This window comes from Hippoglossus stenolepis, chromosome 14 (assembly GCF_022539355.2).
Source record: "Hippoglossus stenolepis isolate QCI-W04-F060 chromosome 14, HSTE1.2, whole genome shotgun sequence".
Taxonomy (NCBI): domain Eukaryota; kingdom Metazoa; phylum Chordata; class Actinopteri; order Pleuronectiformes; family Pleuronectidae; genus Hippoglossus; species Hippoglossus stenolepis.
The window spans coordinates 27,565,681-27,617,229 of NC_061496.1; the positions used below are offsets into that span (position 1 = coordinate 27,565,681).

At 40.4% G+C, this 51,549-nt stretch overlaps 1 protein-coding gene across 4 annotated transcripts; it reads right to left on the reverse strand.

Annotated features, from left to right (window-relative positions):
- Nucleotides 1-3,791: 3,791 nt before the first annotated feature.
- st3gal3a (ST3 beta-galactoside alpha-2,3-sialyltransferase 3a) lies at nt 3,792-47,205 on the reverse strand. 4 transcript variants are annotated; one of them, XM_035175839.2, is made up of 11 exons: nt 46,790-47,198; nt 43,813-43,964; nt 36,421-36,463; nt 35,949-36,041; nt 23,544-23,638; nt 18,808-18,871; nt 17,697-17,792; nt 17,432-17,618; nt 11,825-11,971; nt 11,288-11,434; nt 3,792-5,335 (listed from the first exon to the last, which is right to left on the reverse strand). In XM_035175839.2, the coding sequence occupies exons 2-11, from the start codon at nt 43,925-43,927 to the stop codon at nt 5,231-5,233; spliced, it is 1,092 nt and encodes a 363-aa protein (XP_035031730.1). In that variant the 5' UTR covers nt 43,928-43,964; nt 46,790-47,198; the 3' UTR covers nt 3,792-5,230. The 4 variants fall into 4 exon arrangements, with proteins under 4 accessions (XP_035031730.1, XP_035031729.1, XP_035031733.1 ...); XM_035175838.2 differs by having other exon boundaries at nt 46,806-47,193; XM_035175842.2 differs by lacking the exon at nt 36,421-36,463 and having other exon boundaries at nt 46,790-47,205.
- Nucleotides 47,206-51,549: the final 4,344 nt, after the last annotated feature.

Consider the following 51,549-nt stretch of genomic DNA (forward strand, 5'->3'; position numbering starts at 1 on the left):
TGTTTGTGTGCACTCACCCTGTGACCCCCCCCCCCCACCTGCCCAAACACACAGTGTGAGAACATGTCAGGTCAAGGATCCTCTTTTAATAGTGGCCACCTGCTTCTTCTGTCCATATGCAAAGCTGTATATGATCTCAACATTCTAAATATGTTTCCTGCTGCAGTGCTCGACCAGGATGAAGGCTGTAACAAGTGTGTTGATGTCACTCTTTTAGCATACTTCAACTCTTACAGGGTACGTTTATGTTGTTCCATAGAAATGCTTTACTCACACTTTGACATTTACATCTCTGTTAGTCATGCTACATGGCATACATCCAAGAAAGATATTTCCAAACTGCCGTACCCTGTACACCGATTCACTGGTGCACAGTGACTTGTTTTTTGTTGCCTCCGACCCCTTGTTATTTTAAATAAGGCTTGGAACCCCTGTTTATACCTTCAAACCTAGCCCTCCTTTCACCTTGTGAGCTGTGGACTAAGATACGCTTATGCTTCCTGATTGGAACATGCTTGGTGTTGTGTGAGGCTCTGATTGAGGTTTGTGGAAATAATTATGATGATGAGCTCTACATATGCTTCTGAAAAATGTGCAGCTTTTCACATTTGGACAATTGTGTGATATTTTCTTTTGAACAAACCTCACTGGGTTGCTGGCAGCTGTATGAAAGAAGCTAATATCCGTTTAACTTGAAGCACATCACTATTTTAATATACTGCCAATTGATATAACTTATTATGGTATGTAACTCAATCTGACCTTCTCTTTTTGACCATCTAATTTATGCCTCCATAATTATTTTCTATATGCTTTCTATATTGTTTAGTGCTAGCTAGGCCACTGTTATGTCTGTGCCTTAACAGGGATCCACATTTCTTTGTTGGCTCAGTGTCCCAATAGAGGGATACCTGAGAGGATCGGGTGACTGACTCTCGACAGCAGGAATGAACCCTGACCCCTTTTTCATTTTCATCCAGGTCCCTTACAGATTCTCTGTCCTTCACCACCACACAATACACAGGCATAGTAGGGAGATTAATCACATCTGCAGGTATCTTTACGCAGACAGTCAAGTGCACCATTGAAATATACAGTAAGGTTCTCTCCCAGTCGGTGCACACTGACTGACATCAGTGAAGAAGTTAGTTTTCTTTCAGCACTCTTGAGCTACTGTATAAAGACACAAACAGTATCGCCTGTAGCAAGAGCAGCTCAATCATTAAAGTTGCATGTTGGATCAAGTTACAACATATATATACAATGAAAATAAGCACAGTGTTGTGGAAGCTGCACTAGTTTTACAGTGTACAGAGGGACCTTCCTTACTCTGAGTTTGAATGTTCCCCCTCTGACAACATGTTACTCACTGATATCAATGTTACTGTTAAAGCTGGATATTACTACAGTGTGTACAATAATTTTGTTTAATTATATGTTACATTTTCACTTACTCACAGTGACGTGTGGTTAATGACATTGCTGTAAGTGTTTTGTTCTATCTGCTGCTTTTATTCAGTTTAATATTTATATTTATTTATTATAGGCTGTTTTCTGCCAATCATTGCTACTTGTTACTGTGTTTATATGTGGTTGTGCATACAGCAGTTCATCAACAATTTTGGTCTGTTTTTATGTTGTGTGTTAATTTTAATGTTCTAGCTTTTGTTGCACTATCTTTGCACTTCGGCCCATGAGAAACATTTCATTCAGTCGGAAGATGAACTTAAACACTGACAGAAGTGTGCATCCTCCACTGTGTTCTGCCTGATAAATAGTCACATTACAGTGTACAGCTCAGTCAGACACAACATTATTGAGGTATTTCATTATAGTATCAAAGGTTTCCGACCGATCAGAGCAAAAATTCAACTTTTTTCAAATTTGGATTTTTTAAATTTACATACAATTTGTAATATAGCTAAATTATTGTTGTACAAAGTACGCCTCTTGCCAATTGTTCCTGTTTGGGGAAGCCACAGAGCTGGTCACATGATGAGTGATAAAGATTAAGGGCTCCCTGGCCCTAAGCGGGAGGTGGTGTTGTCAGGACAGAGTTTCTCTTGCCAAAGGGCACCGCAGAAGTCTGGATTTTTTAGAGTACAGGTGAAGTACTAATGACCTCAGTGATTTATACTCCATCTGGTTTTGCAGCACAAATGGTTTGATTTCAGGGACTGAGCTCGTTCCCAGATTCTCTCCAAAGCTCGCAACATCTCAAGACTGGCAGTAAGTTGCACGATTAATGTGTTTTCAAGTGATAAAGGAATTTTATTTGAAACTAAAGATACAAGTTAAAAGAAGTGCCACATAGTCAGCACTTAGGTTCAAGAGGAATGATTACTTTTACTCTGATTTTACCTTTACTCAAAAGCTTGACAAGAGACAACACAGTAATTTGTCTGAAGTGAAATCAGTGATGACTTGCATCAACCCTCAGTACAAATGACATAAAAATAATTAAAAAGAACCCTACCTTTCATTAGCTCTCTGCAGCCTCCGTTGAGTCTTGAACCTGCCAGTGTAACTGCAGTGCATTGGTTCAACAGGTGTCAGTACTCAGTTGTGAAATATCTGTCTGTAAAGTCTGTTTCACATGTTTCCAACTCGAATCCACTGTCACCGATTTTCTTGAATCAGATGTAGGTTTTTGATTATTCTTCTGATGAACATGCCAAAACTGAGTCTGTTGACTGCTGTTCCAGTCGCATAAACCTTCCTTTTGGATAAAACTTATAGTTAGAGCTCAGGTCTGTCTTGAACCAGCTCTTAGTTACATTATAGATTGTTGGGGGACATGTGACACACAGAGCTTGTCTCCTCATCACATTAATGTCTCATCAATTCACTTTACTGACTTCTTCACTGGAGACCTTGTGCTTTATCGTTGCAGATCCAGGATCACTGCTGTGGCCACATCGTGGAAGGTGATTCTGGATCGTGACCATGATGGTGGATCATGAGGTGGATGGTGGATTGTGATTACAACTAGATTGCTTAGATATGCAATATAACCTTAAATATTCTACCATTAATTAAAAACCTATCATTACAAACTGTTATTACTGCTCCATTCATGTCTATCAGACATTCTCTTATGTACAAAAACTTTAAACATTGATACACCTCTTCATTTATGTTAGACACTGTCTTTTCTCATCAATGTTGTAAATATTGTTATTTTGTTGACCTGCTCTGCTACAAGTGGAGTATATTGCTGGGAGAGGGATCCCTCACATGTGGCTCTCTCTGAGGTTTCTACCTTCTTTTTACCCTGTTAAAAGGTTTTTAAGTAGTTTTTCCTTACTCTTGTTGAGGGTTAAGGGCAGAGGATGTCACACCATGTTAAAGCCCTATGAGACAAATTGTGATTTGGGAATATGGGCTATACAAATAAAAATGGATTGATTGAGTAGAATTCAGTGTATCTGCTATTTTGTGTTTTCCTCGTTAGTATTTTTTATTCAGATTTGTCCCTCATCTAATTGGGTGGGTGCTATGTTATTATGATTGACAGAAATGATAAACACCATCACAATGAGAAACAAGTTGCAACAAGGTGGCATACTTATGAGGTGAGACTCAAATTTTGCACATATACCATTCAAACCACAGATGACCTCAGTCGGGCAGTGCTCCATAAGAATGTGTCTGGGTAGAAACATTCGTCATTTGGTCACAGTCACAGTGGTTTTCCCTTTTTCCCTGAAAAACAACTCATCATGTGAAGGGGATGATTTTTAATTCTTGCATCTCAATGCGACCTGTTAAACAAAACACAGAAACGTGAATCTTAATCTTAATTTTTAATGTGTTCTTGTGCACAGGCTACAATAAATAATATGAATACTTTGGCTTGAGCATCTGACTGCACCCAGTCCATGAACACCTACAATGAGGTGAGGAAAGATTGCACAGACCAGAGTGTGTAAAGCAACACACAGACACACACACACACAGACACACACACACACACACTTTTCAGCACAGTTGCTCTAGGTAATTAAAGTGAGATGGATTGTTAAAGCTCAAGTCACTTGTCTGAGAGTAGCACTGATCAGGACAGGTGGCTGAGGTGAGGGGACCTGAGATCGCAGCCTGTGGCTGGGCCGAGTTTGGTGTCTGAGGGGAAGGTTGAGTAGAGAAGAGAAAGATCAGGGTTTAGCAGAGCATTTAGCATCAGAAAAAAACTGCCCAAAACTATCTATTCACATAAAACAAACTCAGTCAGTCAGTGCACCTCAGGTACATTTTAAGTAGCAAATGGTTCAGTAAGATATAACTCAGACCTGGACCCTGTTCGTCACTTCCTCACAAAACGGAGAGAGTGAGAGACAGATGACAAGTGACGAGATAAAGTATATACTCCGTAAGGTGACCCCTTGCGTCTACTGGATGTATCTGCATCTCATTCTGGTTGCACTTCATATATTAGGTGTTTCAAACACATTCCAATATTCCTGTGTGTGAAAACTGGTTTGTAGCTTATTTCTAAATAGTGAATATTAGCAGAGGGAATTCAGTCTTCTGCTATTACAGACAAGGAACAACAAAAAAGTGTTGTTGTTTGTAAGTAAAAACAAGATATGACCGGCTGCAGTTGCATACAGTAGACGTGAAGGGTGGGGGGGTCTCACAAGAACAGAGTAAATGTTTCTCTTCTGCTATAGTGAGTTTAAATGTGATATTCATGCTGCTGCTGAGGGAACTTGTTGCTCTGATGTCAGAGACTGGGCCATCATGGCTGACATGTGTCATGTAGAGTGCACCCTGAATCAGATATAAATCAGTGACATCAGGGTTGATGAAGACACAAATGAGCAAGTATAGGTTTGATGCAGAATACATTCAGCTGTGTGAGCAGAAGGACACTTGTAGAGGTATTCTCTTGGCACAGGCTCTGTGTTTAAACACAACCCCAGGCAACCTGGTCCAGGTGCTGGTTAAATCCCTAGCATTCATGACAAACCCTTAAGCCAGGGCACTGAATCCACATTTATATACACTAACCTGCAACGTTGACAAGCTAAAGACTGTGTTACAATGCAGAGACCAATTTGCAATACTTTATGTGAAAGTAACTGGGCAGGGTGTCCTGGTCAAAACATGCTCTTTCTGCCTTGACCATGGTGTGTGACAGCTGCTGCTCTCTGCTGGGAATGTGGTCAAAGGAGCCTTGAGTTTCCCTCTTCAGGTGTTGGAGCACATGTTGGTGGGGGAATGCCGACTATCAGCATCCTGCACCACAGATCCCACTGGTCCAGTCCTGGATGACCCCAGCCTTCACCAGCTTCACCAGGAACTCCTTCTCTTTAGATATGTTGTGAGTCCAGGACTGCAGAGTGGACACACACACACACACACACACACACACACACACACACACACACACACACACACACACACACACACACACACACACACACACACACACACAGGAGGTTTGGTGTAGACTTCACAGGGCCATATTAAATATCACATTTCATTTAAAATTATGATTGTTTGTTGTTACGGCCCTCATGCTGTGTATTTGTTTTGCTTGATTTACTTTGAATGTAATGTCTCCCATCCCCTGGACTTCACTAAAAGTCAACTTTATCGTCAATTCTGATTGAAATGCCATTTCTTTCTAATGCCTGTTGTAAACATATAAACACAGAACATATTAAGTACTCAAAACATAGTACATAGTACAACATAGTATGCAGTCAAAAGGCACATGGTGGATAGGATGAGACTAGTAAAAACCAGAATAGTGCAAAGCTGGATTGATAGTGCAAAATACTTCATGGCAAGTAATGTAATGTACATCCACAAGATGTATTGAATAGCAGTTAAAGATAGCAGCAGTTATGATTATGATGAGCAACATTTACAATAAAAAAAAGTACAATTACTACAAAAAGTGACAGGTGCATGTTCGCAAAAACACACCGTGTTTTCATTTCACAGGAACATAATTTTTGTAATTTAACAAGGTGAGAATAAATGGTGCAGTATCACAGACACTGAACCACATATTTCAGGATCTGAGAGGCAGTGCTAAGGCTGATGAGGGGGTGTGGTCAGTCAGTCTGCTCCAGAGCACCGGTTTTCTGTGCAGCGCTACTTCAATAATAAGTGACCTAAGTAACAAAGAAACTTAATAACACTTATTAGACTTGGATGTGTACATACATACAAGTAGATTTAAACTTTTTCCTCATATTTCTAGAATCAATAAATGATCATGTTATCAAGTTAGACTTTGAAAAAAACCCTGATCCAGTGCTACAGGGCTTCAGCAGCTAGCTTAACAGTGACTTATAAATGCTTAATTATGCTCTTACAATAATGAGTCTTATGTCGGAAGTTTTATCTCTACTGCCTGAACTAAAGAATATGTAGTTTTACCAGATAACTTAAATCTTAAACTGGGTGTCACAAGGATTTAACGGGCCCATATTTGACACCTTTCTGGGGTTTAATTTGAGGTACTGGTCCCCCTAAGATGATATATCAGTGGTTTAAAGTCGAAAAAAACTGCTGCAATGTGTATTTCCATGTCCTCTCTTCTGCCTCTCTCTGGAGCTGCAGACAGAACAGGCTGTTTTCGCCTGCCTCTTTAAGTATTTATGAGCCCCTCCTCTGATTGGCTGACTGCACTTTGAGTGACACGTGACCAGGCCTATCACTGATCTCATTCTGGCGCATTGATGATCTCTCTGTTAAACAGCTGAAATTCACATTATGTCTGGATACATCTGTAGAAGACCAGCCAAAACAGTCGGTTACAACAGGATGTTTCTGAATGGTAAGTTACACCGTCCTCATGTTTGGTCAAGTTTTAGCAGGACAGTCGGCCGATGTAGGAGTAATGTCCCGAGTTACAGTATGGAGTTTCAGTACGGAGTAACGAGTAATGTCTATGTTACTCCGTTCTGAGCACACAGACACAACACATCAGAAGAAATAAAGCGTAACCGCTGGTCTCCAACAGTAACGTTCCTTGCATCCCTCCACGCTGCAGTGTTTCTTCAGTGTTGTTTGTTGTGGTTAGCCTGTGGTAGTGTGTGACTGTTTTTATACTTTGAGGGTCCCTACTGACCCCCTCAAGTATTTATGGATAGTAAAAGCCCAGAAATTGTATTTTACACAATATGGGCCATTTAAGTCACTAAACTAATATGTAGTTAAGAAAAATTGCTGGCATGTAATTTTACAGTGTACATTAATGTTCTTCCTCTTAATAATGCAAATGAATCATCATTAGTTGGAGACAAAGAGTCAACACAAATGTGCTGTATTCTCTAACCAATCAATCAATCTATCAAATTTTATTTGTATAGCCCATATTCACAAATCACAATTTGTCTCATAGGGCTTTAACAGGGTGTGACATCCTCTGCCCTTAACCCTCAACAAGAGTAAGGAAAAACTACTAAAAAAAACTTTTAACAGGGTAAAAAGAAGGTAGAAACCTCAGAGAGAGCCACATGTGAGGGATCCCTCTCCCAGGACGGACAGAAGTGCAATAGCTGCAGGGCTCTGATGCTTAAAGTGCACGTTAACAGCTGTTGTTCTGCCATGATCAGCCATCTCTCCGCCAACACTCCGCCCCTCCACATGCAGCTGCAGTAGGTAAAGCTGGAGCTACAGCTTGCTCAGATACAGCCATTTTGCAACGTGCTATTGTTGTAATCGATGATATCGGTTATGTGGAATTCTCAAGAACCAGTCATTCACAGTGGTACACCTGACGACATGTAGACTTCAACTCACACAAAAACCCATTCCTTCCTTTGGTATGACAGGTCAAGCAGACTAATTCATGAAAGGTTTTTCATAGTCTCTCTCCCTAGATCAGTGGCTAACTAGTGGAATATATCATCTATCATCATGACATCATCCTAAGATTGGTGCTGCTTTCAAAACAACACTAACACAGAACTAAATTTGTCTTCTGGGTCCGACAGACACCTGCATGCAGTAAACGTGTTAATAACCATACCATTGTTTCTTTTTTTTGTTTGGAAAAGCAAAATAATTTAACAATAATTAGAAAAATGTGATAATAAACATCAACATCATCTGTCAGTGAAGTCTGTGTCAAGCCATGTAGCTCAGTGGCTCTGAACTTAAACACAAGTATTTGCAGTCAGAGCAAATAAAATGGAGAACATGCATGTGTGTTTCAATGACCTTGGCTCTGAGTAATTTATTAGTACAATGGAGACTGTGAGACTGTGAAGCGTTGAGAATGGCAAATCAGACACTGTATGTAGTGTGCTTTGACTGTCATTCTCTTAAAAAAACGACACCCATCAACATTCCTTGAGATTTCAAAAACATCCCAGGCCACCACTCAGCATGCTTAGTAAATCCCTTCCAGATTCCTGGGAGGCATTTCAAATGAGAGAAAGGTCATATTTAACTGTTCCAGTGCAGCATAAACCTGGAAACTAACAAAAAGGATGTTGGTCAGAATGCTAACAAATTAGGGGTAGTGAATACGTTTCATCCATTAAAGGTAATAGAGGGTCACATGGAGCCTTGAGGCTTGATTGACATTCTTAAACTAGGAATATTTGTGTACAAGTAAGTAAACGTGTCAAAGCAAACACCAAGGAGATTTTTGATTTCTTAGAAAAAATGAAATGAAATATAAGCTTGACTTAAAGGTCTTACATATAGCAAACCAGGCCCAATGCCAGTGTCTTTGCTAGTTTTAGACCAACATAGTTGCCATTTTTTATGAATTAAATATTATCCACTTGGTTTGGTCAGGTATATTGGCACATTGTTGCGATCTTAAGGCAGCAGAAATTGATTGTGCTTTTGACCAACAAATACCTGGTCTGAAGTCAGTGGTTCAATAATACACTGTTATTTTAAGACCAAGGTGCAAGCTCAAGGTGGCTTTTAAAGGGAATTTGATATGGTCCTCTTAATGGTATATTTTTTACTTTATTGGTTTATTTTCAAAGTGTGCTTTTTCGGGCTCTGGAATTTGGTAACTGGTGTGCAGTTTACTTTGCTGTAGAGAATAAGTCTGTATTTTATTTGTTTTAGTGCATAGTAGCCTGATTAAATCAGTAAAATTCAATATCTGGATATATACAATAATGGACTAAGATAGCCTGGTAGTAGAGGTTTTCTGGGGTGCAGGTTTTGTGGTTTGATGTGAGGTGCCTGTTGGTGAACAGATGCGTTAAGTTGCTCCAGATTTTTGTGCGCATTGCTGCGCCTTTGTGTTTTTGTTTACTGCCACGGTAAACAATTAGTAATTTGGCTGACAGGGTGAGGTGTTTGGATATTTGCGCGTTTCGATATGATGTATGCTGATGGATTGTTTTGTTACTTTTGGCTTGTATCAGGAGAGATTTGTTAAAGAAATCCTTGGTCATTGAAACAGCTCTGTGAGAACACTGTGACTATAACGTGGACCTTATTTCCTGTTAAGCCAGGAGTACTCTGTTCGTTTATCTGCTATTGCTGCTTTTCTCCTGCTCGTCCTCTCCACACGGGCGTCAAACTTTTGTATTTTAAAGGGGACATAGCATGCCCATTTTACCACAAGTTGATATGGTTCCTTGGGGTCTTAATGAAATGTCTGTAACATACTTTGGTCAAAATACCACAAGGATCATTTCAAACAGCACCCTTTTACCCTGTATAAAACAGCCCTCCACAGAGTGACCTGTTTTGAGTGCCTGTTCCTTTAAATGCTAATGAGCCAGCTCCCCCCTCCCCCCTCTCCCCCCATGATTTTAAACGATATAAATTACATATTTTATATGATATAAATGATCAAATATGCATCCCATACTTTGTATTCCCCTTCTGTTGTCCTGGAGTTTTAATTTTCCCAATCACATAATTAAATGTCCCCCTCTGCCCATCCACTACAAGCACACAAGCAGACAGACAGAGAGAGAAAGAGAGGGGGGGGGCTATGAAGACCATCATTTACCCCCGAACCCCGACATTCAACGGGTACAACAACAAGCGGAGAAAGCAGAATCGCGGGCTGACCTTGAACAGCCAGGCGGCTGCGCGCTTGAGAACGGCGCTGCGCTGCCTCGCAGCGGCGCTTCGCGTCCGGTGTACCCGGCGTAACGAGTGGGGGCTCTGTTGTTTGTGCCAGTGTTACAGTAGCGCTGAACACTGCAGAAGTCTTCCACACTGCTGGCTGTGTGGCGCTGACACAAATTCCAGCTCACGCATGGGAGAGCGAGCGGTCGCAACCGAGCAGCTGCTGCAGCCTCCCAGTCCCAACGATCCAGACAAATGCCACATGTGAGTGAATCGCGGGCTGACCAGCGCGGAGAAATGCTCGTCCCGTGTGAACAGCCCGGCTGCGCACTTGGGAACGGCGCTGCGCTGCCTCCGGTGTAAACCCGGCGTAACGAGTGGGGGGGACGGGGGGGATGAGGGTGGGGGGTGGGCCAAGACCATGTAGGGAGACTTCCAGTTCCTTGTTACGACACAAAACCCAGGAAGCTCAATCGAGTCACTCAAGCATGACGTTTCTGACTTAGAGGAACCATAACAAAACGAGCGAGTGTTTTTTCCCCAGAGTTTTTGGGTTGGTAGACATGCCAGATACCCACATTAACCTGTAGAAGCACTAACAAAGTGGAATTTGCATGCTATGTCCCCTTTAAATTATTGCCACACAGAAGTGAGTGGTGAGTTGGGGGTAGGTGAGTGGGTGACTGAATGAGGGTGTGGGGAAGTGATTTGCATAAATAATATATTTTATGGCTGATATATGGTGTGTTGTGGATTTGTTTTCGCAATAGTCACAAATGGTTTGCAAAAATATTGGTAATGCCAAAAAATATGGGGGTGTGGAGTGAAAGCAGATAGCAGAGGGAGTAGATATAGAGAGATGCGAGTAGAAATGTACAGTCAATAGTGGGTTTATATACTCACAGTGTACATCCAGTGAGCTACACTGCTCAAGATCAGAGAGTCCACTAGTGTTATGATCACTGCGAAATACAGTCTGCTGGCTGCTAGTATGTAGAGTAGTTTAGGGTTCTCTGCATATAAAGTGCTAAGTTAAAAACTGCTGCTGACATGATAGTAATATATGTATCTTACCTTTGTTCATGAATCATGACTAAGTTCTAAATACACTGTGAGCTTAGCTCTGTTGATTATAAGCCAGGTTACATGACAGTTTGTAATCAACAAACACATTGTTCTGCTAACCTCGCCCACATCCTGTCTACAGCAGGTCTTTACTCAACCCCACTTAGAATGATAAGAACTATTTCTAACTAATCAGGTCTTAATGTACCTCTTTGATGGCTGACATCCTAATCTTCTCATAGTAGTGCAAAGGGGCATGGGGAGTCTTCATGTTGTAGCCAAATCCAGCCACGGCTACTTCATCACAGTTATGAAGGGCCATTGTTATGGCAACTGTCCCCAGGGTTGGGATATTCTGAAAAACAGACACAGTGTAAATTAAAGAGTTTGGTTGAAACAGGTAACCCAGCCATGACCTGTATCCCAGGACACTTATAGTGAACATGTGAAAGTATAGCAGAGGAGGCTTATATACATTTGACTGTTATTGTATAGATATCTTACAGATGTGAACTCTGAGGCATGGTTATATTTATAACAAGCTAATAGTGATGCTGTTTGTTTTCAGGCTCTGTGTAGGTGCTCAGCTCCCTGCAGCATCTGCTGTGTGTTCACAGATGCTTTCATAATGCAAACAGACAGACTGGAGAGTCAGCTCCCACAGCTCTAGCCCCGACCATTAACTTAACAGTTCACCATTCCTACTACTCCTCTACCTCAAACTGAAAATGAAACCGGCTCTCACCCCTCTACCCATCTGTCCATCGTTGTAAGGTAAGCCAATAAGCTTGAAGGAGGCCTCCTGGATGAAGTAGGGGTTCAGGATGCGCATGTCGCTGGGCTCCCTTGGCACGTGTCTGGCCACCGACTTCCAGAAGCCATCAGTGCTGCGCTGAGAGTCAGAGTGAGGTAATTAAATTGTGTGCTTAGTGTGACTCTTACAGTGAACAAACCACACAATCAAAACACAAAATGCAATCATATAAAAGAAGAGTGATAAGCAAGTTTATTTTACCACTGTTCACATTGAATATAATTCATAATATGAAATAAGCGAAACAAATAACTAATGAATTAATAGCAGAATAACAGAAACAGCAATGTCACGGCTCAGCTGTGACTCCTTGTTTCCCTGTGAATCTGTACGCTCCTGATGATCCTCCATAACTGGTGCCAATGCCTGGTAGCTATGCTTTCGGCCTGTCTCTATGTTTCTCTAGCTTATCTAATTTGTTACATCTGAACCAACTAATTCTTTGTCTCCCTGATCCCAGGATCTCCACGCCATCCAACTCTACACCTGCACCTACCTGCCCCCCTGCTCCATCTGCCTCTCTTCATCTAAGAAACTCATGCAAACTCAGCCAGTGTGTGTGCTTCTGGGTCTGCTATAAAAACCTGAACTTAAGGCGCAAAGTGTCAATGGTGAACTGTTCTGTGGGTTTGTAAAGATTTTTTTTTTGTCCTGGTTGTACTTGTGAAACTAATTGTGTTTTTCGTCCGGACAAATTTTCTGCAACTTGGCAACCAGCTGTTGAGTACACAATATGCATCCTGTTAACACACATTTTATTGTGACTGTGATTGTGATTGTGATTGTATTTATACAGATTAGTGTACATGAATGGTCATGTGATGTGTTTTCAGGTGTGTTATTATGGGTAGAAATGATTTCGGATACAGAGATAAAATGGTCTAAACCACTGTGTATATGAGAAATGTTGATAGTTACCAATTAATATTGACACTAAGTGGAAAATACGATGTTGCTTAAGTAGCAAGTGAAAACAATACCTGAGCAGAGGTCTCGAAGGAGAGTCCAGCGCCATTAAAACACTGATGAGAAACAAGAGGGGCAAACAAAGCCAGCCATAGAGAGAAGCTCCTGTATCAGTATACCTAGGGCCATTACACTAATTACTAGCAGCCCACCCAGTCCTGATGGCTCTTTATGAACAGTTACTTGGATACCTGCCTTTGGGTTTGCTTAGGTATGCTGGAGTAAGCGGCAAAGAGAAACCAAACAGCAATGCTCTGAGCTATTAGCTCATAGCACTGTTACCCTGTAAGTCTGTAAACTGCTCACTAACGGATCAGTTGGTAATCCTGTCTGACTGAGACTATTTTGCTCCTCTATTGGAGCTGGAAACCTAACACCTCTCCTCTGCAGTACTGGGGGGCAAAATGTTGTGGAAAACACATCTGCACACAGCAGATGTGATCAAATGTCAAGCCCCTCTCAAATCCCTTTAATGACTATAAAGTGGCACCTCCTACCACCTGAAACTTATGAGCCTTCAGTACAGGCAGTACAGGTCCACAACCTAATGCTTGGATTATATCCCTAGCACATTTAAAAAAAATATTTTCAACTGCTTAGCACCTTGGGCACTAAAAATTATTAAATGCTCGAAAATATCTAACCTCAAGTAGTCTTCTGACATTTATCAGTCAGGTTTTGGACCACATAGCACAGAAACATTACTTATAAAAGTTGTGAGTGATCTGTTTATGAACAAATATTCTAATTAAGTATCTCTTCCTTCTCTCCTGGATCTTGATGCTGCTATCAAGACAGTTGACCTAGGTATTTTCTTAGATAGGTTAGAGTGGGTATAATGTGTAGAGTAAACTCGAGGTTTGATTCTTGGACCACTATTCTTTGAACTCTTTAAACTTCCACTCACATGTTATATGGAAACAATAAGTTTGCCAATAAACTTAATAACAAAACTGAGAACAACTTGGTGAATATCATTAAAATGTTAAGTAATTACCCTATCTTGTTAATACAGTATTATTTGTGTTTCCCTTAAGTCCATTCCTTTCAGCTGCTCTTTGCTGGAGGGGTTATTCAGAAAGTATTGACAGACCATAGACTGTATATGAAGATGAATGACATGACTGCTCCCCAAAAGTGAAGTCAATCAATCAAATTTTATTTGTATAGCCCATATTCACAAATCACAATTTGTCTTATAGGACTTTAAAAAGGTGTGACATCCTCTGTGTGTAGTGTGTACTCATTTTGTTACTTCTTTAGGAACTTTTCCAGCATAAACACTGACAGACCTGGTCAGGACCAGTACACCTCATGGGGACCAAAGCCCAGACCGAATGAGGCACAATGTCATTTCTAAAGGTCCTGGTTAAAGGGATAGTTCACACACCGGAAATAAACACACACTGCACACACAAGCTTTCGCCCAAGGGCAAGCGCAGGGTGTGCGATAGCATCGCCCCTTCTGGTGTAAATGACGCCGTTTCGAGTAGAATTTAAAAGTCGGGGCTTCCTGACACTTGGATGACACCACACGAACAGTATGGAGGTTATGTTGTGTTTTTTTCTGTTGTTTTATTATGTTTGAAAATGCTATCACCAGTGATTCAATTATATTGGATTTGCCTGCAACACTGTTTACCCCTGAGACTCCAAAAGTGTTTTGTGGACTCAAACACCTCACCCAGCCCTCCATCGGCAAAGTGGTGAGTAGATGATGAGTGCATTTTCATTTTTCTGTGAACTCTCCCTTTAAGGTTAGGGATACAATTCTGGTTAGGCTGTCCATAATAAATGGAAGTCAATGCAAAATCCTAATAAGGACAGCTGCGCAAACCTGTGTTTGTGTGCGTGTGTGTGCTAGTTCAAGTGTGTCTACTGTGTTCTCTGCACTCCACTGAGTGTCTATTAGTGATTACAGAAGGCAGCTATTTCAGGAGTTCAGTCCTCTCTAAATAAACTAGTATGTATATACGATAAGTTTTGGATCCAATTTTAAAGAAGGGATTCTATCAGTTTTTACATTGAATGTTGGTGTAAAAAATATGTTGTCATAGCCTTTGTCCACACTAAACTGTTTAGGATTTTGCTATGTTTACGCTTCTACAGTAGCGCCTAAAACTGGGACTTATGACAACACCACTGGCCCTGTTTTGAAAATCGAGACTTTGGGAAGCAATAATGTAGATGCCCACATTTGCTTCCTGATTGGGTCTATAAGGATGTCTCCTACGGGGAATCTGCCTAATTTGAAAGCCTAACATGTTGTGCTTACATGCATCTTCCTATTTTATTCCTCTAAGTCACCGGCCTCCTAAAGCCAATGGCAATTTCTCTCTGAATTCTCAGATCAGCTCTCTCTACTTCTGCCTAATTATGACCAGATCAGCATTATTGGTGATTTTAATATTCATATATGTTGTGCCAGTGATACTCTGGCAGGGGAATTTCTTTACCTCTTAGAATCTTTTAATTTAGTTTTTCACCCAACTGGGCCAACCCATGAAAAGGGATGCATACTCTCGATCTTGTTATATCATATGGCCTGAAGATCGACAGTATTTTAATATTTAGTATATTATTAACAACTGTGTATCTGATCACTTTAGTGTTACGTTTGTAGGTCTATTTGCTCTCGCTTTATTAACTTAACAGCAGCTGGCAAACTTTCGAATGCATTCTCATCCCTTTCTTATGTGCTTCCCCACATACCTGTCATTGAACATCTGGTGAACTCCTTTAATAACCTCTGCCTTGCAGGATTGGATTAAGTTGCCCCAATCAGAATCAGATCAGTGTCAAATCTGCCTCCAAGGTTTAATGACACCAGCCACTCTCTAAAGAGCGAGGTACATTAAGTGGAGCGCAAATGGAAAGCCAGCAAACTTAATGTTTATTATGAGCACATGAAGGATGAAATAGAACACTACAGTGAAAGGGCAAACTATTTTTCCACCTTGATCCATCAGAATGCCCAAAACTCTAAAGTGCTCTTGACCGAGTTGTGGGAGCATGCATCACCTGACCACTGAATTAAAAAAAAATAATTCATCAAAGAAAAAATTAGATCCATGACTAACAGCAGACAACCCCATAGCCTGCCTGCCTGCCCCTGAGCACTCTAGAACAGTCTACATGCCATCCTTCAACTCTTTTTCAGCAGTGACTCTACCTGAACTCAATGATATGGTTAAGCACATGACATCATCTACTTGCCCCTCGGACGTGGTTCCCACCAGACTACTGAAGGAGACTTTGCCTACTCTTGGTACTTTCATTCTTGCAATTATAAATAGCTCCTAGACTTCTGGCGTCCTACTGTATATTGCAATTTGATATTGTTAACGATGACCACTCATGCATAAAGAGGACATCAACGTCCAGCCAGCAGATTGTCCTGTGATCATTGCTATAAGAGCTGTAGTTTGTGTGCAAATCATTGTCTTACCATGGAAAAGACTGTGTGAGGTAAATGAAGCACCACACTGACAAACACTCTATGCTGTCGGTTTTTGTAGTAAGAGCCAAAGCGTGATGTAACCAATGACAAATGAGCAGCTGATCACAATAAAGGACATTATTTGTTTTTATTGTGTTACTTAGATCAAGTTTCAGGTCTACCAGTGTATGACCACATGGTCTCTCCTGTCAGGGAGGAGGAATGGTGCAGGGAGTATAGAGCAGATATGTTGTGACTGTAGCTGTTTTCGTGAATCTGTTACATTTCTATTCCAGTATGTATGACCATAAGGCCTTCATCCCCAGGAGGCAGCTGGATTGATAGTCCGCCTCATAATAACAACCTCAAGGCTTAAACCATTTTTACTACAATCCACGGTATCCGGATATCTCTAAGTATCTGCAATGAGCAGCATCACTCTGATCTAAGACAGAATCCATCTCCTCTGTGTTTCACCCTCAGTCATGGTTTAGGCCCATCTCCAAAATCAGATAATTCCCATGGTTAGTTGAAAAGCCCCTGAATCAAATTTCATATGTCAGTTGAATCCCCCATTTTTTGGTACAGCCTTATTTTACACCAACTGAGACAGGATGACATTATGGCTGGATAAAAACCTTTTCTCTAAATCACAGAACAACAAGAGTGACTGGAATGGAAGGTAGATGGAAATTGACACACACGTTTCTGTTTGCTGCTATGATGCTTTCAGTTAAATATATTTAATATGCATTTATGATATTTAAATATTTTATAATTGTTAAAAAGAGCAACACATAACCATATGCTGCCCTTCAACATCAAATTTCCATCTGCCTTTACAACACTCCTGTGTTTAGGATTTTCAAACTTGTTAATGATTATTCTGGATTTCTGGTGTCTAATATCTGCATAAAAACTGTCTGATGGAAACATTCTCATCATCCATCTAGTGATGCTGAGACATTTTTAAAACAAATTCTCAAAACTGGTCTTTGTATTATTATTGGTACATAGTTTATTTTCCTATAGACAGTACTTCCTATACGTTTATTATTATTATTATTATTATTGTTGATGTTGTTATAATTATGCATTTGCTAGTGTAGTAGCAGAGTAAACAGCTTCCTTACCAGCCTCTGGTTAAAGACCATGTGTCGAAGCCACTTGAGGTCCAGAGCTTTAAAGGCTGAGAGGACAAACAGAGACTGAGCCTCGTAGCGCTCGGTCTTCTGGATGGCCCCCTCTGGATAGGTGATCCTCATCGTGGTCTTGGAGCCGATATCTTTTTCAAAGCCTTTAACTGGGGCCTCATTTAACCTGCAACATACAGATACAAAATCAATCACGCAAAATAATCAAAAGGTCTCATTTTAAACTACAAAAGTGACAACATACCTGACCACCACATCAAACTGATCAATCCTCTGCCCCAGAGACTTATTGGTGAGGATTCCTCCGTTTCCTACAATGACACACGTCTTACAGCTAATGCTGTAAGACAGAAAGATGTGGGGCTTCATTTATCCAGCCATTTAATGTTTGTGTGAAGCAAAGAAAATGAATTCTGCACAAATTTAGATTATTTGCATCTTTTACAACATTATCTGTTTATGTCCAATGGATGGATTCTTATTCAGTTACATCCCTGATATTTCAACAATTGGCCTCCTTCACTTGTAACCTTGTTAACACACTCACTTTTTACTGAGGCAAACCACCGCAAGACAAATTCACAGCTGGATCATTCTATCTTAAATGACTGTAATGTGTGGCTTGTGTTGTTACTTTGATTGGTATATAATTTTGGAAGTCTGGAATGTTGTTCTGACTCCATAATTAACTTGCTACTGGATCTTCAACATACAGGCCTATTTATCACACAATCACTTTTGTATTCTGTGTATTTTGTAACTAAAGACAACTCGCTGTATAGTTTTTCTGTTGATTGAACGGGCTAAAGGGAAGGACTTTGTTAGATGCACAATCATGATTGTCCTAGATGGCTGATGAAACAGGGTCAGGACACAGTATCTTTCTGTGCAACTCATGAGGTCCATATATGGACAATACTTCATCAACAGCACAGTTAGTTGATGTGTTGATGTGCAACAGTCATTGTTGTGTAGAATATGTAACAAATGGCTTCCTCACTTAATAAAATATGATGAACTATTAGGTCCCAAGAGCCCTTACAATATTTGATTATGATTTGTGTTGATCATATAACAAACAAGTTGGCCAGTGGAGCAATGAAAGAGCTTTTTTTGATAACTGTGCTGAGCTTCAGGGAAGGTTTAGTGAAGCTTCTACTTTCATTTTTGATTTCCAAATCAGGAAATTCAAGGGTGAAAGGAGGTCAAAAGAAGTCATCTTTGTAAATTGAAGTATATTAAAACTGGAAACATGAGTACCTCACCGTATGTGTATTATACAATAAAATCTGACTTCTGATCCACAGGGTGGATGACAGAATAAAAACATGACAGGAAAACTGGCACAGACATACCTGTCAAGTTCTTCTCCAAGGCCATAGCTCTTAGTAGCTGAAAGGAGAATATCTATGATCTTCTCTGCAGACACAAGAGAGGGAGGGAGAGAAAGAGGAAGAAAGAGAAAGCAATGAGTAAGATGAAAGTGAAATAATTCTTCTCTCATCAGTTATGACGCCCTCATCTCCAGCACAACTAGAGAAACGTGATAAATGAGGATGGGCTGGGAGCCAGCAGCTGGGTGGCCTGACACTTCTTCATGTTACATTGTTATACAACCAGCAAAGATAGGTGGCCCAGCCTGGTGGGGGCCTTTACATACTTCACTAGGGAGGGAGGAGTATTTTAAACAGCACGGGAGGCAAATGAGACAGATGTTCTGTCACAGTTTTGACCATTTGGTTTGACTTATTAGACTCATGAAGCAACTACACCAGACTATGAATCCAATTAACATTGTAAATTTTTAATTGTTCAAAATAGTAGTTCCCGGAGCTGCAGCAAGAGGGAGCAGGAGGAAAGATTGAACCTCTGCAAAGGGACCTGACCGAAGCTACGCAGGTCTGCATTCATGAAACAATTTTTTGTTACATTCCTACGTGGTCTGTATGATATCAACAAGACCAATACAACGTACAGCAATGTTTATCCTGCAGTTCCATTTACAGCTTACTGAGTTATTTTACTGCAACATTAGCTGTGCAGCGCCTGTCAGTCACTGACTGTAAAACGTCAGAGAAAGAGGAAATACTGTGGCCAGGATCCTGAACCACACTTCTCCCAATACTGCCTGGAAGTTCACATACAAGTACATATTCACAGGCTGTACCAGGACAATGATACGATATTAGGCCATATTAGAGAGCCTGGGGATGACAACACGTAGTACTATAATGTAGCATAACAGCATTTTATTTATTGGCAACATAGCTCTTTAGACCAGGGAAACCGTCATGTCATCCCCAGCTGCTGTGTTTGGAGGATCAGGGAACTTGACCCTGATCCTCCAACCAAGGACAGTATACTGGTTTCATACCTGGCCTCTGAGTTTCCTTACAGGCCCTCTGGAACCTTCATAAAGTACCACAAGTATTCACACACCTGCATATGCATCAAGGCAAGGCATCAAACTATATGTGGATATAATGGGGCAATTATTATCATTATTATCATATCTCTTTTATTTAAATTTTTTATATAATTGTATATATTTCTATTGCCACAAATTAGCTTTTTCGTTATTTTTTTTTATGAATATTCACATTTCCCATTATTCATATTTGTTCAAGTGAGTTCACACTGGAATAAAAAGTGCGATAATAAAGAAATTCAAAAGATTTGTTGTATTTATTTTGTATAAATTGTTGTGCATATGATACCTTAAGCGTGACACCATTAAATGGTGTGCCTTTGGGCATTCAATAAATTTGGTTATCGGAAAAGAAATATTGAATATTAATATAAAAAATATTAATATTAAATAATAACTTTAATTGATTAAAGTTACCTCGGGGGACCACCATTCAAAGGAAGGGAAAAGATAGCCAATTTATCGATTAAGTCTCATGAAAGTACTAACTACAAATTTGGAACTCTGATTAATAATAAAATTAATAACTATAACCAAAATTACCATATAGGTAGTTAGCAAAGTTGAAGGATATGGAGTTCTTGACAGTGTAGAGGTTGGCAAAATTCATGCAACATTAATGAAGACACAACATTTGTTAAAGAAAAAACATTTATTATGAAGATAATAAAAGTATAAAAACACAAACTACTAAAGGTGTACTTACTATATACAGATGTGTATGTGAGTATGCGTGTGTGAGTGAGTGCTTTCAAAATGGCAGCTGGCCACTATGAAGACAAAGGACCCCCTGGAGTGTTTACAACATGTGGCTGAGATCACGTATGTGTTAAGTTTTGGGAGATGTGTGTGTGTGTGTGTTGGTGCCAGGTTAGAGAAAGTAGTTATTTGCATGCAAAGAAAGACCGTGAAGAGCATAACATAACTAACATTAACTTTCAAATAACTTATAACCAAATATCACAACAACACAAATCAAACTTATAAACATGACATGAATAGAATTGAACAGTCTTTGCTTAGCCTAGTATAATTATTAAGCCCAGTTGTGTTACCAGTCCATGAAAAGGGGAAAAAGGTTGATGTGCTGTTTGAAGTCCAGTGAAGTGGTCTTGCTGGTTTGTGGCTCCTGTTGTTGTGGTTCTGCTGTGCGATGCAGCTCTTGTGCTGAAGTTCTTAGGCAGGCTGCCTTTTGGAAGGTTTCAGCAGCCTGCTCCAGGCAGGCCTGCTTGAAGGTTGGTAGAGCTTGGGAAGTTTCCCTGGCTGGGTGAGCTGGAGATCTACACCCCTCCTCTAGGAGGGTTGAGTGGGAAGAGTTGAGTGGAAAGAGAATGAAGAGAGAGGGAGCTGGGCTTATATTGGCCTGGGGACCTCATGGGTCATGGGGCCCAGAGTGACCAATAGTGGTCAAAAGTTGTGTCCAGGGGCAGTTTTAACAAATAGGTGTGAAGTTGAAGCACCCTGGGAGACTGAGTACTGGAGGCTCTCCTTTGTCTCCAGAACAAAGAAACATGTGGCCAGGATTTGGCCAAACATGTAGGCCGAACTGTAGTTCACAAATACTAGGTCCCAACAAAATATTATATCCATTAAACTGATTTATTTACACAGGTTTGTGTGCCCGAGAGGCACCATGATTCAGCTGTGCTTTTCAAGGACGAATGGTGACCTCCCATCTGGATCATTCCACATCACCAGCTGCATCGAATAGTGGTCCTGTTGAAAACAGTTGCATCAGTTTTGTAAAAGTAATGATAATATCAGTATGACTTACAGGGTTTATATGCCACAAGAAAGGCAAAAAACGAATTTACCTAGATGTCTCTTGATTTGTGTCTGCACCAATTCTGATATGGATGGTGCAGGTATGGGGGGTACCAATCCTAATCCTCTGGGGTCATCTGGATGAAGGCTCCTCCTTCGAGGCATCTTACTTGTGATTCTGCGATTCAGAATTCTTGCTTGCAGCTCTAAGATGTATGCATAGGCTTTTTTCAGGGCATTGACACTGTATCTTCTGACATTCTTTTTGTATTGTCCCCTGAAGCTGAAATCACAGTTTTCAATCATTCAATACCTGATATACATATTAACAACTTTGAACGGTGATTGTGCAGGTAAATAATCATTTGCAGGTGCACTTGTAAGCTGCGGAAACATATTATTATAATACTATAGCTTTACCAACTTTTTTCACAGATATGGTAAAATGACGGTCAACATATTGTGAAATTACGTGTGTTTTGTTAAAAAAGATAATACATTCCTGGGGTAGTACTCCCATTCTCCTCATCAAAAATATGCACCTAAGTCCACAAACCCAGAGAAAGGAGTAATATGTAAAGTAAACACAACACATGTAATGATAAAAAGTTATCACAATTGAACTGTTCTCTTTGCTCAAGGCCCTGAATTTCTGAAGTTTCTGGGACAACCTCCAGAGTCTGTTTTATAAATTACATCACTCATATGAACAAACTTCAGGACACAAAAGAGAGAAAGTTACAAAGAATGGAAGAAAGAAAAATTTTGTTGACGATAAAACATATTAGAAAATCAACATATCAATTTTTCAATGCATTAACTTGCCTGTCTGTTCCAGTGGAAACTCCACTGTTAGACAAAGCTGGATCTGAAAAAGATTTTTCCTTCATTGGAGTTGACGTATCAGGGTCAGTCAGAAAGTTGTAAAACAACAGTTAGTAAATAAGCGCTACATGACACAGTGGTCTGCTCCTATATTTACATCCTGACGTGGTGGGAAGTTCACTAAACTAGGATGTTAATTACAACTATGATCTTGGGCATGAATAGATAACAGATAGATATGGATCTACCTGTAATAGTGTAAATGTTACAATACCAGTATCTGACTGAATACAAACATTGCATTTCTGGTGCATAGTAGTAAAACTGATCTATCAAACAACAGATTTAATTTAAATTGATGTGGTAAGTTACCTGTTTAACAGAAAACTGGAGACTTCAGCGTCGGTCTGAAACTGTCTTTTAGCAGAGATTGGTTTCCTGGAGACAACACCAGTGCGTATCCTCGTTTCTGTCGTCATGTTTCATTTCACCTTGTCGCGTTTTCGTTTCCTTGATGACGTCAGTGAATGCTCCCTTGTTTTTTTCTGTTGTTAATTTATGGAATTAACAAATTAGGGGGCGGCTGTGGCTGAGTGGTAGAGCGGTTGTCCTCCAACCAGAAGGTCGGCAGCTCGATCCCAGTCTTCCCCATCTGCATGCCGAAGTGTCCTTGGGCAAGATGCTGAACCCCGAACGGCCCCTCATAGAAAAAAGTGCTGCCCATAGATGCACTGTATGAATGTGTGTGTGAATGGGTGAATGGCAAACTGTACTGTAAAGAGCTTTGAGTGGTCATCAAGACTAGAAATATAAATACAGACCATTTACTATTTAATTTATAAGTATTATCCTCCATTCAATGTCATTTCTGTTAACAAACCTCCTACAGACCTTTCATAAAAACCTCCCAGTCTGGCTTCTGCGTTTTTATTCAGTTGAATTCCTGCTGCTTCATCAGTATACAAATGCGAGACTTCAAATCCAACTGGTTTGTCCGCTCCGGGCATCTTTAGCAATATCATTATGCAACTTGGCAATACCTTAATCTATAAAAATAGGAATGTGTAATCATACCTTGTGATTTTACCCCAAATGGAGGCGAGTAATCACCAATCATGGAAAATCGTTTGTAATTTGGATCAAGGAACATGGGCGCCAGTTTGGTGAATCTGTTGATACAGAAGAAAACATGTTACAACACGTAAGAATGAAGAAGTGGTATTCATCAATGCATTATCTGTCCGAGACCCGTACAGCCCTGATGTTAACAGTGTAGATGCACTGATTAATGGTAGAATGCTTAAGCGGATTTACAGGATCGTGTTTCAAGCTAATCCACGGTCTCTCTGAGTTTACCTTTGACAAAACAAACCCAGAGACAAGTGTGTGAGAGAGGACAAAGCTCCAAAACCCAGTGAGACTGGGAGCAAGTACTCCGACTCTGACTCAGCAGCCAAAAGGGAGAAGTTTGACCCACTTACTCCCCCAACCAGACTTGTCCAGGTGGTCCGGGGACTGAACCAACATCCTAACATCCTACCTACCAGTGTTTTTGCTATTATAAGGATATAATGATCTGCCCCCTTCTCTCTGTCTCGCTCGCTGTGACATGCAGACACACATTGACACACACAAACAGTGTCATTAAATGCATCTGTAAACTCTGGATAAAAACAACATTATTCAGCCGTGATTATTTGCATATGGTGAGTGTGATCTGATCACAAGAGGTCACAGGATACACATTCGAGATGCATTTAATGTCAGGACTCTGGACTCTTAGATAAAAAGTTTTAGTTTTTTATGTTGGACTCTTTGGTTTATGGACTTTTACCTTTGTTTCCTTGTGTTTAGGTTTGTGTTCAGTTGTTTCCCCCTGAGTTCTCAGTTTCCTGTTTTATTTAGAAGTTTCTACTCCTTGTGTGTCTCTAGCTTAACTTCCTGTCTTAGTCCTGTTACCCACCCCTGTGATTGTCTGCACCTGTTCCTCATGTGTTGCACCTATGTTCAATCAACCCTGCCTCCCTTGTGTATATAAGTCCCTGTGCTTCCCTTTGTCAGTTCTTCGTCATTCATCTTTCACACGTTGTTGGTTCGCCACGTTTTTTCGCTGTCTTGTTTCCTGTGTATTCTCCAGGTTCCCATTATCTTCTTGTTCCTGGTGTTTTCTATGTTTTTTTTACTTTAGCCCTGTTGGAGCCTTTTCTAGTTTTCCAGTTTTTTTCCAGTTTTTGGGACATTTGGGTCCACCTGAACTCTACATTGTGACATTTTAACACTAGGTGGAAACAGAAAACTCAACACTGTCCTCACAGGACGGGTGCTAATACCAAGTTCTTCTTGTACCTGAATAGTACGGGGGAAAAAAATCACACAAGATTGTGCTCAGCAGGATGATGTATCTGCAAATGCTTGTGCAGATGCATCTTTTGACACACAACACGTTTGTGTCCATGTTAAATCCCAAATAATCCTACATAAGTGATTTTGTATCCCTCTTTCAACAAACTCTTCCTTAAATGCATTCACTGATACAGGCCTGTGCCTCTGCGTTTGCTTGTGTAAACAGACACACAACTGACAAACATATCGTCAATCAATGGCTGTTGGGCTGACGGTGGCCAATTGGAACATTTTAGCATATCGCCCAACCCTAACATATACTGTACTAAGATATAACAATGTTCAAATTCCAAAAAGAGTGGTTGCTTAGGAGTCCCCTCTTGACTTGTGGTATTCACAACCTCGGAGGTTTCTGAAAGCTCAGAGTTCAAGCTGTGACATGTTTGCTGACACAGGTTGAGAGGACATGGCAAAGTTAAAATTTCATTGAATTAGAAATTACTGTATTACAATTTTCTCGCCACAGAGCTTTACCTTACCAGCATATAAATGCCTAAAAATCGGAATTGACAGTAAGTATATTCAGTTAGTTTGTTGCTTCACAGCATTAGAAATGTTATGCTCCATTTAATCCTCACATCTGTCTCCACTTTGGGGGAATAGGCCTTAATGAACAACGACATAGCTCAACTTCTTTTTTTAAGCACAACTCAACATTTATGTACTGGATGTACTGTACTTATGAGTGAGTCCATTTTTCAAGATGATAGATGACAAATCAAACAAGATTTTATATTCCAATAAAACATTTAGTGTGGTGTCATTGAGTGTCCTCAGATTTCCTCTGACCACCCTTGCCTCCCATATGACAAAGTTTAATTTGCACTCTGACATAAATTTAAAAGAAAAGATACAATTGTTGAAAAGTAAACATAAAGAGGCGATAGAAAATGAGTATTTGTTAAAGAAAATGACATGTCATAGGGAGGACACTATACCGGAGGATTTCCAAAAGCCAAATAGACAATAGAAAAAAAACATTGCATTAACTCCTTGCGAAATCCAGTTAGTGGTTAAATGGACTAAATGATAATATAATGTGTTGAAGTATTGAAAAATCTATGTTGGGTCTGTAATTCTATTACAATACTATTATAACTGGAATTACCACCTTGTGGTTGTATGCCTCCACCTGACAGTCATGTTTTAGCTTACATACGTGTCTGTCCAGGCTAATAATATATATAGTGAATACTTAATAATACAAGAATTTATGAAAAGTACGTTGAATATGTTTTCATGTTTTCTGAATTTACAGTTACCTTGACCATCAACTTCTAGTTGTTCACCCTTGAGTAAGAGTTTAGAGATGCACTAGATGTAATGTAATTTCCTCAGTGCCTTCCATATCCCACTGACAAGAATGGGACAGAAAAATGCTATTGGCCATGAGAAATAAGTCAAAACCTAATCTGTATGAAAAGTGCCTGTAATTTGCCGCTATATAAATAAAATCGACTTGACTTTACTAGAAACCTACAAAATAATTGAAAGAGAAGTTTTCTGCAGAGTAACTAATGATGTATCTTGCCTTTCAGTTTCCATACAGTTTTACTGGTGCATGGTGTGTTTTGATGGACTGGCTCTGCTTAAATATCCTGCTATGAAAGGAGTAGTAGTAAAAATAGACTTACCAGCTCTTTACCTGTTTTTAAATCATTGCCTAAAACATATCTTTATAAAAAAAGCCCTTTAATGCATGATTTGTAACTGATTTTAATGGTTATGGTTTGTTTGAAATATTTTCTTTTATGTTAGCGTTCTTATTTTTGTCGTTTTATTCCCATGTATTTCGTAAACCACTTATTATTATTATTATTATTATTATTATTGTAGATTCATGGACATAAAGAACATGGATATCTGTTTGGAAACAGCAGCAGTTTTTGAACGACCCTGTTAGAGCTTCTGGCCGGCTCTCTCAGCTGTGTTCCTGGCTGAGAAAAATGGTGGAATAAATGGGTCAAGAATGCCTGAAGCATTTTAACACGCCTTTCTACTGAGAAGAATTCACTTGTGTTATTTTAACAGGTTTCAAACTGGACTCCATGAGCACTCTTCATTAACGTCCATTCTGAAGGCCGCAATGGGTCGGAGGGTTGCGTGTCTCTCGTGCCTAGAGAGTAAGTGGTTAGGTGAACTGGCCTGAGGTTCTCACGCACAGGGACAATAAGAGAGCAGCAGAGGACAAAAAATAGACTCTGCACAACACATAGGCCCATTCAGATACATGTATCTTCAGACTTGCTTCAAAGATAGTGCTAAAACATAAGCAGGTGTAGGGCTTTTACAGTGTGGTCTTTAATAATGCAGAGGCAGAAATGGGGTCTTGGGAGCACTCTGTGCTCAGGGAGTTTTCTGTAAAATACTACTACTATACTAAGAATACCTGACTCATTTTTGGGAATACAGGAGGTAATATGGTGGTCCTCCAGGGCACCACATCCACAGGATTGGCTTTATACCATTAGGGGAGGAAACTACTTATTAGACAAGCCAGCAGTGCTGCTAACCGAAGCACACCAGTAAGGATCCTGAAGCTGTAGAGTTCAACACATCCCACATGATTTCTGTGCAGACTAGTGTTTTAGCTCTGTATCAGATATAATCTCTCTAATCTGTCCATACTAATTAAATCCTATACCACATGACCACAAACATACACTGATCATGTGCCTGTTCAAATATTTCAACTCAAGCGATAGACAAATGATGCGATGGACACAAATGACGAGATAGATCAGATCTATCACATCTATTGCGCTTTTTAAGCTAGAGACACGAAATTTGCATCTTTGCATTGACTTTGAATATGATCGTAGGAAAAATTTGCGTCGCCTTTGGTGTGAAAGCACCATAATAGCAGAAGAAAACACTGTACTTTGTCTTCTATTACAGTACATTTTGTAATGATTCTGCCCCTGTCACGAAAGACTTTTCGTTTTTCGACTTTTGTTTTACCTTTCTGAAACTTTGTATTGGACACATTTTTTTTACTGGTGGAGTTTTGATATTCAATTTTTTCTTGTTATCTTCTTGTGTTTAGACTTTAGTTTATTTGCGGGGGATTTATAGTTAGTGTAGGTGTATTTAATCTACAGATAAAGCTGTTGTTTGAGGTGGCTAATTCCAACTTTTGAGATCAGTAGTGCACCTTGGCAATGCACGTGCATGAATGTGGGGGTGGTGGGGGAAGCTCTTTTGAAGGAGCAGTGAAAGGAGGGGTGTTCAGATATCAAGTAATTCCCCAGAATCAGTTACTCCACCTTTTAAGAATAACAAAGAGATTTACAGCACACTGCTTGCCCACTGTGACTGTATCTCTGTACTGAGTGAATGAATGCAAATAGTCATTGGACAGCAGTAGTGCCGCTTATCCTTTGAGGGTCACGGGGAGAGCTGGAGCCAATCCCATCTGCCATTGGGCAAGAGGCAGGATACACCCTCGAAGGCAAGCAAGAGTTAAAAAGAAAAGCAAAGGAAAGAAATGTGAAAGAAAATAAAAACAATTAAAAAGAAGTTGGAGGACTTCCGGTGTCATGGCGGAGTGAGGACGTCTTCTGGAAACTCTCCTCACCTATTTCATATTTTATTTGTTAGAAACACGTATTTAGTTTAAAGTCGCGTCGCATTCCTTTACTTAAACCTCCTACTCCATTAATCGTTTCTGTCTGACCGGTAAATATGTCAAACAAAGCCGGGAGAGGTAAACAAGCTGGCAAGAATGATCAGGCCATGCCGCCCGAGCCGGTGCTAGCAAGCGGCCGGGCAGTGCTAGCTTGGAGCTAACGAACGGGCACTGAAAGAACTGCGAGATGGCATCAAAGAGGATGTGGCTGCGGTGAGGGACGAGATATTATCAGAGCTACGTTCATCTGTTTCGACCCTCCAAACGACCGTCTCCATGCACGTTGAAAAATTTGCAGGCATCGAAACCTCTGACGGACGTGGATCAGAGAGTTACTGAGCTTGAAACTTCCCACACCGCACTGCAAGCTGAAAACTCCAAGCTACACGCTAAACTGGACACTCTGGAAAATTTCTCGAGGAGGAATAATATAAGGGTGACTGGTCTGGAGGAGAAAATTGAAGGAAACCACCCCTCTGCCTTTATAGAAAAGTTCCTGACCGAGGTGTTTGGAGAGGACAGTTTCACTCGCCCACCTGTGGTGGACCGTGCCCATCGCACTCTGAGACCGCCGCAGCCGACAGGTCCCCCGCGGGCTATGGTGGTGCGCATGCATTACTACCAGACGAAGGAGCAGATTCTGCGGATGTCGTGGGAGAAAGGGCAGCTGAAATACCGAGGAGCAAAGATCAGCTTTTACCCCGATCTCAGCGCGGACCTACTACGTAGAAGAACCGCGTTCCTCCCAGTCAAGAAACAGCTTCGGGAGGCGGGAGGAAATTCTCTGCTACACCCAGCAAGGCTCCGGTTCCTTTTCAACGGAAAGAAGTACGAGTTTGAAACCCCAACGGAGGCGGCTGCTTTTGTCAAGGCCAAGATTCTACCAGCGGTGACATCAGAAAACGACGGAGAGTGATGGTATGTAGGCTCACTACAGCCAGTACAAGACTGTGACAATGTAACCCAATCTATAGCGTGAGGACACACTCCGTGAGACAAATGTAAGCTAACGTTACATCAAAATGCACAGTTGTCTACGTTAATGCTACTTCAGAATTTATAATGCCCTGTGTTCTATATTTCAATTCTTTCCGTATTTTTTATTTTTTATTTATTTTCTTTTGAATGGGCCAATCTGGGAATAGTAGCCTGCCCTAATTATATTGGAATATTAAAGCTCAATGGCCTGTTTGTAGAAGGTGGGATGTTTGATGGCAAAATGTGTCAGGCAGAATATAGCCTCGTGACAAACACCAGGCAGATATGTTATCAAAGGAGGTAAACAACATAATAATTGACTCTTTAAACGTGTTTCGTTATCCTCTGTTAGATGAGGAGAGTTAGGTGCAAGCGTTGTTTAGCTAAGATGCACCTTTTTGCACTTGTTTTCTGGGGTTTTAATGCACTTAGTTTGGGTAAGTGCTGGGGGAGGGGGGGAAGCATCCTTTTTATTTTGCTGTCTTTTTGTAATGTAATGTACACGTCGCATCTTTTTGTTTTTTTTAATGTCTTACTCTTATCTATGGCCATCCTTTTTTATTGTGACACTCTTTGTACTACATAGCGCAATGTTCTGTCTTCCTGCCCTATATATGCTAGTACAGCACAACTCTGTAAAGTATGAGTACAGTTAGGAATAGTGGTAGAAAAGTGAAGTTCATCTCTTGGAATGTGAAATCGCTAAATCACCCCGTGAAGAGGAACAAGGTACTGGCACATTTAGGTCAACTTGGGGTAGGGGTAGCCTTCCTCCAAGAGACACACCTACAAAGGGCAGATGTTTGGGTATTCAGAGGAGTTGGGTGGGGAAAGTCTTTCATTCCAAGTTCAACGCTAGGGCCAGGGGCGCAGCTATTCTTATACACAAAAGTGTTACCTTTGATAGTGATCAGGTAATTGCAGACACGAATGGCCGGTTTGTCATAGTCACCGGTCAGCTTTTCAATAAACCTGTTATCCTCGCCAGTGTATACGCTCCAAACTGGGACGACAGCGCTTTTATTAACTCTTTTTTCTCTACTGTCCCTGGGATCAATAGCCACCACTTGATTGTTGGGGGTGACTTTAATTGTGTTCTCTGCCCCAGTCTTGATCGGTCTTCTACCAAACATGCACCACTGTCTAAAATGGCCACAGCTATTAGTACCTTTATTGAGCAGTATGGAATGGTTGACCCTCACGCTTACACTTCCCTACAGGAAAGGCTTTTTCTTTCTTTTCACCAGTTCACCATACGTTTTCCAGGATTGATTATTTTATTCTAGATGCCCGGCTTATACCCTCTTCTAGCCTTCCCACTTACCATAGTATAGTTATATCTGATCACGCTCCCTATCCTTTGAACTAGATTTCCTGATCATCCTGCCCCATATAAACAGTGGCGCCTGAACCCTCTTCTACTCTCTGACAGCGCTTTGTAAAATTCATCCAAACCCACATACAAATTTTTATTGAGACCAATGCATCACCGGAGGTATCTCATAGCACCATATGGGAAGCGCTGAAAGCATACTTGCGAGGCCAAATTATTGGCTATGCCTCAAATACCAAAAAGGCGAGGATGGCCAAATTGAAAGAGCTTTCTGTCAAAATTTCACAGCTGGACAATCAGTATGCCTCGACGCCTACTCCAGAACTTTATCAAAAGCGGATTCACCTACAGACTGAGTTTGATCTAGTCTCCACCTCAGCAGCAGAGCAGCTGTTATTAAAGTCCTGACATTGCTTTTACGAGTTTGGCGACAAAGCAGGCCGGCTTCTTGCTCACCAAGCCCGCCAAACCGCAGCCTCACGCCAGATAACTCAAATCAAGACCACCTCGGGTTCAGTGACCACAGACCACAAGGAGATTAATGATGCTTTTGTAGCGTTTTATACAAACTTATACTCGCCTGAATGTGACGATGAGGCTTCCGATTCAGAGTCGTTTTTCGGAATTTGAACCTACCAACCCTTGAGGACTCTCAGAAAGATGCCTCGACTCCCCCTGACGCTGGAGGAGGTTTGTGATGCCATTAAATATATGCAATTTGGCAAATCCCTGACCAGACGGGTTCCCAGTGGAGTTCTTTAAGAAATTTGCAGAAGACTTATCCCCAATACTACTATCAATGTTTAATGAATCATTTTCAATTGGCCATCTCCCTGAAACCCTGAACCAAGCCTCCATCTGTCTCCTACCTAAAAAGGACAAAGACCCCTTGTTGTGCGGGTCTCACAGACCGATTTCCCTTCTAAATGTGGACTGTAAAATTCTCGCTAAGTCCCTTGCTCTCGGCTTGAAAGTGCTCTTCCCAAGCTGGTGCTACCTGACCAAACCGGATTTATTCAAGCAGACATTCCTATTCTAATATCCGTAGGCTGTTCGATATTATTTATACTACCACCAGTTCGGATGATCCTGAGCTTGTAATATCCTTAGATGCAGAGAAGGCGCGTTCGACCGGGTGGAGTGGGAATATTTATTTATGACCATGAGGAAATTTGGCTTTGGTGATGATTTTATCTCCTGGGTTAAATTGTTGTACACCTCTCCCTTAGCCTCTGTCCATACTAATGACTCTCACTCAAAATATTTCCCACTACATAGAGGCACGAGACAGGGCTGTCCTATGAGTCCTCTGCTTTTGCTCTGGCGATTGAACCGCTTGCGGCTTCTATTCTCAATGCCAGGCAATTGAAGGGATAACTCGAGGACACGACACACAAGCTCTCGCTTTATGCCGATGATTTACTTTTGTACATTGCTAACCCAGTATATTCTTTGCCGCACGTCCTGTCTACCTTGGAACGATTTGGAAAGTTTTCAGGTTACAAACTGAATTTAGAAAAAGCGAACTTTATCCCATAAACAAAGCAGCTCTCGATATCCCGGCCACAGCCTTCCCATTCAAGAGAGTGTCTTCCCATTTTAAATACCTTGGGGTGGTGGTGCTGTCTTTTCACAAGTTATATAAACTAAACTTCACACCGTTATTGGATCGATGCAGGCAGGATACAACACATGGCGCACATTACCCTTATCATTAGCTGGCCGGATTAACCTAATCAAGATGAATGTTCTTCCTAGGTTTCTGTATTTGTATCAATGTATTCCGATTTTCATTCCTAAAAAACATTTTTTTACACTGGACCAAATACTATTTGCATTTATATGGGATGGAAAGGCCCCCCGTATTCGCAGAACTTTTCAGAAGGCCGAAAAAGTTAGGAGGAATGTCAATGCCTAATTTTCTTCACTATTACTGGGCCTGCAATGTTCAAAAGGTCATAATGTGGGCTAATAGTGGTGCAGATGTGGACGCTCCCGCTTGGGTTGAATTGGAATCTTTTAAATTGCAACTCCACTCACTGGTCACGGCTCCTTTACCGCTTAATTCTGGTTCTTTCAAAAACCCTGTAGTTGCCAATACTTTGAAGATCTGGGTACAATTTCGGAAGCATTTTGGCTTGCAGAGCGCATCAATACAGGCTCCTATTCTGGCAAATCATCTTTTCACCCCTTCCAAGTCAGATCTGGCCTTTCGGGCCTGGCATGGCAATGGGATTAGACTTGTTAAGGATCTATATGTTAACAAGGTGTTCGCTTCATTCGATCAACTGTCAGGGAGGTATGCGTTGCCCCGTTCCCATTTTTTTCGATACCTACAGATTAGGCACTTTGTACAAAGGGGTTACCATCCTTTCCCTGCACAACCCCAAGCACGCCCTTGGATAGTCTCCTAGGATTCAATGCCAGTCTCAAGGGCGCCATTTCCGGATTTATGGGGAAATTGACGCGATAAACCCACAGTCTCTGAATAACTTAAGGACACTTTGGGAACAAGACCTAGGCCTGTCATTTGCTGATGGTCAGTGGGCTTCAATCCTTGGCCGGGTTCATTCCTCCTCCCCCTGTGCTAGGCACGGTCTAATACAGTTTAAGATAGTTCATCGTCTCCATTTCACCAAGGAGAAATTAGCAAGAATATACCCTAATACTGATCCTACATGTGACCGATGTAAGCTAGCTACTGCAACCTGGCTACACATGTTTTGGCTGTGCTCGAGCCTCCAAACATATTGGGAGAAAATCTTTGGATCGCTGAGTGACATCTATGGCATGACGATTGAACCTCAACCTGTAATTGCACTCTTTGGGGTGATGCCCGAAGGCACAGTATGGCCAGTTGGCATGCATGTTGTGATCGCTTTACCACTCTGTTAGCTCGGCGCCTTATCCTCCTTAACTGGAGGAGGCCGGTGCCACCATCTCATACAAGATGGCTTAAAGAGATCATGTTCTATTTGAAGCTTGAAAAGATTAAATATACACTGAGGGGAGTTGCAGATACATTTGAAAGGGTATGGAGGCCTTTTCTTGCATACTATGACAATTTAACCCAAATAACAGACTGGGAGGATTCATAATTCCTTTGGTATAGCACAGTGCTGATGTACTCAGTTTTATAAGGAGTGTACATTACATGTTTATTTATTCACTGTTTTTGTTTTGTGTGTTATTTACTCAACATTGTATACAGATGTTTATTTAAATATTTGGTGGTGTGTCTGTCAAGGGGATGCTGGGTTGGGGTGGGGGGAGGGCACATGGGAAGGGAGTTATGTAGGATGTATTTCAAATGTTGACTGTGAATTATCCATGTAAAATTCCAATAAACAGAAGTTGAAAAAAAAAAAAAGAAGTTGTAATGAAAGATAAAATAAAGACATAAAATAATAGTAGGATTGGGTTGAAAATAAAAATCAAATAAAAATGAAATCTTAGATTTAAATGGTGTAGATGGTAGTGTTGGAGCACACCTGACATAATATGGTAGGATGTTCCAGCGGCTTGAAGCCTAAAAGCTAAAGGCACTTTCACCAGTTTTTTTTGGTGGGGAATAACCAGTCGGCCTGCTCCAGATGTTCAAAGTGGCAGAGCTGGTTCATCGCTAACAAGCATTTCAGTAAGATATTGAGGTGCCAGACCATGAAGGGCCTCAAAAACAAGCATTACAATTTTTAAATCAATTGAAAGATTAACTGGAAGCCAGTGTTATGACTTTAGCACAGGTGTTAAATATTCACATATCCTTTTTCTTGTTAAAACCTTAGCAGCAGAGTCGCTGCAGCTTATCCAGATGGTTTTTACAGGTTCCTGGGCAGCGCATTGCAGTAGTAGCCCAACTGTGGTTGGGGTAGAAACCAGATTGGTAGAGGTCCTGCACTTTGTTGGTTGCCAGGTAATCCATTAACTATTTGTAACAACTTTTTCAATAATGTTGCTGAGGAAAGGGAGGTTAGAGATTGGTCTGTAGTGTCTTATACTGGATGGATCTAGACCAGGGGTCGGCAACCTTTTTGACAATAAGTGCCAATGTGAAATTTTCTTGTGAATTAGTGTGCCATATCAACATTTTTTTATATTAAGTTTTATTATTGAACCACATCAATATTTCCAACAGACATGTCATTTTATTCCATCCATATTGGCTATATATAGAACAACACTTTAAAGAAACTTTATCTCATTATGATTGCAATAATAAGTTTGTCATTAACCCCACCAACCACACTCCTATTCAGAATTGCAAAAGCTTGGTTCAAAGACTTTGAGAGAGTTTGCTTCCCATACCTGGACACTGCACGATTGATTGATTCTCCCTTGTCTGCCTGATCCTTGAAACTTCTTTCGTGCTTTGTCTCAAAGTGGCGCTTAACACTGGATGTTCGGCAAACAACATTTTCAAAACATAACGTGCACACAGCACGGCCCTTATGAAAAACAAAGCCCTAGACTTCTGCCCATGAGGGCTGAAATGCCCGTGTCTTCGTTTTTTAGCTAGCGGGCATGACATCACCAATACACCTGAACGGCTGCACTTCACGGAGATTCGAGAAAATGCGAGCAGCGCCGGCTGGGAGGTTTCTTATTATTATTATTTAATGGCGATTGGCATCCAGCCTATGGCGCATTACTGGCACCTAGTGGCTGTGAGGTGTTAACATCAATCAAGCTAAATAATACAGGCTGCGGTATGGCAAAACCTTTGAACATTTCTTTAATAAGAAATCACCTGTGTGCCAATGATTATGGCGCCGCGGGCCAATGATGGCACGCGTGCCTTAGGTTGCTGACCCCTGGTCTAGACTGTGCTTCTTTAAGAGAGTTTTAACAACTGAAGATTTGAGTGAGCTTAGGAAAATGCCAGACTCCAGAGAAGTGTTTACAATGGTTAAAATGTATTGTACTATATAAGCAGTTAAAACATCATCAGCACTGACTAGTGTAAAATGCGTTCACATTTATCAAATGGTGAAATCTGAAGAGCACATGGGTTTTTGGGATGGACCAATGGTTGCATGGGTTTACAAAAGAAAACCACTGATCACACAGTATCTGACCGTTGTAGCACCTTAAAACAGAAGTTGCCTTCAGTCATGTCCAATAAAGTGTATATTCTTACGTTGGATAAATGGCAGTCATCTTTGCAGCTGCAAATCCAGGCTTACAGGCTCCCTCACTGAGATTGCTGTACTTATAGATCAGCTCCAAAGGCCTGCAGACATGAAGGAATTAAGTCAGATAATTATAAAATGTTCACATAAACTATAGATTTTATTATAATCACATTATACAGCTTATAGAGCTAGAGTCACAGCTTTACAGAGGGCGGGTGTATTCCTGAGTTTTTCCTGGCTGCTGAGGACAGTAAAAACATTTTTTTATAGGACCAACACAGTGAGAAATCTAACAGTACTGTTGATGGTCAGTCTGACTATGACCCATCGATCAATTTGTTTCTTTGAGAGACAGCGAGCGCCGCAGCAGGGCAAATAACAGGTAACTAATGAAAAACACTTATATATGACTGATACTATCCCTGTAGTATAGTACCTTGACTGGAAGGTAAAATATGTAAAAACACGTATACTCACAGACTACCATCCAGCTTGACGAGGAACCCTTGCTTGTCATACACTAGAGTGATAAAAGTAGGTAAATATTAAATTAATAACAGGTTGTTTTTACAACATTTAAGTAATTTGATTACAATAAATATAAGACATTTCTGTATTGGCACATCTCGTAACTCAGTCCAGTCTCCAAACGTTATTATGTTCATATTGAAAGATTCTATATGACTGTTTAGAGCCAGTGCAGAAAGGTAGTTTGACCTTTATATAATGTGGTAAATTGTGACAGTGTCAGGATTGGGAAGGAGGCCGTATGCTGTTCGGCAGTATGCTCCAAGATTTTCAATGTTTGAAAAGTAGGGTGAATGTGAAAGTCTGACAAAACAGTCATGTCAGGGTAAAAGGTGTCAGTGTTTTTCATCAATGTCATTTGTATTTCTTATTGCTTGCCAGTCTCAAGAGGGCACATTGAAAGGTGCTACAGGTTTCATAATAGTGGCATGCTGCAGATTATATATTTTTATCGAGACTATGACAATTAATTAATCACTTAATCTTTGTATTTTTACCCTCCCTACAACATGCAAGAATGGTATGCATTGCCTCTCCGATGCTTTTCATTTGCTTTTACAGTAACCTGAATGACCTGAAAAGAACCAAGCCCAAACAAGTCATTGAGGAAGACCCAGGCGGGAAGGATCCACCAAGCAGCTTAATGAGTGACACTGTGCAGAACAGTGGAGCAATGATCAGAAGTTCGAGGGAGGCCTTTGGTTCATAATGAACCAAAAAATGTTTTAAACTTGTCATAATAACATAAGAGATTGCTAACCTGGTGTGTGCAGTGCTATTTACTCTACCACGAGCTAGTACATACTCAAGCTGTGGTCAATGACGTTTTTATCGTCCACACAGACAGCCATACCTCATAGTTTCAGCTGCAGTTGTGGCAGGCAATGCAGTTCTTTCTCTTGTGTGGGACCATACTTTCACTCTTTAGCTGTCACTCACACACAGAATCTGTTTCACGTGAGCTTCGTGCATGTGCACACCGGGTATTGAATTAATTCTGGGGCAAATGCTAGGGTGTACACCACCTCTCGATCAATGTCAGCTGGGATTGGCTCCAGCCCCCACCCTCTCGCAACCATCAAAGGATAAGCAGTATTGATAGTGGTCCATGTTACCATTGTATGAAAAAAAATCTCAGATTCATGACTGATTTCAGATATTCAGAACTGATTTCCCCCTTTAATGGTGCCTTTCAAAGCAGCTTAAAGAAAAGCCATAGCCACCATTGGCACCACTGTTGGAATATAAAAGCCATTCAATCTACAAAGACAGTACAAGCTGTCACAAAGTTAGAAAAAAATGATCCACAGTTGAATTTTCTAGCACATTTGCTTTTCTGGCTGCTAAAATTGAACAAACTCAAGAAAAACTGAAGTGCACTCAATAACAAACATTTATGTGGCTCAAAATAACACATTTTCTAATAAGGCTTGGACACAGGTTAGCAGAAAATTTGCTATTCTTGAATTTCAACTTCATCAACCTTTTTAGGAAATTTGAGTACAGCCTTCATCCTTAGCAAACTGTGCACAAACATCCAATCCAACTGTCTCCTACATAGATAGATAGATACTTTATTGATCCCGAGGGAAAGCATATACAGATATGCGTAGGTTAAAAAGTAATCTTTGCTTATCAAATAGGTGTATTTTCCGGAGACCTGTGTTGCTGCCAGCAGACCAAAGAAAAATAGGTCGTTGACTAAGAGAAGATGCCACCACAGCCTGATATCATAATTGGCGTCCCAAAAGAAAGTTGTGTTGAACTCACAGTGCTCCGGGAGGAAGACACAAAGGCAGCCTTTGAGAAGAGAACCAACGACTAGAAAACTTTAAGCTGCCCAGTGGAGGTTGTCCTCTGGGACTTTGTTGGCCATTCAACCAGTCATTTCTTGACATGCATTGGACTGTCTGAAGAGGCAGAAGACTCTAGAGCAAGCCATTGCAAGGCTCAGGACCCAAGAGGTGGTGAAAGAAGCCCACAATGGAGGAACCCGACTTTGATAGGTTTAGCAAGCCAAGATCTACTAAAGAGAAGAAGCCAATGGCGGTTACAGAGGTGACCAGGATGAGGGAAGACGGCTATCTGGTGAAGGTAGTCAGCCAGAATGTGCAGTTCTAATGGACTGCATGGGGCTGCCAGACCACTATATTGGTCTGACCACTTCAAGGTGTCAGAGGCAAGGATAAGCTTGCTAATAGAGCAATGTATGACACCCTTTTGAGTCTAGCCAACTTAATTGAGGTATGGTGTTAAGGAGAAGTGTGCCCTGTGCAGTGTTTGGTGGGAGTAAGTAGGGCTAGGACAGTAACCGCAATACCAGGGTCATGTGAAGCCTACCGTTGGATTGAGCTCATACCACACTACCATCACCGCATATTTTTCTTTTTTTTTGCCGGTGAAAGTTACACCTGCTTTTGACAGCTCCACTGCCACAGGCAGAGTGCACAGAGCCAGGTCCTCAGACAGCTTCACTTATCTTCAGACCTAGCAAAAGCTACTGATTAAATTCATACCATATAGGTGGACCATGGAGGAGTGCCTCCATACATCAAAATATGATCTTGGCCTGAAGGAAATGTTTTTAAATCTTCAATTGTTTATTTGTTCTATCATTTAGTTTCAGAAACACAAACATTAATTATGTAAATTTTTAAAGACAGCTAATTGAGGAATTGATGTCTTTTAAAAAATTTGACAAGTAGTGTACAGCTAGTTGCGGAGGATGGAAGTGAAACATCTCTGAAAAGGATTAAAGAGGCAAAACAGATGGGTGGCTCCTGATTGACGCTGTAGCTAGTCACTTGGCACAGGTGGAGGTGTGAGAAGCATCGAGTTCAACACCTCTTTGCTGAAAAGCGTATTCTTTAATGTGGGATGAATGATTTAGCAATTAGTTTGACTTGAGCTGGCTGTAAGGATATTTTAAACTGCTAAAATTATTAGTGTGGGAAAGTGTCATCATATCACATTAATTGCAGTGTGGTACTACATCAGCTCAACATAATCAAACTTTGCCCATTTAAATTAATAAAATTGCATTGTTGAATAACCAATTACAATAATCTGACATACTATAATTCAAGATTAAAAGAAAATTATTTTGTGTCAAGAGGTGGCAATATGAAAAACGATATTCTATTGTTAAAGCATATATTTTTAATTGACATGATTATCTATTTAAAAATATGGATTTTCTTCTCCATATATTAATAAATGTTATTGAAGGGAAAAGGAGCTAAAACAGTGGATTTATTCTCAGAACTAGGATAACACATTTATCTGACAGAGCTAACCCTTTGAAAGTCTTAGAAACACTGCCAACCAATTGAAAAAGAAAACTTAATGTAAGTTGGCAATGGTATAAAACATTGTGTACAACATAAATTATTAGTTTGAGTGGGTGTCAGGCCAGTTTCCATTATCAATAACTGAACCAGAGAACAGCTTCTATATTTCTGAAGAGGATACTTAATGAAACGGATGAAATTAATTACTATCAACAGCAACTTGCCTCAACAATGAATTCATATTTTAACCCATGTAGAAGTAGTGTAAAGATCTAGGAAAACTAAAACCACAACTGAAACATTGTGTCTCTAATGAAATAAACTGGCTCCCCCAACTGGTAAAATGGTTACATTGAAAGCTTCTGCAGGTAGAATGTCCTTTCTCTAAATAGACACATCACAAAAGGGGAGAGTGCACACCAAACAACAGTGTAGTGTCATTTTGGTGAGAGCTAATTGCGCGAGTCCCAGAGTAATAGAAAATGAGAGAGGCTTAACAAGCTAAATTATCCCCATTCAAAATCAGATTATCAGATTATCAGAAGACAAACCTCGGAGGATATTGAAATGATATGGATACATTACAACAACCAGTCTGACTGAACCTAAATATGATGGTTACACATCTCTCTCTTCTCCGCCTCCCCCATTTTTCTCCACTCACCCCAACTGGCCGATATAGACGGTGGCCCACATTGAGTCTGGTTCTCGAGGTTTCCTCAGTTAATGAAGGAGTTTTTTCACAGTCACCAAAGTAATTGCTCATTGTGGAAACTGTTGGGTTTCTCTATAATTTGTAAGGTCTTGTGAAGTGCCTTGAGATAATGCATGCTGAATGCAAGAAGACTGAACTGAATTGAATACAAATTCATCCCTAAAAAGGTTTCGTACCAATGTCACCAGGGGGCTCCATAATCCTCTGAAATTGTATCTGTATAATCTCATTTATTCTCTTAAACTAAATTATAAATATTTATTATGAACAGTAAATATGGATAAATAGTTTACAGATTCACTTTTTGTTCTCTCTCTCCTCTCTCTTTCTCTCTCTGAGACTCAAGAAAACAGCCCTCACCAAAAGGTAAAAGTATTAAAGTATGTCTGGTTGTTAAAGTCACTCCCCAACACACCGGTTCATCTCAATCTTTCCTTTTTTTTAGATGCGTCTTTTTACCAAGGCTGCAAATGCGAAACAGTCACTCTCGCTGCACACTGGACATGTATTCGTGCTATGCACGGTGTCCCGTGGCGACAAAAATAGGGGCCTATGTTTTTAATGACTGATGAGTTTGATTGCAAATGTTTTCACCATAGTGTGACCTTTTCTCTTGGCTTAGCTGGTTGTTTTGGGTGTTTAACCGTTCTACCTGCTGTAACAAAGTACAGCATGTCAATATTCACAACTTTAATTCCGATGTTACCTCGTCATTGTCTGTAATGTCAACCAGCAACCAGTGGATTTCAAGAGGCTAAAAAAAACAGAAGATATCAGTGCGAACTAGTTCATTCTTGGGACAGTGAACTTCAAAATTCTATCTAGTTTAATCTATATAAACTGAACTTTGAGATAGCTCTTCTTAAGTGATTTTTCACAATACACCTTTGGATTATGACAAAAGTTTTTTCTGATGAAGCCTTTGTTTAAATTATATCACTTCATACCCTCAAATAAACATTGTTGGGATGAATTAGTTCTGACAATTTTAAATGTAAATAATTTGATTTAAACTACCGTTGTCCACGGTAGTTTGGTTTTGTTCTAGACTGCCTTTTTCACAGGATCTTTTTGTTGGATCTTTGCTGTAAGTGCTCTATTATGACTTCCATTATGAGTAAATGTCTCTAGGAGAGGGATGGGGATAAAAATCTGCCCTGGCATTTTGACCGGGGCAGTCCCACCAAACCCTTCTTTACACATCATACTGTGACAATCGTGTAGTAAACAGAGGATAAATTAAATTGAATAAAAAATGATTAACCTGAATTTCTTCTAATTTCATACAAACATTCACTTGGACTAAAGGATGAAATGCTAAGAGTTTTTTGTTCAAAAGGTCAAGGTCACATTACCTCATGTTGTAAATGCGATATATCATATATTCTGGCACAAACATTAACTTGGACTCAGGGATGACTTGATTAGAATTTGTCGGTGAAAGGTCACGGTCACTGTGATGTCTCAAAACACCGTTATTTTGCCTTGTGAATGTGATATCTCAGGTACGTCGCTCTCTGTAACAATAGTGAGCAGTAAAACAGTATAGGTGCGGAAAGTTCTCAATTCTTAGATGCATCGTGATGTAGACTTGGACAACTCTGCATCAATGCAGAGACTGAACATAATCGTCAACGTTGGTTGTTCTAGCAATGTCCCGCCGCTGCATAATTATTACACTGCTGCTTCAGGACGAGGACAGACGCACATTAAAGGTCTGATCTTCCTTTGTCAGTCTCTGTCAGAGTCTGCTTCCTCCTCACTCCCCCTCTGACCTGCGCTCACTTTACACTTTAACAATAAACACCATCACTGATCACAAGTTATTAGGACACATACAGGACTGACGTTTACTTTGTGTTTGTTTGATTCGCTCTAGAGTTTATGAGACACATGTTTAAACCTGCTACACAACACGAGACGTAACGTGACGCGCACAGTCAGGACATCAGAGTTAAAGTGACCGGAACGATCCGGAGTCATGATCCAACATCATCGATTAATAACTAAATACATGGGGTTATCAGTTTGTGTGAAGAGGGACAGAGACGAGCAGACACACACACACACACACACACACACACACACACACACACACACACACACACACACACACACACACACACACACACACACAGACTCGCACACACACACTCCAAGTTCTTCCCGCAGATTACGACGTAACGCTGTGTTTTAACTTCATTGTTAAGAAGCGAGGCCCCGTTTATCAAGGAACATAAATATGAATTCAGCAGGTTTTTATAAGGATCAGTTCTAAGTGTGATGATTAGAAAACATCAGAGGAGCAGAGTCACTTGTTGACCAGTGGAGTAATGCACCTTAGTGCAGTAGCGCTGCTATGGGGGGGCCAGGGGGAACCAGGTGGGGCCACCTTGATGCCGTAAAGGCTGTAATCAGAGTTTGTTCTTTTTAGCCTTAGGTGCAGCACACAAGACTAAACTGAATGAATGTCAAATCAGTGTGGAGAGCACTGACCACTGTCAGACTTCCTGTTGTATTCCTATTTTTTTTAATAGAAAACCTTATTTTGTAAATTACGGCACAATTGTAATAACAGTCTAGAATACTTTTTAAAGCACTTTCTAGATAAAAACAGAGTTCATATTTGTCTGACTGATTGTATTAATTGATAAAAAAAAATGCAGCCAAGTGCAGTAATATAGAAAATTGTGGATGTGATGCATGTCGATGCATCGACATGTTGTGAATCGAATCGCCGACTGCTGAATCGTATCGAATCGTGAGGCTAGTGAAGATGCAAACTTCTAAAAAACAGCAGCATACATACACACACATTTTCTTCAAATTTGTGTCTTTTCCTCCTGCAGGTCTAAGCTGATCTACTTTAACTGGTGTATCAGAATTTACTCTGCCTACTCCTGCTGTAAAACTTGACTGGGGTTTGTGTGCCTGATGCCTCGCTGCTACTCTGCCCCTCCTCTCTGTTGTGTGCATTAACTGCTTCCACATCCACCAGCATTTACTGGATTGTAACTTTTTTTCACTAAGCTTTTCAGACACATCTTTATGTAGTTGTTTTTTAACTTTATTATTCACATAAAGTGACAGTCACTTGCAGGCTGCTCCAGTGTTTACACAATTTAAGCAGAGGGGGCCAAGTAGGGGGGCAGAGTAAGTGGGGCAGACGTTCTGAACATACTTAACTGCAGAGGGGAGATGACCCGAAGGCCACATTGCCTGTGTCAGGCACTTGTGTCATGGAGTCCTATCACTGATAGTGCACTTCCCACTGCTCAATGAAACAAGTTAACTAAGGTCATATTGTACATGACATTATGGCCACTTCTAACTCACATGATTTGTGGCCCCAGCCTGGTAAGCTGATCCTCCCTGATGAGTAGTAGAGGAATCCTATGGCCAGCATGGAGCACAGGCCCAGGAGGAGGTTGCGACTGGGTTTCATTTTCATCTCCAGCTAGCATACATGGCCCATTGCACACTGGAGCCTATTTGAACAAGAGATAAACCAGTTAGATTTGCACTCAAACACATCATGTTATGACTTAATGCAATCACACACGAGAGGCTGAATGTCTGAGCCACAGCACCAGGCAGCATCTCTGCAACAGAGCTCTCTTACTGAGCAGAGATTTATTTGCTCCACCCTGGGAGATGGGTTAGAGACTTGTTCTGTGTCACGCCCACATTTGGGCATCCAATGAAAGGTATTGCAATGCCTTTACTAGACATGCAATGTCTAGTAAAGGTACAAAATATTAACTCTGAATGCCGACAATCAGACAGAATTTGACTGCCTTGTTGTAATCTTGTCTCCACTGCCCAGTTAATACAACTCATCTGAACCAGAAACTTCCACAGCTGAAACCTCACATTATTATAGAAAAACCCAACAGTTTAGTTTTATTAGAGGACACTAAATTATATTACAAGTAGTGCCGTTTCATTCTACATACATTTTTTTCCAGGTCATAAGAGGTTTTCCTGGGATATAACATTCACAAGACAAAATATATGTTTTGAGAGGTTACAGTTACCTTGAACTTTTACATTTGACCACCTGATTTCCCAGGGAATAATGCATGGATCTTGATGGTGTTATTCTAGTTGTCTTACAGTTTGTAAATTCCAATAAATATAAAAGAAAACTTTACAGAGGTGCTTCCATCTTTCACTACAAACAAGTTCAAATGACAGGTTTTATGTTTAAACTCATTGCCTGCTGATCCTGTCCACCTAACCTTTTATGACTGTTTATCAATGCAATTTGAGATCTTTGTGAATCTTCCCTCAGTAAACTGTATATTGTTTTACTTTGGACTAACTGTGGCATAAAACAAGGGATTTGAAAACACCACCCTCTACTCTAGGGGAATTTTAAAAAGCATTGCTGACATTATAGAAAAAACTATAAATAAATAAATCAAGCCAATAATCAGCTGACTCAAATTTCTATAGCACAAATTGCACATTGTGTCACCACTTCAGTCAGCTCGTAACATTTTCACTGTCTGTTATCTTATTTTTTCATGTACTAATTCTCGTGTCATTTCAGAACCCCCAGACTCACCTGCTTTCCATCATCATTAGTCACCCAGTGTATATATACCGGCTCATTTCCTCTGTTCTCTGCCAGATCGTCTAGTGTGTTTTCTCCTAGCTTTCCAGCGTTATCCCGTGTTTCACTCTTCTGCCTGATCTCTGCTCTGACCTGCCTTTTGGACCCTGGATTCCCGATTGCCTGCTCCCTATCAGATTTGTTTGATATCACTGACTGTCTGCCTGGTTTTTGACCTCTGCCCGTCCAATAAACCAGAACTCTTGTCTACTCCCATAACTGCTCAAGTGTCGTGCTTCTGGGTTCACGTCTGCCATTTTGCGCATTCCTGACACATTGGTTACGTGTGATATAAAGGAAATGCCACTGCTCTTCTTTGTACATTCTGTGTTGTGAGTAATACTATTTTATGAATGATGCCGTCTGAATTTCCCGTTCCTGCTATTCATACACAGTCCTTATGTATCATCACAAGACAAAGGCGGGTGGCTTCTTCACAGTGTTTACAGGAAACACCAGTCTAAGCATCTGCTGGGTTTCTTTATGTCTGGTCACACTCCTGTGCTCCTCACAACTGATTTTATTTAGGCAATAGAAACTATATTGGTTTGATTAGTAGCTGTCATGATGGTCACTTGTGAAATTACTATCTTCAATTCAGTTTCTACAATGTCACTGGTTTATTATCAATTGTATTATCATGTATGCATGAAATGAATATAGGTTTTATTAAATCACACACACACACACACACACGTATGTATGTGACTACAGTATATAGTGTCAGCATCAGCTTGACAAGCACTCAGTGTGTAGCCAGTCCCTCGTCAGAGATCCCAGATATCAATAATGCTGTTATAGACGTAATAATGTTATAAATAATAAGTGTTCAGTGTGAACTGATGGGTTTCTCTACAATATTTTAAGTTCTTGACATTAATATGAAATGTGCCTTGAGATAATGTATGTTGTTATTTGGTGCTACACAAATAAAAAAGAATTCAATTATCTGTCAGTTTTGTATATATGGCAACATTTTGTTAGTTCAACATCTGATGTCGAATTGGCTCTAAAAGTGAAGACTGCTGTTCAGGTCTCCTCCGTATTTTAGTCTCAGTGTCCTCTAACTCATATGAATGTGTATGTGTGTGTATACTAGTGATCCTAATGGGATTATCTCAGAGAGGGGGATTATGTTTTAGAACATATCCAACACATCTGATCGTAATAATGATGATTATACATCACTATAATGTTGACATAAAACGCTCAAAGTGTATAAGCTCCCAAATCTTGCCGTATGTCTTACGATTCTGAGTTGGTTCTATTCAAGAGGAGGTGTTTCCTCTGTCACGGTTGAGTGTGTGTCCAGCTGTTAAAGCCCGGAGGAGTGGAATCAGACCAAAGCGTCCATGTTATTCTTTCTGCTGAGTATTAGTCAGTGTTACTGTCCTGAAGGACAACATCCACTGTGACTCTGAATGAGGGGAACAGTAAAAACAAGTACCACCAAGTTATTGCAGCTAGCTCGTTAACTGTGTTGGGCTATCGCCTATTAGCCGCAATAGAGTTAGCTCCCTTAATAACCGCTAATAATTCACGTAGCTGGTGGTTGGAGGCGTAAAGCTGCCATTCAACACGCCACCTAGAGATGACAACACATATATCAGAGACACGAGCAAAACGTTACATAGCAAGAAGCTAGTAGAGATGACTAGCTGGCTGCGCTAGCCAGGAATCCGCTGGGAGGCTCACACTCTCGGACGTGTACCGTTAATTCTCAAGTTGACCTCAGATCCGTCGGTAGCTGCTGCAGCGGCGCTCGCCCCCGGGCTCCTGACGAACGCACTGACCGACGTTGGCGTCACAAGAAAACATCCCGGCCCTCACAAGCGACTCTGCTGCACTTCAGCGGAACATTTGGAGGGCCACACCATGTCCCCCTCCCCTCCGTCCAGCCTGCACACAGGGGGACTCGGTACGCCCTGCTGTGTATGGAGAGGGCGTCACGCCGAACTCCATTCGAGAAATGTGGTATTTAACAAGGCTATCAGCGACACACGTGTTTACATTGACAAGAGGGATGTTGAATAAAAGCAGTAAGTGATTTACTTAACTAGCACCAAGTTAGCACCTTTCAATAGTTTGCACTGAACAAGTCAGGCCAGAGATTTAGTTTAGCAAACGTGGTAGTACCATCGACTAGCTGTTTGTGAACTTCATTGTTCATCCACTTGCCTATAGGCCACCACGTGTGTTTGAGTATATACCTGAATAATACGTTATCGTAGGATACATATTTTTGAAACATATGTATTTGTAGCTACCTGTGAGTTGCAAAAATATAGGAATTGTTCTTGTCATTATCTGGTGAGTCGCTTTTTGACTCATTAGTCCTGATTGCTGATTTTAGCTACACTAAATAAGGGCTAAGTGGTAATTCATGGATGAATGCATATGGAATATTATCATTACAAATATATACTGTGTGACCTATAGCTTATTGTTTATTATCTGTTGTCTGCCTGACAGCGTTCTACATGATGAGTTTTCATGGGTCAAAATAAAGCTCCAGATAAATTGATAAGTCTGCAGAAGAAATGGCCATTGCTTAAAAAAACTGGGGTTTTTCTTGTTTGAGAAATATCGTGTGTTTGGTGTGACAAATTTCAGTGTGCCATTGTTACTTATTTACTGCCCCGGAAGTGGGATCAAGTGGGGGTCCCTGAGCCCCACTTGTTCTGTCTGTGTCCTCCCTCCACTCATGCTGGCCTGCGCTCACTTAGGACCTGAACAGACCTGTACTAACGTTTACTTTGTGTTTGTTTGATTCGCTGGAGAGTTTATGAGACACACACACAGACACACACACACACAGTCAGATTATTGTGAAGGGTCTAACTTGATATTTTTGAGAATGCACTAAGCTAGAGGTTTCCTTGCACAGTTTTCAGCTTTCGTTCTCTAAAAATGTCTTTCATATTCAGGCAAAATTACTGTACACTGAAATATCTTTTCTTAATCAATATTCGAACAAATCAAATGGATTCATCATCAATAAACCTTTGGATCCCTATTTTCTACCATTGGCACAGTTGTCAGATGGTGGAAAATATTAGTGTGTGCCATCAAAGACCTTGATTGACAGCCAGTGTGAAGGAGAGCAACTTTAAAAAAGAGAGAAACATGGGTAAAAATGGATGATAACAAGGGTTTTGCATGAATAAGAATACAGGTGTGCCCTGCGATTTTGGCTGCCTTGGGCAGAACATTTTGGAAAACCACTGGATCAGAGGTAATCTAGTCCCGATGGCACATAGCACCAAGAAAAACAGAGCTAAGATCCTGTGGGACTTCAGATTCCAGACTGACAGCTGCTGGCTAACCAACCGGACATAGTGATGGTGGGCAAAGAACAGAACAGTGCAGCAGTGATAAATGTGGCAATCCCACGAGAAGATGGAGAAGTACCAAGAAAGAACACCTACAAGTAAAGGTGCTTTGAGTCTTGATTATAACTCTAAGCACTTTTTTTCCCTTCCATTTTGTGCCTTCATTGTATTAAATGAGTGCTTAAATGTTTGGGATTTAACTTGCTTGATTAGTTAACATTTGGTGCAATGGGTCCTATAACTTGAAAATCCAAGCTCTTGCTGTAACTTGTAATTTTTTTAAAGTTTTAAATATTCATCATATACAAACAAGTACAAAACAGACAAATGAGGCAAATCTAAGAAGAATTGAAAAAACTCGAGAAAATACCCTGTTTAATACAAAATCATTATAATGGCAATCCAGAGTAATTTTTTACGGAATGTTGTGAGGATGCTATCCATATGGATATTTGCCAAGTGGTTATAAAGACACCTGACTACCTAATTTATTTCAATATTATTTTGATAAGATAAGGTGGGCACACACTAGAATATACAATCATGTTACGTCACACACTTAAAAAACATCCTGTTTGTCCATATTGGATACACTAAACTACTTTTAGAACTGAGGGGAATTTTTTTCAAATGTACATAACCATGGAGGAGGTAATTGAAAAAGACATCATGTATTAGAAAATAGAGGGATATATTGGTACGTACAAAAAATACAACAGACGTCGTTTGAAATTTCAGCATGTGTTTAGCAGATTCATATCGAAATATCTTAGGATGTTTATACCCTTCAAAAGATTGCACATGTGCAATATATGAGAAACAGCATTGTGGTAAACAAAATAGATTTGTAGACATGTCAGATTCCTCATCAGAAAATGATGGGGTATATATTACATGGGTGGAGTCGAAACTGATAGTTTGGGTTCAGTCAGCGAAGTGGCCATCCAGTCGCTTTGTACAGAGCGGTGCCCCAGTGGACACTATACAAATAATTTAAGATTAATAATTGAATATTGTGATTTTTTTTTCAGATAGCCAAATCCTAAACGGTTGAACCTACAAATGCTCCACAAAATAGTGGCCCATGTGGGACATATTCATTACAACATTTAAAGTTATTTTCATCTTAATTTTGGCCATTATAAAAAAGTTATTTATATGTTGAAAGTTTGTCTTTTTCAGTAATCGGATAGGGATCAAATGGCCTCTGTAACTGCACTGTTGCTAATTAATAAATATGTGATGACATATGATGAGTCCAAATAACAAAATCCAGATTATTGATTCTTCTATGACCCTCCGTTCTGTTTGTAATATTTAAAAGAAGATATTGAGAGGTTGTGATTTTGGTCAACTGTACTGTACAAGCCCACAAGGTTCCACCCTAATCCCATTTGATGTCTGAAGCCAAACTCGATAGGCCCAGCCTGGGAGACCACCTGGGAATACCTTCTGCTTTATACATTTATTTTTTCAATGCCTTGCAACCAGAATGTGGCTCATTAATGGTTCATTTCAATATTCACTTGTTTGGTTTCTAAATCCTTAAAATAGGATATCTTTATAAATCTGGTACCATGAAATATAGATGCGATTCAGGTAAGAGTGGAATGAAGACGGACCAATAACGCTGGAGCAAATAGCTTTACTGAAACAAACTAATGAATTTTATAAAATACTTGAATGGTAATCTGGAAGTAGAGTTATTACTCTTCAGGAGACAACAGTAACAGACATCTCATTTCCTGTCTCAACAGGAAACATCTTAAAATAGAATACATGACATTTACAGTTCACAGGCTTCTGTGAAAATATACATAGAACATGTTTTACAAAATGAGGCAATAAAATAGAATGAGAAAACACCCCTCCCCATGTATAACTCTGTTGATACGTGATAAGGAATAAATATCTTAATATATCTTAACAGGTAATGTCCAGGAAAAATAGGCTTTCTCTGTCTGCAGGCTTGCTTCACAACAAGAGGGATGACATCTGAAGGCCACCATTTCCCAGTAACAAGTGTAATGTGATAAAGAGAGAGGGGTGAACAATCTGTAACACATTTCATAAAGGTACAATTCACATTCCAAAACACATCTTTAGCAATGGCAACACACGACTATTCAAATATCCTCGCAAACAAAAAAGTGCAATGCAAAACTTTTAGTTGAAGAGTAAAGAAACAACTGGGGATTCAAAATCTGAATGGATTCTTCTGTACACTCTAGAAAAAAATTGAAGATACATAATCAAACTAAACCTCTAAAGTATTACATCAGAATCATGTCTGTAATGCAGAGGTTACTTTGTTAAAGCACCTTCATAAATAGGCTGGTAAAAATGTGAAGGGTAAAAGCTGTATTCTGTTAAACTAAATTAAAGGTTAGGAAATACAGTCAATAGTTGCGGTTACAGAGGCATCACCAGTGGATTAAATGGCATCATCCCCACTTAAAAAAATACTTAATCCATATACTATCACCATGTTGTCTGGAATGCTGCTGGAAAAGTTTGTACTCACTTATGTGAGTAGTCTCTTGACATACTGAAGTTGTCAGCAGATTCTGTTAATAGTAAAATATAAAAAAATGCTCAGTTGTTGCAGGTCAAAGCTGAAATACTTCTACATTAATCATCAGGGTGTTCTTGGTACTTATTCTTTTTTGAAAAACAAATGCACAGTGATGTGAAAACGTTTGGGTGCCCTTAAGTACAACTTTAGAGTGAAGAGTGAAAAGAAAAGAGCACCATGAAAAAAGGGCAATGCAAAAGATTTGATCACCAAGGTCTCAGTCCTTAATTAGCTTCTTAGGGCTATGGTTTGTTTACAACCATTGACAGGAAAGGTCTATTAACTCATCAAACTGTGTCCCAACAATCAGCAGCTGCCTATAACTTTGTTAATTAAGATAATCAAAGCGATTCCTCAGTTCATAATGTAATTATGAAACGGGCAGCTCATGGGAACAGTGTAGATCAAGCCGAGATTTGAGAAATGCTCATAGGATTGCTACAAAGGCAAATCAAGTCCCTGCAGAGCAGTGTCGGTGTCGCGGGTGGCTACATGGTGCTGCTTCTTCATGGCCTCCTCCAGCTCCACCTTCAGAAGACGGAGCAACT

Excerpts from the sequence above, each read along its gene's own strand:
- st3gal3a (XM_035175839.2), bottom strand. The coding sequence starts at position 43,927 with ATGAAAATGAAACCCAGTCGCAACCTCCTCCTGGGCCTGTGCTCCATG. Across the intron at positions 36,464-43,812 it reads AGGCTGGGGCCACAAATCAT|TGTATGACAAGCAAGGGTTC; the intron begins GTGAGTTAGAAG and ends TTATCACTCTAG. Across the intron at positions 23,639-35,948 it reads ATGACTGCCATTTATCCAAC|ATTCACCAAACTGGCGCCCA; the intron begins GTAAGAATATAC and ends CTGTATCAACAG.